The sequence below is a fragment of the Peromyscus californicus genome, unplaced genomic scaffold, assembly GCF_007827085.1.
Source record: "Peromyscus californicus insignis strain IS unplaced genomic scaffold, ASM782708v3 Scaffold_7__1_contigs__length_154581171, whole genome shotgun sequence".
In the NCBI taxonomy this organism is placed as follows: Eukaryota; Metazoa; Chordata; class Mammalia; order Rodentia; family Cricetidae; genus Peromyscus; species Peromyscus californicus.
This window is the reverse complement of record NW_026294595.1, coordinates 64,732,181-64,804,269: the sequence shown is the minus strand read 5'-3', so window position 1 is coordinate 64,804,269 and position 72,089 is coordinate 64,732,181. Positions and strand designations below refer to the sequence as shown.

General features: G+C 36.0%; 4 protein-coding genes and 1 pseudogene across 4 annotated transcripts; 3 read left to right on the top strand and 2 right to left on the bottom strand.

Annotated features, from left to right (window-relative positions):
* Window positions 1-14,501: 14,501 nt before the first annotated feature.
* Window positions 14,502-15,434, top strand: LOC128101986 (olfactory receptor 4C16-like). Its single transcript, XM_052725460.1, has one exon. It carries the CDS (start codon window positions 14,502-14,504, stop codon window positions 15,432-15,434), a length of 933 nt encoding a protein of 310 aa, XP_052581420.1.
* Window positions 15,435-26,886: 11,452 nt separating this feature from the next.
* Window positions 26,887-27,813, top strand: LOC128100844 (olfactory receptor 4P4-like). The gene has a single exon (XM_052723546.1). It carries the CDS (start codon window positions 26,887-26,889, stop codon window positions 27,811-27,813), a length of 927 nt encoding a protein of 308 aa, XP_052579506.1.
* Window positions 27,814-42,548: 14,735 nt separating this feature from the next.
* Window positions 42,549-43,472, bottom strand: LOC128102235 (olfactory receptor 4C11). Its single transcript, XM_052725810.1, has one exon. It carries the CDS (start codon window positions 43,470-43,472, stop codon window positions 42,549-42,551), a length of 924 nt encoding a protein of 307 aa, XP_052581770.1.
* A 13,580-nt stretch (window positions 43,473-57,052) lies between these two features.
* On the bottom strand, window positions 57,053-57,982 carry LOC128101545 (olfactory receptor 4C46-like). Its single transcript, XM_052724788.1, has one exon. The coding sequence runs from the start codon at window positions 57,980-57,982 to the stop codon at window positions 57,053-57,055; it is 930 nt and encodes a 309-aa protein (XP_052580748.1).
* Window positions 57,983-69,719: 11,737 nt separating this feature from the next.
* LOC128100438 (olfactory receptor 4P4-like) lies at window positions 69,720-70,666 on the top strand (annotated as a pseudogene).
* Window positions 70,667-72,089: the final 1,423 nt, after the last annotated feature.

Here is a 72,089-nt window from a genome sequence, read left to right as displayed (position 1 = left end):
TTAGCACAGGCATTCTAGAGGACACTCCTGATCTAAACTTTAACATAGTCCAGTATCATAATACTGCCCTTCTCTCATTAGGACATTTTATTAATTAGCTTGTGAAAGGAACATAAAAGAGTATTCATTGCTTTTCAACATGGCATTGTTTTAAAACTGAAGTGAGGGAAGCTTGTGTAATTTTAGTTTGCTGGTGACCCTGTTCATGTTTGACCTTGATATGATTCAATGTAAGGTACAGTTATGTGTGTTTTGATTATGCTTAAATGTTGGAAGACAAGCTGTTTATTATTATTATTACTAGAATATCAATATAGTTAATGTTTGATTTAAAATCACATTGATTACAAGCAGGCTGTTCATAAATATTGGAGAATACATATTTATAGATTGACAACAAATCATATATCTGTGACTAGTGGTAATAGTACCATTGTGAAGCCTGGAAATGATAGTAACATGTACAGTTGTATTGTTGAAGTGTAGAGATGTAAGAAATGACAGTCATGTAAGCATTTCAATTTCAACCTGTCAAATGTTGAAGTCAAGTTTAGTAATTAGCTGAGGCAAATGTTGAAGTTGAGATTAATAATTGGCTGAGGCAAAGCCTCAGGATATCCCTATTTAGAGGCCTGCAATAAGATCTCAAGTTTAAGAAAAAATGTGTACAAATCACAGAATGTTCTTAGGTACCTTGAATATAAATACAAGAACTTCCTAGGAACACCTAGGTTTTGAATGAGTGTGGCCATGCTCTGTATGAAAGGAGCGGGGGAAGTCATCTCCGGAAGCAGATACTGTAAAAACAGAGTTGGCATGGATTCACAAATGGGGAGAAAGGAAAGAAGTAAACTGCATTAATGACAGATCATGATCAGGCAGGGCACTGGAGACTAAAACATCACCCAAGGCTGCCAACATAATGAGCTCAGAGAATCTTTTGCTATGCTTGGGTAATTGGGCCCTGTTTGCAAGAGTTATTTTCAGTAGCCCAACTCTGAAGCTTCTTGCCAAAAATTGTTGACTGCTAGAATCCATCATTGGGGAGTTGATAAACAACAGGCCTGTTAGTGTAGGAATGGTTTTGGCAACAAGCACTGCAAACAATTAAAAGATTGCATCAGCCTTGGAGACCAAGAGACCATGTGGGCAGGAGATACTGACCACAGTGTGCCAGGCATCTCTGGGGATGCTCTGTCCTCTTCCAGCTGCATATGCCTGAAGCAGAAGATGACATTCTAAGGATTCTGTGCAAGAGATTGTTTTGAAAAAAGAATCTTCATGAGCATCATGTGCATATATTTTTCCAGCCAGATTTAATAATAACACTGAGAAGTAACAGGCATGTGCCTATGCATCTCTGATTATCTGCAAAGTAGTTAATTTTTAAATTATGATGTATACTGAAAATAATTCTTTTATTATGGAGGTCATAATTTCATATCCAAAAATTCTCTTATATTTCAAAGACTTTGCATGCAGAATCTGACTATAGAAGGTCTATTAAAGATATGGTTAGGGAGGCCAATCTATTTTATGTTCCCAGGTGACATTCTAGGAAAGAAAGAACTATAACACTTCACACAGTGTTTTAAAGTTTCATTTTTGTACTTCTGGTAGGCTTGGCAACTCATCTTTAATTAAAGTATGTTTTTAGGAATTATCAAATAAATGTTTTTAATTACATATTATAATACTCATATAATCAAATTTAAATTTCTAGATCAGATATGTTAATATTTTATGAATAATACTAAGGCTTTGCATCTCATATAAAGTATTTTTTCAAGAATATTAGTCTATTTTAGTGCTTAAGAAATGTTTCAAATGTGATGACCTGAACCAGTTGACATTTAAAAATAGATCTAAAAATGTAAATTCAAGATTGTTATGGTTTTTAAATTCATCTATTTACCTATTTAGAACGACAAAGACATAATAGAGCATTCATTAAATCACTCATTTCCTTATAGTACACAAATTACTAAGCTGGTTTACAAATAGCTGTTATTCTTTGTGGCCCACAGACTGAATTTCCTTAACTATGTGTAGAGTATATGATATCATCATAGGCAGCTAAGTATTGCCATGTATTGCAGTTTATGAACTGTATTCCAAAGAGATATATTTTAAAATGCATATTATTGCATTGTTCATAGTAGTCAAATGTTTGCTGACAGATTATGAGTGAATTGCTTTGAAAGAATCAAAATGTAATAAGGTAAATAGTGAAAACAGTCCTAAAGTATTTCATTTATTCAAACTGAGATGAAAGTGTTAGGTGTGAACAATTAGGATCCATTGAGACATTTCTATCAAATCATATTATCACCATCCTTAAGCAGTCTGGATATATCTACAAAAATGTTTAAATACTGCGTAGGAAAACAGCAAATGTCATTGAAGATTGAACTAAATAAATTTTCCTTTTGGATACTGCTGTCCACACTATATCATGAAGAAGATTATACTCTGTCATGGGGATATTCCAACATTTACATTACCCAGCATGACTTTTTCATGATTCTTTAACACAAGATTCTTGTGCTCCTTTGAGTATTCCTTTAAAAAAGGAAAGCTTAGAGATCATTGTTGACTCACTCATTCCATAACTGTCTTCTTTCAGAGATGTCACTCAGTTTAATCTAAAATATGGTTTTATTTATTTCTTTTTTCTTTTATAATTTAATTTAATTTTACATATCAGTCACCGATTCCCTTGTTCTCCCCCGTCCTGCCCCCCCCCACCTTCCCCTCAGGCCACCCTCCATTCCAATCTCCTCCAGGGCAAAGACTCCCCTGAGGATTGATTTCAATCTGGTAGATTCAGTCCAGGCAGGTCAGTCCCCTCCTTCCAGGCTGAGCCATGTGTCCCTGTATAAGCTCCACGTTTCAAACAGCCAACTCATGTACTGAGTACAGGACCCGGTCCCACTGCCTGGATGCCTCCTAAACAGATCAAGCTAATCAACTGTCTCACTTATCCAGAGGGTCTGATCCAGTTGGGGGCTCCTCAACTATTGGTTCATAGTTCATGTGTTTCCATTCGTTTGGCTATTTGTCCCTGTGCTTTATCCAACCTTGGTCTCAACAACAGTTGGACTCTTGGAGCTTCACCTGGGGCCTGGCTGTGGATATCTGCATCTGGTTCCCTCAGTCATTGGATGGGGTTTCTAGCATGACAATTAGGGTGTTAGGTCATCCTATCACCAGAAAAAGGTCAGTTTGGGCTGTCTCTCGACCATTGCCAGTAGTTTATTGTGGGGGTATCTTTGTGGATTTCTGTGGGCCTCTCCAGCACTTTGCTTCTTCCTATTCTCATGTGGTCTTCATTTATCATGGTCTCTTATTCCTTGTTCTCCCTCTCTGTTCTTGATCTAGCTGGGATCTCCTGCTTTCCTAAGCTCTCTTTCCCTTGACCCTTGCCCTTCATTACCCCGACTCATGTCCATGTTGTTCATATAGATCTCATCTATTTTTCTGTCATTGGCTGATCCCTGTGTCTTTCTTGGGGTCCTGTTTTCTAGGGAGCCTCCCTGGAGATGTGAGAGGGTCTAGTCATCTTTGTTTTACATCTAGTATCCTCCTATGAGTGAGTACATACCATGTTTGTCTTTCTGAGTCTGGGTTATCTCACTCAGGATGATTTTTTCTAGATCCATCCATTTGCCTGAAAACCTCATGATGTCATTGTTTTTCTCTGCTGAGCAGTATTCCATTGTGTATAAGTACCACATTTTATTTATCCATTCTTCCGTTGAAGGGCATCTATATTGTTTCTAGGTTCTGACTATTACAAACAATGCTGATATGAACATAGCTGAGCAAGTGCCCTTGTGGTATGATTGAGCGTTCTGTGGGTATATGCCTGAGTGGTATAGCTGGATCTTGGGGGAAATTGATTCCCAATATTCGAAGAAAGTGCCATATTTATTTCCAAATTGGTTGTACAAGCTTGCATTCCCATCAGCAGTGGAGGAGTATTCCCCTAGCTCCACATCCTCTCCGGCATAAGGTGTCTTCAATGTTTTTGATCTTAGCCATTCTGACAGGCATAAGGTGGTATTTCAGAGTTGTTTTGATTTGCATTTCCCTGATAATTAAGGATGTTGAGAAATTCCTTAAATATCTTTCAGCCATTTGAGTTTCCTCTGTTGAGAATTCTCTGTTTAGTTTTATAGCCCGTTTCTTAATTGGACTGTTGTGCAATTTGATGTCTTATTTCTTGAGTTATTTATATATTCTGGATATCAGTCCTCTGTCAGATGTGGGGTTGGTGAACACCTTTCACATTCTGTAGGCTGTCACTTTGCCTTGTTGACTGTATCCTTTGCTCTACAAAAGCTTCTCAGTTTCAAGAGGTTCTATTGATTGGTTGTTTCTCTCAGTATCTGTGCTACTGGTGTTATATTTAGGAAGTGATCTCCTATGCCAATACATTCAAGACTACTTCCTACTTTCTCTTCTATCAGGTCCAGAGTAACTGGATTTATGTTGAGGTCTTTGATCCACTTGGACTTAAGTTTTGTACACAGTGACAGATGCGGATCTATTTGCAGCCTTCTACACAGATAGACTATTTAAACAGTCCAACAACCCCTAAGGAAATAGAAACAATAATTAAAAGTCTCCCAACCCAAATAAGCCTAGGGCCGGATGGTTTCAGTGCATAATTCTACCAGAATTTCAAACAAGAGCTAATACCAATATTCTGCACATTGTTCACCACTAGAGAAACAGAAAGAACTTTGCCAAACTCTTTTTATGAGGTCGGAGTCAGGGTGTCTCCGACCTCATAAAAAGAGGATACCAAAACCACACGAAATTGTAAATAAGAAAGAGAATCACAGACCAATCTCCCTCATGAACATTGATGCAAAAATACTCAATAAAATACTGGCAAACCAAATCCAAGAACACATCAAAAAATTATCCACCATGACTAAGTAGGCTTCATCCCTGAGATGCAGGGATGGTTCAAGATAGGAAAATCTGTCAATGTGATGCATCATATGAACAAACTGAAAGAAACAGAGCATGATCATCTCATTAGATGCTGAAAGCCTTTTGACAATATCCAACACCCCTTCATGATAAAGGTCTTGGACAGATCAGGAATACAAGGAACACCTAAATATAATAATGGTAATATACAGCAAACCAATAGCCAACATCAAACTAAATGTAGAGGAACTCAAAAATGATTCCACTAGAATCAGGAACAGGACAAGACTGTCCATTCCCTCCATATCTATTCAGTATAGTAGTCAAAGTTCTAGCAAGAGCAATAAGATAACAAAAGGTGATCAAATGGATACAAATTGGAAAGGAAGAAGTCAAACTTTCACTATTTGCAGATGATATGATAGCATACATAAGTGACCCCAAAAATTCTTCCAAGGAACTCCTGCAGGTGATAAATACCTTCAGTAATGTGGCAGGATACAAGATTAACTAAAAAAATCAGTAGCCTACCTATACATAAATGATAAATATGCCAAGAAAGAAATTAGGGAAGCATCACTCTTTACAATAGCCACAAGTAACATAAAATATCTTGAAGGAACTCTAACCAAACAAGTGGAAGACCTGTATGACAAGGACTTTAAGTCTTTGAAGAAAGAAATTGAAGAAGCTATCAGAAAATGGAATGATCTCCCATGCTCATGGAGAGGTAGAACAAACATAATACCAATGCCAATCTTACCAAAAGCAATCTACAGATTCAATGCAATTTCCATCAACATCCCGACATAATTCTTCACAGGACTTGAAAGAATAATACTTAACTTCATATGGAAAAATCAAAAAACACAGAATAGTCAAAACAATCTTATACAATGAAAGAACTTCTGGAGGCATCACCATCCCTGACTTCAAGCTCTGCTATAGAGATCTAGTAATAAAAACAGCTTGGAATTGGCATAAAAAATGACACATGGATCAATGGAATCAAATGGAAGATTCCAACATTAATCCACACACCTATGAAATCCTGAATTTTGACAAAGAAGCCAAAACTGTACAGTGGAAAAAAGAAAGAATATTCAACATATGGTGCTATTATAACTGGATGTCAACATGTAGAAAAATACAAAAATAATCATATGTATTGCCATGCACAAAACTCAAGTCCAATTGTATCAAAGACCCCAACATAAATCCATTTAGTCTGATCCTGATGGAAGAGAAAGTTGGAAGTAGGCTTGAATGCATTGGCACAGAAGACCATTTACTTAATATAACACCAGTAGCACAGCCACTGAGAACAACAATTAATAAATTCGATCTCCTGAAACTGAGAAGCTTCTGTAAGGCAAAGGAAAAAGAAGACAAAATGGCAGCCTACAGAATGGGAAAAGATCTTCACCAACCCCACATCTGACAGAGGGCTGATCTCTAAAATATATAAAGAATTCAAGAAACTAGACATCAATATATCAAACAATCCATTTTAAAAAAACGGGCTATAGAACTAAACAGAGAATTCTCAACAGAAGTATCTCAAATGGCTGAAAGACATCTAAGGAAATGCTCACCGTCATTAGCCATTAGGGGAATGCAAATCAAAACAACTCTGAGATATCATCTTACACGTGTCAGAATGGCTAAGATCAAAAATACTGATGACAGCTTATGCCAGTGAGGATGTGGAGAAGGGGGAACACTCATCCATTGCTGGTGGGAGTGCAATCTTGTACATCCTCTCTGGAAATCAGTATGTCTCTATCTCAGAAAATTGGGAATCAACCTACCTCAAGACCCAGCAATGCCACTCCTGGTCATATACCCAAAAGATGTTCAACCACACTACAAGAAGACTTACTCAACTATGTTCAAAGCAACATTATTCATAATAGCCAGAACCTGGAAACAACCTAGATGCTCCTCAATGGAAGAATGGATAAAGAAAATGTAGTATATTTATACAATCAGATATTATGCAGTGGTTAAAAAAAAGGAAATCTTGAAATTTGTAGTGAAATGGATAGAACTAGAAAGAGTCATCCTGAGTGAGGTAACCCAGGCCTAGAAGGACAAACACAGTGTGTACTCACTCATAAGTGGATATTAGATGCAAAGCAAAAGATAACCAGGCTACAATTCACAACCTCAGAGAAGCTAGGTAAAGAGGAGGACCCTAAGAGTGACATGCATGGATTGGCCTAGAAAGGAGAAAGGGTTAATTAAGATCTTCTAGGTAAACTGGGAGGGGGAGTTGAGGGGAGGAAATGGGGGTGGGAACATGAGAGATTAAGATGGCCAAGTTTGGGGAGAGATAAAAATCAATGGAAGAAATATGTTGACAGAGTGAGTCAGTATGGGGTTAGGGAGAAACTTGGTCCTAGGGAAATCACCAGGTACCCACAGGATGTCTGCAGCTAAGACTCTTAACTATGGTGGATAGGGTTCTTGAACTAGCCTTCCCTTGTACTCAGATTGGTGAAAACCCTAATTGTCATCATAGAACCTACATCCAGTAGCATATGCAAAGACACACAGCCAAGCACTTGTCTGAGCTCCTGAAGTTCAGTCGAAGAGAGGAAGGAGGGTCTATAAAAGAAAAACAGGTCAAGATCATGATGCAAAAACCACAGAGAGAGCTGACCAGAGCTAGTGGGAGCTCAATGACTTTGGACTAAAAGCTGGGGAGCCTGCATGAGACCAAACTAGGTCCTCTGAATGTGGGTAACAGTTGTGTGGCTTGATCTATTTGTGGGGCCCCTGGCAATGGGACCAGGACCTATCCCAGGTACATGAACTGGCTTTTTAGGTCCCATTCTTTATGGTGGGATGCATTACTCAGCCTTGACGCAGGGGAGAGGGACCTAGTCCTGCCCCAACTTGGTATGCCAAACAGTGTTGACTACTCAAGAAAGGCTTTACTCCATATGAGAAGTGAATGGGGAGTGGGATTGGGAGAGGTAGTGGGAATGTGAGAAGGGGGGGGAAACAGAAAAATAAAATAAAATAATAAAAAAGAAAAAATAATTTTTACTGATATAAATTGTTAAAACAAATGAAATTAAATTGAAAAGGTACAAAATTAGATGTTTCCTTATTGTGCATGTTAGCCTTCAGAAAAATTTGAAGAATAAGTCTTGGAATCCTTGAAAAATAAGTCTGTAAACTAGAAAACATATTACACTATCATTATATCACTTTGTTTTCCATGATTTAAATTTGAAAGCAAGAAATATTGATGCAGTAGTAGCATATATGTTACTAGAGTAACCAACCACTTTTTAAAATAAAAATAATAGATTTAAAGCACAGTCCATGAAATGAAACCCATGTTTGACACTGGTAAAGTGACTAAGAATCTGAGGTTGTATAGGTCATGGACCACGGGTTAAAACTACTGCAGTTATTGTGCTTAATGAACATAGCAATAAAATCACTCTTGATGACCTATATACTATGATACTCAAATAGTGCCTTGCTCAACCCTCATCAGAGAGGCTACATTTTGAAGTGGATGGGTATTAGCACAGAGACCCAAAACTGAAAATAATTCAGAGAGTAAAATTTTTGAGCACTTAGTCATAAATGGAATGCCTTCATCAAACATCAAATATCAAACATCTCTCCTCATAGGTGCCAGAGGTGCCAAGGAATCCAGAGAAGCCGTGTCTTTCTGAAGCCACAGGAGAGATCTTCATATGAACTCACAGAGACTATATGAGAGTACATTGGACCTGTACAGGTTTAAGTCAGATGATGTCTCAGCACTGAGAAGAGAGAATGGATACTTGTTCCCACCTCTAATCAATAAGCTATATGCAACTGATACCACATGACAAATGGATAATCAATTTACACCAATAAATTGTCACTGTATATTTCAATCATATTCCCCATTCCCAGCAATAGTTGGTTTGTGCACACACACACACACACACACACACACACACACACACACACACACACAATCTGCATTTTGAGGGACTTTTTGGCTTTTTTGACAATTTTAATATTACTGGATATTTTGTATAGTTTTATATTGTTTGATTGATTTGGGGTTGTTTTTTTTTTTTATTGTTGAGAGACACAGATGAAACTGGCTAGGTAGGGAGTTGAGGTTCTGGAAGGAGTTTATGGAGGGGAAAACATGGCCAAATGTATATTGTATAAATATTAAAGAAAAAAGAAAATAAAGAAAATGAGAAAACATAACACATTATATTACAGGAGCTCAAAGGCTTATCTACTAACACCCTGAGTTCTAGCTTCAGGCACTGGTGGGAGCAGTAACATTCTTTCACTCTCCATTTCTTCTTTCACTAATAAAATTACTTTTTTCCTATTTTCTGCTATCCTCTTCATTATCCACTTGTATTTCTTGTTTCTTTGGGTTTTGTTGTTGTGTCTGAAGCTTCTAAGCCCACATCTTGGTTTCCATCTGATTTTCAAGTGAGATAGGGGTTACCTTGGTATTCTTGTGGGCTAAATAGAACTCAAAGTTGAACTTACAGTATCATTCAGGTGTCTCATCTGTAAAATAATAGCTTTAGGGACTAATTTATTTTAGAATACTAATATATTATAGCCTTATGTGTTAAAAATTCCCTCTGGGATGCAAAAATAAATTTATTTTGTCCAGTACTCTATGGAAAACCTGTCTTAAAAGGCAATGGACAGACAATGATGTTATCTTCCTGAGCCCTCTAGCTGGTAAGTGACAGATTTTGCTTTCTGAGGTCTGACTGTCATTATCACAGGTTATGTAAGTATATTTTAATATATGTCCAGTCTTAAATTTGCATTTTTCTGATACCCTATGAGCAAGCTATATAAAAAAACCTACACTTTAAAACACTTACTATTATAAAGAAAATAAATCAAGTGAAATACAAATATTTGGATGAAAACATTCTTTGATGTTGACAAAAGTTTTATATAAATACTATGTTTGTGATGAACAATTATAGGGGGAAAACAAAGATGTGTTTCATATGTTAAACTTGACCATAATCTATTGATATGGGAGAGTGCAGAATAATTCCCAAACATTTTACCTTCAAGGTGATGGAATAATACACGATATCACTAAGATGCTATAGGTGCCAAAAATTAGAGGAGATTGTGTGCCTTATCAACAGTAAGAATAAGGTGAACAAAGATTAGTGACATTTCCTAGTTTTCTGGAGGATGTCAGTTTTTTTCACCTCTTACTTACAAATGAGCTATACTATACTTTTCCCATGTTTCTGCAATGATATCATGAGATTGTAATTTGTAATTTATTCACATCTGAGATTTGGAAAGTAAATGACTTTATTTCAGAAACTTTTCAGATCAAATATAAAAAAAGACTCTAAACATAATATATGCAATATGTAATCTATTTAATAATAGGATGAATTAATGACACATAAATATGATCATTTACTAAAGGTGAGAGAGAAATGCTATAAAGTCAGCATGAGAAATCCTGAAAATATTTGGGGATAAAAATATTCTTTTTCCTCTGTTTTTGTCCCTAGTTAACTCTTTTTTTAAAATTAAAAGTACACTATTATGATTTACTATTGCCCAAATATAAGGATCATGTCCTCTGCTTAGTAATATTTGAAAAAATTAATTATTTAAGGAACCTGGTGTGCAATAACTAGGTTGGAGCTTTCAATTATATAATGAGTCCTTAGGCAAGCTACTTTTCATGTATCATTCCACCAGAAGGGAAGATTATCACTCTTTATTTTGGTCTTTAGGAAGGACTAGAACTCCCAGAGAAATAATATGTTTTTCTACGGATAAGAAAAAGCTATATTTCTTTTCACTGAGAATGGTAACCTCCTCATGAATAAAGGGAATGTAGAGATTCTCTACAAGAGAGACAAGCAGTATAGCTGAATTAGCAAGGATAGGAACATGAAGAAGTAGTGATGCTTTTCATGGGGACTACAAAGTACAGCATAGAGCCCTGGGAAGAATCAGTATACATTCTGGTCGACTTCTGTTCTCCACCTTTTCTGGGTTGCTTTTCATTCAGCACTGTCCACCACCTACAACATCAACTCAATGTCTGTTTATTATTGTGATGGTCTCTTCTAGACATCCTGGAGTCTCTCCAGCACTGCTATGCTTTCAGACCAGTGCAATAGAGTTTTCATACCTGATTCCTTTCAGAACCTGCTGAAAAAGGTAACAATTTCGGTTGGAAAATGGACAAAGGATTATATGTACAGACACCCAAGAAGAACAGATTTGTATCAAGAGGATGTGAAAATGTCAAGATTACCCATGTAAAACACCACCAACACATTCCGAAAATTTTCATTTTGTGGGTGTCAGACCCCCAGTAATATTAGCGTGGTTTAAAATACAACATCTTGTTTTACAGATCATGCTGTTATTTCACCAGTTATTTAGATCTTGAGGCTTTTTTAAAAAAAAAATTAGGATAATATTTTCTTGCCTTCCATCCACAGTAGATGGAAACTCTAATAAATTTTGAATATATTTTAAAGTCAGAAAGGCACTAAAGTAATCAGATAAAAACTAAATTTGAAGTGTGGGTGTGCATGTGTGCACATGTGCGTGAGGGTGTGTTTGCCCATGTGTGGAAGCCAGAAGTGGACATCAGGATGTTTTCTTCAGCTGTTTCCAATATTACGAAGTTCAACTGGGCTAGAATTGCAGGGCTGTTCTCACTGTGCTCTTGGGTTATGAGTGCATTCCACCATGCCTTGCATTTTACATGGCAGAGATTTAAATTCATGTCCTCATACTTTGCAACCACTTTGCCCACTGAAACATCTCTCGATCTACAAGAGAAGTATTGCATTTTAAGAAGTAAGAGACAATGCTCAACTTTAACTGTTAGGTATCACTATATACAAGACGTTGAGTTTGTTATAGTGGAGCGAGGTATTTTGGGAGCATAGATTTCCTGCATATTTATTCAAGAAAGGAAACTAAAGAGCCACTCAGATAATTGCAATGAATCAAATACCTACATTAGTACAACAAATCCTATGAGGAAAGGCCTTTCAGAAATCAGGGATTATTTTCCTTATTACAAAACAATCATTAAAAGGTTCTTTGAGTTTTCTTTAAAACTGAGTCTTCAAATATCTAGATGGTCATAATAAGTATAAATTTAATAAGTTCCAGAGAGAATGATGGCCTTTGACTATCGATGAAAATAATGATTAGATGTTTGATCAAGAACTATAAATTTTACCAAGTTTGTTAAATCTAGTACTTTGAATTCTTTATATAAAAAATGTCTATGTTGTTTTTGAGGTTAATGAGCTTGTTCTAGAAATGAAAAAAGCTAATGGAATTCATAGCAAACATTCCAAACACTGTATACTCCAAGAAGTGACTAAATTGATTTGAGGTGAATGCATTTTTTCCATCCCAGTGTCCACTCAGCATATTTTATTTTCATGTACAAACATGCCATTTGAGTGCAAAAATAAGGAATGAATAGGCCTATTTTGATAATTAATAGAGCAACTCAGTTCTCTTACAGCCTAACATCTTTGCCAAAGATCATAGAACTATGGTGAGAAACTTTGATTGACATTTGCCATGAGTATTTTTTTTATTTATAGAAAGCAAAGGCTTCTCAAGTCTATTATAGAGATGAAAATTTGCAAAGAGAGAAAAGTAAATAAATATAATGACAATTTTGTGTAGGTCTTGTCTGTCATATCCCTTGTTTTGACTAACAGCTTTCAACATCATGCAGCAAATAGTTGGTGAGATTGGTAGGAGCACAGTGTAATACATAGGTCTTTCACATGGCTTGTAAATAGATTCCACTTCAATATTAGTATTACCTGACTATCTATCTATCTATATATCTATCTATCTATCTATTTTCTATCGATCTATCTAATCATCCAGAATCATTTTGACAAGTACTGATTAGTAAAAAGGCTCTCTTCTTAAAAGCAAAAACCATTATAATAGAATATTCCATGTTGATTTTTTATTGAAAGAAGTGATATTTAAAAATGTGTAATTGTTGACGTTTGCAGGCAAAACAAAATGAACAAAGAGTCAATTACTGACTATTTACATTCCTTCTCAGCAAAATCACAGCATCCTTTCTCTTCTGTATTACTGCCATGTTCCAAGAACATAGTGTTTATAGACATATTGATATTAAAACTACTAGGGATTGTGTCTGTCTTCTAGTCTTCTGGCAGCTGATTCTAACACATGTGAAATAAAACTGTTATCACAAAAACATTAAAAATTGAAGAAATAGTTCATGTGTTTCCACTAGTTTGGCTATTTGTCCCTGTGCTTTTTCCAAACTTGGTTTCAACAACTCTCGCTCATACAATCCCTCCTCTTTCTTGCTGATTGGATTCCTAGAGCTCCACCTGGGGCCTGGCCGTGGATCTCTACAACCGCTTCCCTCAGTCGTTTGATGAGATTTCTAGCACGACAGTTAGGGTGTTTGACCATCCTATCACCAGAGTAGGTGAGTTCAGATTTTCACTCGAACTATGAATCAATAGCTGAGGAGCCCCCAACTGGATCAGGCCCTCTGGATAAGTGAGACAGTTGAACTGTTTGTGAGGAACCCAGGCAGTGGGAACCGGACCTGTCCTTAGTGCATGAGCTGGCTGTTTGGAAGCTGGGGCCTATGCAGGGACACTTTGCTCAGCCTGGGAGGAGGGCACTGGACCTGCCTGGACTGAATCTACCAGGTTGATTTGAATCCACAGGGGAGTCCTTGCCATCGAGATGGGAATAGGGAGTGGGCTAGGGGGAGTGTGGGGGAACAGGAGGAGGGAGGACAGGGAATCTGTGATGGATATGTAAAATTAAATCAAATTATAAAAAAAAGAAAAAAAATTGAAGAATGATGCCCACCACTTTCATCTTATTCAACTATATCCTTGGGGCTGTGGGTGCTCAAAAGTATGCCTTTAATACAATAAGCAAGAATTAAAAGTTGTAATACTAATGACAGTTCTAGTCACCAAAAACATTTATTCTGATCCATTGATTATGTCAAGTAATAAGTATCACAAGATAATTTAAGATTATTTGGAAGTTATAAATATTTATTGTTCTCATGTTTAGGTTAAAATACCTGAAATAGGTTTTGTAGAGTGCTGAAATATTACATAATCATGTCTGCAAAATATGTATAACAATATTTAAAAAATATGATATTCTTTATTGTGAGGTAATGATAGGCTTCCCACTTCATATGAAAAATAAAGTTAGTGATAAAGTATTACAGATAACATATTCTAAATTTATAATCATTAAGTTGTAAAATTAATTGTAATAACAGGGATTTGTGTTTGCAGAGTGTTATGGGAACATAATAATGCAAATAGATTGCCACAAAATTTTAGGAAGAAGTGTTGAATCATTTATTAAAAAATAACAAAATATCACTAATGATGATTACTTACTTTTGCATAAAGTGCTCCACAGAATCACATACCACTCTCAAAATAAATGTCTTTGTTTTTTTTCAGATAAAGTATTTCATATCTACCACTTCTGATCACTAAACAATGTGGCTGAGTAACAATGTGACTGAGTTCATTTTACTTGGTTTGACACAGGATCCATTTAGAAAGAAAATTCTCTTTGTTGTGTTTTTGCTTTTTTATATGGGAACATTACTGGGTAACTTGCTGATCATTGCTACCATCAAGACAAGCCAGGCACTTGGGAGTCCAATGTACTTCTTCTTGTTCTACTTATCCTTATCTGACACCTGCTTCTCTACAACCATAGCCCCTAGAACAATTGTGGATTCTCTGATGAAGGAGGCCTCTATTTCTTTCAGTGAGTGCATAATACAAGTCTTTACATTCCATTTCTTTGGCTGCCTGGAGATCTTCATCCTCATCCTCATGGCTGTTGACCGCTATGTAGCCATCTGTAAGCCTCTGCACTACATGACCATCATGAGCCACCGGGTTTGTGGGATGCTGGTGGCCATGGCCTGGGTGGGATCCTGTGTGCATTCTTTAGTTCAGATATTTCTTGCTTTGAGTTTACCTTTCTGTGGTCCCAATAAGATCGATCACTATTTCTGTGACTTGCAGCCACTGCTGAAACTTGCCTGTTCAGACACATATATGATCAACCTACTTCTGGTGTCCAACAGTGGGGCCATTTGTACAGTGAGTTTCCTCATGCTGATGGTCTCATATGTCATCATCTTACGTTCCCTAAGAAACCACAGTGCTGAAGGGAGGAGAAAAGCCCTGTCCACCTGCATCTCCCATATCATTGTGGTCATCCTGTTCTTTGGACCTTGTATATTTATATACACACGCCCTGCAACCACATTTCCTATGGACAAGATGATAGCTACATTTTATTCAATTGGGACACCTTTGCTCAACCCTCTGATTTACACATTGAGAAATGCAGAAGTGAAAAATGCCATGAAAAATTTATGGAGGAAGAAACTGATCTCAGATAATAGGAAATAAATGAAGGTCTTCTATCTTTTTCCAAAGCATTAAATTAGAAGTTAATAAATATTATTTTCATTATTAATTTAATATATCAGTTTCTTAGGGCATAAGCTCATATAGTAAAGAGACAATGTGAAACAGTGTTGAATCAATTTACATAGAGGGACAAACTGTGAAACATAAATTAAGTGTGAAGACCTTTTGTGTTTGTTGATGTTTGATCCTCTTTCTCTGCCTTTCCAGCCTTTCTGTCTCAGCAACTTTTGGCTTTATTTGTAACTTTCTGCCCACCTTCCTATAGATTTCTGAAGTTTCCACCTAATATATATCTATCTACATAATCACATTTCCTGTTCAAAGCCTGATAAGATTTACCTTTCCCGATTAGTGATTCCTTATTTTTAGCATTTTATTTTTGAGATTTTAATATAATTACAGTAGTTCTCTCTTTGCTTTCCTCCCTCAAAACTCTCTCATATGTACCCTCCTGCTCTCCTTCAAAATTGTAACCTCTTGGCCCCTGGCAGTGTGTTCAGGATCTATGCCTGGGTCATGAGCCAGCTTTCTGGATCCCATTACCTATGGTTGGACACCTTGCTCAGCCTTGAGGCAGGGGGGAGGGGCTGGATCCTTCCTCAACTGAATGTACCAGGCTTTGCTGTCCCCTGATGGGAAAACTTATCCTTTTGGAGGAGGGGATGAGGGATGGGTCAGAGTGGCGGGGGCAGTAGGCAAGGGTGGGAGAAGCAGGAGGAGGGTTGAGAGAGGGATCTGTGGTTGGTATATAAAACAGATAAAAAATTTTAAAAAAAGGAAAAGAAAACCAGAAAAGAATTGTAACCTCTCCCCCGCCACTTGCTATTGCATGCATGTATGTATATGTATATGTATATGTATATGTATATGTATATGTATATGTATATGCATATATATTCCAATTAGTTATTTTTTTATAAAGACATGTTGGTCTTATCATCAACTTGAGTTATTCTCTGGACTCAGTAAATTGTGCTATGTTCAAATAATTGTAGCAAGTTTGAGTATAGGTGAAAATGCATACACTTGAAGGATCTACTTTGTTTGGAAATTGATTCAAAATTCTTTTTTTGTTTGTTTGTTTGTTTTGTTTCATTTTTTTCTAGACAGGATTTCTCTGTGTAGTTTTGGTGCATGTCCTAGATCTCACTGTGTAGACCAGACTGGCCTCGAACTCACAGAGACCCACCTGGCTCTGCCTCCCAAGTGCTGGGATTAAAGGTGTGCACCAACACCACCCTCCGACTCAAAACTCTTGTCATGTGTTTATTTAGATTGTTCTAGAACACTAATAAGATACACAGAGAAAAATTCACTCTTGAGACTCTGGGATGTTCTGCTGTCAATGTTAGGACTGTAGTCACAATGATTCTTTTGTAAACCTTATTCCCTTTTTCTGACTTGATCTCTTCATCTTTAAATATTAAGACTTCTCTTGGGCATACTAATTATAATATTTCCTTTATAGCAAAGTATTAGATTTAGTGCAGCATATATAAGATAGTTTAAGGTAGAGATTTCTATACAGGTTAGTACCAAAAGAACAATCACTTCAAGATAGCATATTTGGATATATTAACAGATTAAACAGAAAAAGGATGACACAAGGGAATATTTTAGGTTTTGGAACAGAAATTTCATGTTGCAAATACAAATTATTGTAGTGAATTTTGTATCCAATCCAGAAGAAAATAATATTAGCAAAGGAAAAGTCAACATTTAGATGATATTTTTTTTTTTTTTTGGTTTTTCGAGACAGAGTTTCTCTGTGTAGCTTTGCACCTCTCCTGGAACTCACTTGTTAGCCCAGGCTGGCCTCGAACTCACAGAGATCCGCCTGACTCTGCCTCCCGAGTGCTTAGATGATATTTTTACATTAGAGTTAATTTTATCATTATTAATTAATACTCTAGTACTAAAGAATATTAATGCGAATAATATTGCTAATGTTAATATTTTCTTGTGTGGTTTTTAATAGAAAAAATTTAACATGTATTATTTTTTACTTAAGATTTCTATTACTTTTTTAAACCAGTAAATTGTATAGCAAAATTTTATCAATTTTGTTATATTAGAAACCATAAAATTTCCCTTTCTTTCTTTCTTTCTGAGTGCCTGGGATTAAATGTAGGTCCTTGCTCATACAGGTCATGGGTTCTGTGACAGAGAAATAACTCCATCTTATAATTTCTTTAGCTGAAAGTATGATCATATTTTTTGTGTGTTAGTAGAAGACAGTAAAGTCTACAATATACTACACTTGTATATGTAGTGTACACCACTTCCTGTTATATTCTGTGAGTTTCAGTCTCCTGTCAATCCTGAGAATGTTGTCAGTATGTAATACCTATATCTTGACTCTGTTATCACAGGATTTTCAGTTGTAAATTCCAGTTGACAGAATAATATTTGGTACCTTCTGTTTCTGAAGAAAAGGAAAATTGTCTTATTGCTTTAGCTAGAATTTCAAGTACTGTATTGAATAGATATGGAGAGAGTGGACAGTCTTGCCTTGTTCCTGATTTTAGTAGAATTGCTTTGAGTGTCTCTTCATTTAATTTGAAGTTGGGTATTAGCTTGCTGTAAACTGCCTTTACTATGTTTAGGTATATCCCTTATATCCTTGATCTCTCCAAGACTTTTATCATGAAGGGTGTTGGATTTTGTCTAAGGCTTTTTCAGCATCTAATGAGATGATCAGGTGACTTTTTTCTTTCAATTTGTTTACATGGTGGATTGCATTGACAGATTTTCCTGTGCTGAACCTTCCCAGCATCTCTGGAATGAAGTCTACTTAATCATAGTAGATGATCTTTTTGATGTGTCCTTGGATTCTGTTTGCGAGTATTTCATTGAGTATTTTTGTATTAATATTCCTGAAGGAAGCTGGTCTGTACTTCTCTTTCTTTGTTAAGTCTTTGTGTGGTTTGATATCAGGATGATTGTGGTCTCACAAAATAAATCTAGTGATGCTCCATCTGTTCCTATTTTGTGATATAATTTGAGGAGTGTTGGTATTATTTCTTCTTTGAACATGTGATAGAATTCTGTTCTAAAACTGGCCCTGGGATTTGTTTTTGGTTGGGAGACTTTTAATGACTGCTTCTGTTTCCTTAGTGGTTATAGGTCTATTTAAATCATTTATCTTATCTTGATTCAACTTTGGTAAGTGGTATTTCTCAAGAAAACTGTCCATTTCTTTTATATTTTCCAATTTTTTAGAATCTTTAAGGGTGATGCTAGCTAAGTCTCTTAGTATTGGGGGTTATAGAACCTTAACTGGCCATCTTCTATAACCAGGCAAGGTTTCCAGTGGAGAGAGTGTGACACCAACTCAGTCACAAAACCTTCAACCTACAATTTGTTCTAACTGCAAGATGTGCTCTGGAAAAGAAGGCACAGAACTTGTGGGAGTGTCAAACTGGTCCAGACAGAAACCCATGGCATGAGAGGGAACCCATGACTGATTCAGCCTGCATGGCCAGGAACCAGAAGCTGGATAGCCTAGAGGCCTAAGATAGAACCAAACACAACTGGGAAAACAAAGGTCAATGAAATGATTCCTAATGATTACTCTGGTCTACCGGTAGATAGGAGCCTATCTACCATAATCATTATTACAGAGGCTTTATCCAGCAACTGATAGGAGCAGATGCAGAGACACACAGCCAAATATTAGAAGGTGCTGGAGGAATCCTGTGGAAGAGGGTGAGGAAGGATTGTAGAAGCCAGAAGTTCAAGGACACCATAAGAAAAACCACAAAATCAACTAATCTGGTCTCATAAGTCCTGATAGAGACTGAACCGACAATCAGCAAGTCTTCATGGGTCTGACCGAGGTCTTCTGCATATGTTATGGTTTTATAGCTTGGTGTTCCTGTGGGACTCCTAACAGTGGGAACAGGGGCTCTCTCTGACTCTTTTGTCTGCTTTTGAGACCCTTTTCCTTCTAATGGGTTGCCTCTATCCTACCTTGGTATGAGGGGATTTGCATACTTTTATTGTAACTCAATATGCTTTGTTTGGTTGATATCCCTGGGAGGCCTGCACTTTTATGAAGGGAAATGGAGGAAGAGTGGATCTGAGGAAGAGGGAAGGTGAGGGAGGGACTGGAAAGAGAGGAAGGAGGGGCAACTGCAGTTGGGATGCAATATATGAGAGAAGAATAAAAAGACAAGGAAAATAATGCATATTGAATGTAAATGCATCCTTTTCATTTATTTTACTTTATGTATATGAGTGTTTAGGTTTCATGTATATCTGTACAGCATGCATATGCCTGGTGTTCACAGATATCAGAAGAGAAAATTGGATGCCTTGGAGCTGGAGTTGTAAATGGGTTTTGTAACAGGCTTTTTATTTTGGGCCACCACCAAGCTCCCAAACCATGACAGGGAGACTTCATAGTTTTGAATGCTATTGGCTGTTCAGCTTTTCATTAGGCCAATCAGGTGCCTTAGGCTGGTATAGTGAAACCAAGGCAACACATCTTTACATAATTTAATAAATGCAGCATAAACAAAAGTAACACTCCTTTACACAGTTAAAGTAATGTTCTTCAGCATAAACAAATGTAACACATCTTTGACGAGTTAAAACAATATTCCACAACAGGGTGTGAACCTCAGTGCAGGTGCTGACAATTAGACCTGGGTTTTCTTCCAGTAAAACTCTTCAAGAACCAATGGGTCATTTTTCCATCATCAGACCTTCTTCATGGTCTATCTAACATTACTTCTGGACATGCAGTGAACATAGAGCCCCCATGTTTGCTGTCATGCATCTCCTGCAGACTGTGACCCTACCCTAATCCATTTCAAGGATCTGCAATAAAGATGCAGATAAGACTGAATGTGTAACTCCAGTAGGTATTGAGCTTGAAGCAAACACTTTAGTGGAGGAAAAGATGGAAATCTGAGTAGTAAAATAGAAACATCTGTGTGGGGAAATGAGGAATATGACCTGATGAACTATTTTACATCTCTTGGGCTGAGCCAGGTGGCAGTGATGCATGCCTTTATCCCAGCACTTGAGAGGCAGAGCCAGGTGGATCTCTGTGAGTTTGAGGCCAGCCTGATCTACAGAGTAAGTCCAGGACAGGCACAAAAACTAAACAGAGAAACCCTGTCTCTAACCTCCCCCCGCTAAAAAAAAAAAAGACTACATCTCTTGGGCTGTCACTAACAGCTTCCTCTCTTTTGAAAGAGAAAGATATGCTTCACATCTAGACAAGGCTGGTGCCTATGAGAAGAACCTGTTCTTCAGTAGTGTTTGCTTTCTACTCAAGCATCTTCCTATACCACCTTTTGTTTACAAGAGCAACTCAGTGAAACATGTTAGGAAAACCTGGCTAGGAAAGTACATACTTATCTTACATAGATATGAGACATACCAGGAAATATCAGGAGTTAGTGAATAGGTGCAGGAGTAGACCTGATGACAACTTCACTATTAAAGTGAGTTCCAAAGGTTTAATAATGTTTGCCAGAACACAAGTTGAGAGAGTAAGAAACCATTTGACAAGAGACACCCAGTCATGACTTAAGAATGGATATTACTGTGATTTGGTTACTTGCCCCTAAGAAAACAATAGGATGAATCTTGATTCCCTGTACCTTAGACCAACTGTATTTAGAAATAGAGACCTTACAGAGATAATAATGCTAAAACACTCCTTAATGTGAACCCTTATATGAAAGGAAAGTAAGGAACAAAGATAGGCACATGGAAAGGCATGCATTATGCAAATGATGAGTTAAAAAAAATTGATGCCATTGAAATGATGCTTTTACAAACCAAAGAACTTCCACAGGTGCCAATAAACTCCCAAGCTCTAGGAGGTGCATGGCATGGATTCTTCTCTGAGTTCTGTACAGTAACTTATCCCACTACTAGTGTGATCTCAAACTTGAGCCTTCAGATCTATGAGAAAATAAACTTCTATTAGCTAAGCCACTCAATTTATGGTATGTAAGGCTACCCTAGGAAACTCATCAAGGATATTCTTTTGAGATTTTAAGACATGGCACTTACAGTCACTAGGGGAGTATTGATATATAATTTTTCTATTTGACTAAAAGAAAGAAATAGCAATTTGGTAAAGTAAAGCAACATGGATTTTATTATATCTCAGTTTCACATAGTCTTAATGATGAAGTATTTTAATAGAGACCAAGTTCCAGTTTTGTTATTTATCATCTGCCTAGCCTGGTCAAATTCCTTCCTGGTACCTCTGTGGAAACATTAAATACCATGCCATTCAGTAAATCAAAATATATACATTAAGTAAAATTTTCTTTTAAAATCTAACTATAATTTTATGTTGTAATGGGTGTTTCAAATTATAACTTCCACTTTTGCCAACATATAATTTAAATAATTTCCTAAAAAACAAGTTAGAGTAGCCACAATTTTGTCCAGTATGATGTTTGTTAAAATTACAGACAACTAGGGAATGGTGAGAATGTGAGAAAAAGTTTTCTACAAGGAAAAGTGCACCAACTGGCTATCCAATACTAAATGGTCAATCTGAAAACATATTTCAAGCAACCTTATATAGACTGAGCAGGTTATATTTATGTATTTAGGAAAATATATGTATATGTATATGTATATGTATATATATACATATGTGTGTGTGTGTGTGTGTGTGTGTGTGTGTGTAATTTACAACAGTTCTGACAGAGTTGGTATGTCTCTGACTCTTTTGCCTGCTTTTGGGATCCTTTTCCTCTTACTGTGTTGTCTCAATCAGACTTGATGTAAGGGTTTGTGTCAGGTCTTATTATATCTTTTGGTGCCATGTTTGGTTGATATCCCTAGGAGGCCTACCCTTTTCTGATGGAAGATGGGAATGGAGTGGGGGTGGATGGTGGGGGAGTGGAAGTGGGGGAAAGGGAAGCTGGATGGACTGGGAGGAGTGGAGGGAGGGGAAGCTGTATTCAGGATACATTGTATAAGAGAATTAAAAAAAAGAAGAAGAAGAAGCCAGAACTTGAAAGAGAACAAGAATGGGCATATGGGAGGGTTTGGCGAGAGGAAAGGGAAAGGGGAAATGATGCAATTATAATCTCAAATAATAAAAGATAGGACTAAAAATAAAAATTCAAGAAAACAATAGCGTTAAATGAGATAAAATAAAAGATATCACATGGAAAAATGAATCATGTGATCTGAAATAAAATAGATATTGTAAACCTGATGAGATAACTTGAAACATGGAATGATGTTATAAGAGGTGTGTCTTATGAGAAATTTGAAATGAATGCATCTAAGGTTGACCTTAATTCAGTTAGAAAAGGGCAAATTTGCTTATTATTAATAGATTTCAAGCCTTTATAGTTATGAATACAATCAACACACAATGAACGTGTAAAGATTTATTTCCAGTGTAGACAGCAGCAAATTTTTTACGTTTTTTTTTTCCCACTTAACATAAATCATGTGGTATGGTGCATCATATATCTCAACAATCTCAAGTATTTTTAAAAGTCCAGCTGAAAAGCTAAACACAGGTAGTTAAAATCATATGAATTTAGTTTTGACAGATTGCTTCAGGAATGTCCCTGGGGATTGTCTGTGGGGTTGCATCCAAATCCCTCCAGTGCCCTTAAATTCTCCCATACTGAACTGCAGCTTCTCAAAAAGCTTTGAGCCCTGCAGGGCTGGACTTGGAATTTCATCACCACAAAGGAGGAAGACAAGAGCAAAGAGCCCAGATGCATTTCAAATTTTTCAAATGAATCTGATGTCCTCCCATTCTTATTCCTAGTACTCACAGAGAAAGTTTTAGAAACACCATTGATTTTAACTACAATTTGACAGCAGTTCACAAAGTGTGTGAATTATATTACTTCATTTTTACCTCTTGAAATATCTACTTGTTACTGCATGTTAAAATATGTTTTGAAATTATTGTCATGAATTTATGAATTATAGATATTATTTCAAATGCTGACAGGAATTGGCCAACCTCAAAAGTGTAAGCTTTGCTATTTTACTTTCTTATTTCATTCTTTCCTCTTTCCTTTGCTTTTTTAAAAACCCTGAGTCTAAATAAAATCATAGATTAATTTATTTTTATTTACTTGTTTTCCAGGATAATTGTAATTTTCATGAACTATATATTCTGAAAATACAGCTGCTTGGTAACTATTTTGGATAACGTTAAATTCTTTTCATTTGTATCCTAACTTCATATTTTAATAGTTTGCTAGAATATTTTAGAGGATGTATTACAATAGAAAACCAGGCACAGGAATACTTTATTAAGTCTTAATTTTAAATTTGGGACTGTTAAAGGCTGGTGGGATAGGCTGTGAAAGGAAGTGAGAATATGCTTTTAATTACTTGAGATAGAAAAGTAATGATAAACTAAAACATTTAAAAATAGTATAAGTAATGAAATAAAAGAACAATAAACAAATATAAATAAATCCCACAAATCTTTAAATAATCTAATAAAAAACATCTTAATACAGAAAGAAAATTGTTATCTTCTGCAAGTATTGTCTGATTATTCCACTTTATAAAGGGGATTTTTTTTTGCAGGCATTATATTAGGATTTCTTGAGAAAATTTTTTTTAACTGATTTCGATCACTTTATCCATGATGTCAGATCTTGTTATGTTCTCTGTATTCTTATTAATATAAAACTTTCACTAGGGAAGTAGTGGTGAAAAGAGCTTACAGTTTCTATGGAAATTCGTATTTGGGGAAGCATTAAAATCACTGAAGAAAATATAACCTCAGGGCTCTCCTTATCTCACAAATGCCTCAGAAATATTCAGAATTTTTGTCCTTTTAGAAATCATCCAATTAAAGAAGATGCAGTTTCATGAAAAGAAAATAATAACAAAATGGCTAATCTTTAGTTAGTTCTTACAACATATTAGCGATCTATCTCTACACTTAGTTGTTTAATGTGGATATTTTTGTTTTTAACAAGAATCCCCTGTGGTATAAAATATTAGATAATATCATTGTACATGAGAAAAATCAAAGGTCAGAGTTATGTAAGATAGGAAATGATTAAGAGACGACCAAAGACAATTTCATACAAATTAACCAGTATAATACCAGTGATGGACTGCCTTCCTTGTGGACACAACGAAAGATTTCATTTGCATCTTAAGAGATAATTGGCAAAGCCTATTTCAACTTTAGATCTAAGAGTTCATGAATTTTAGTCAAATCCTACTGACTTTAAAGAACAAGGGGATTTAGTTTTCTTCACTCTGAGAGCAAATGTAGAATTAAGGATATATGTGTAAATGCAGGTGCTCACCTAATGTGTTCCTTGTTTTCTTCTGTGGACTATTTCTTTGGCTGTCTGTGTGTGGGATAAGAGTGTATTTACGTATATTTACATCATGTGTGACAATTTATGGATTTGAATGCTTAGGATTCTAATGCTTCTACAACTTCATTACCTTATTAAAGGAGGAAATGAAGTGTTAAATAATAAAGAAAAGGGCCTTCAAGTTTTTGCAGAGTTTTAATGAGAGATTATAATTTCTTCTTTATTGATCTAAATTCCATCTGATATATAATGAATTCTTCCAAACCATATTAAAATAATGGGCATATATTTTTAATTCAAGAAGTAAGGAAAATATCTTTGGTAAGGAAATCAACTTATAGTTTGATTATAATATCTTTTGATCATCGTCTTCTTTATTCCTCGAATGTAATCATGCCATTCTACACCTTTCTTAATTCTTTTATAAGCACTCAGGTACTCATAGAAATTAGTTGGGTGTGACTTCTTACACATGCTCATTACATTTAGGCCAACTTTTTAACTGCTTATGTTTTATGCCTACAGTATGTGGTTCTCCTTACTGTCATACAGATCCAGTTAAGCTACTGAAACTTCTGCTTTGTACTCCACAGTTAAAAAATAAAGTACCAATCTATTTCTGCTTTGTTACTACTATATATTTAAACCTTTTCCAATTTTCAAATTTTCACTAGGTTGCAATGACTATTCTTTGGAATCCTTAGTGGGGTTCTTTTAGCAGGGTAAATACTTATTCCCTAATCCATCATTAAATGTTGTCTTAAAAATATTTTAAGTTTTATGCTCAGAATGCTGACAAATCAGAGTAATATTATATTGCTGCTTAATTTACATTTCCCTGATTTAGATTTGTAAATGGACCTTTTTTTCATGTGATACTTTCAGAGTTTGGGGGGATAATTATACAAGAATGTGTTAACTTGAGATCAATGGGTGGAATTTGAGTCAATCTATAAAATCCTTTTGTAATCTCTTTTTTGTATAAAATGTACTTTTCCTGAAGCTTTACCTCAGGAGTCAATCAGTGCAAAGGTCATTGATTTCTTGCTGTTCTAATTCTTTGCAGTATAGTGACATTTTCATTCTTGTATAAGGCTGATTGATTTACTTTTATAAAATTGTATTGAATTGAGCATCTATGTAACATATTTTAGGTCAGGTTACTATAGGCATAGAAAATAAAAAGAAAATGAGGAAAATATTTTATAGTTTCTCTTTTTTCACTGATATATGTTAAGGTTTGTCATTATGCACATGCAGAGTGTCTGGTAAAGTGAAAACATGTGGTTTCATTTAGAAACTCAAGTTGTTGAAATATGTGATGTGAGGATATTCCTAAAGATACACTTTGTGTCCCTGCAGGTGCTAACATCCAAGGTGATCCTAGATAACAACAACAAGAACCTCCAGAACAGACCTGAAAATGAGCTTGAAAATTAGGTGAAATCTAGGACATCATAGTCATTCTGGAACCTGGGCAGAAATCTACCTTCTTCTCTAAAATTTTGCTTGTGTTCTTTATTGCCTTTATTACTTATTTTATGATGTTTCAATGGCACTCCTGAGATTGCTGTGAAGAGGTTCAATAATGTGACATAGTGAGTCCTCTGAAGTAGAGTGCTAGCACATACTTTTGGAAATCAGTAGTTTTAGTCATTATGAAGGGCTGAAAATAACGATAACCTACTCACTATTGAATAAAATTGGATAATTCCATGGCTGTTAACATATACACCTATAATATAAAAATGTATTCTTTAACTACTATAGTGAACTTGCATCTTGATTTTGAACTTCAAGTATGTATTTAATTTTTAAAACATCTACCTTGTTCTTCCTACTAAATGTATGTAAAGTTTTGGACTATCTCCAACAACTACCATTAATTTATTATTTACAGTATCACTGTGTGCATTTGTTCTCATGAACTATAATATACTTTCAAGCCTTCTATGTATCTTAATTATTGTTCTATCCATAGGAACAGATTTACAATTGAATTATCCTAAACACTCAATGCATATACTTACTGATTAAAAAATGACTTTGAAAATGAAACAAAGGCCTTGAAATACCAGTGATTCAGGCACAGAATTCTTTCCCTCTAAATAATCGAGCTCATAGAAGCAATGGAGTATGGAAACATCACAGAGTTTATCTTACTGGGACTTTTCCATAAGGAGGAGGTCAAGACAATGTGTTCTGTTCTGTTCTCACTTTGTTATCTTGCAATTCTCTTCGGAAACCTGGTGGTTCTTCTCACCATCAGGGGCAGCAACCTTCGTGAGTATCCAATGTATTTTTTTCTCAGCTACCTGTCCTTCATGGATGTATGTTTCACTTCCACAGTGGCCCCTAAATTGATTATAGACTTATTGGTACAGTGTAACACTATATCCTACAATGGCTGCATAGCCCAGATGTTTTATGCCCACTTCTTTGGTGCCACAGAGATATTTATCTTGGTGGTTATGGCCTATGATCGTTATGTAGCCATTTGCAGACCCCTTTACTACATGATCACCATGAACAGACCAGTGTGTTATATTCTTGTGATAGTCTCAGTTATTAGTGCTTTTATACACTCACTTGTGCATGTACTGATTGTTATCAGACTTCCCTTCTGTGGTGCCAATGAGATAGACCACTACTTTTGTGACATATTCCCCCTGCTGAAACTGGCCTGCACTGACACAAGACTCCTCATTATCATAATCATTACCACCACAGGGGTGCTGTCCATTTTGACCTTTGTTGCCTTGGTCATTTCTTACATCATCATTTTGTCCACATTGAGGGCCCACTCATCCAAGGGCCGCCACAAAGCCCTTTCTACTTGTGGCTCACATATCACAGTTGTGTTCATGTTCTTCCTGCCACTCATCTTTACCTATGTCCCAATGGGTGATACTGTTGGGAATGACAAGGTATTTGCTCTATTTTACACCATGATTGCCCCTTTGTTCAACCCTCTCATCTACACACTGAGGAACACAGACATGAAGAATGCCATGAAGAAAGTATGGATCCAAGAAAAATTGTTTGAAGGAAAGTGAAGTCTCTTCTGGTGGAGTCCTTTTTCTCAATCTTGTTCTTTCTACAGAATAAATGTGAGCAACACAGCAAGATAGCAAGATGGGGAGTGGCCATCAAAAATTGCAAGCCACAAAGAGATAAGACACTTAGTCATGGGGACTGTGTATATGGATGAATCAATTACAAGTCTTTTCCATTTTAGGTAAATGGAACTTATTTTGTCCTTCATGCTCCTAGGCATAATGGCTACTATTGATAATGTTGTTGGGGCAAATTAGAAAACTATATAATTTGGCAATTTTTGCTCTACTTTGGGATACTGATATCTTGTCTGAGATACGTGTCACAGAGATCCTTTCTGGTGCTCTCACCACTGTATTTGGCCTGTCCATTGGTTTATACTCATTTACCTCATAATTCACAATCATCTTGATGAAACTTTATGCATGTAGTTTATGATGTTATTAGGAGACACAACCTTACAGAAAATTCCTTGATACTCTCTCGCTCTCACAATCTTCCCTGCTCCCTCTCTTTTGCAATGCTGCCTGAGACTTAATTGTGGGAGTATTTTGTAGATATATCCATTGAGACTGGCCTCCACACCTCTCCATTTTGATTGGTCAATGTTTTCTATAGTGGTCTCTACCTGTTTCAAAGAAAAGCTTCTTTGATGAGGGGTGAGGACAGCACTTACCTCTGGTCATAAGGACAAATGATTATTTTGTTTTGAAGGATTGTGCTGGTTTAGTCAATCAGTCGTTACATATTCTTCTCCAATAACAATGACTTCACTAGCATTCAGTGGCTATCTGGGTGTCCAGTACTAGGCATGCTTTTCCTCTTGTTGTGTGATTTTAAAGTTCCACTAGAGGGCTGTTAGTGATTGCTAATGTATATGTGCCACTACTGCAGCCTTAGGTCTACCACACCATGCTGGTTGTCAGTGTGGTTTATATGTATCATAGCTGAATAAAACTTCATTGCCCTCTCCTTTGGGAGTGGGATAGGTGATATTCCTCACCATAGAGCATGACAATGGTTTATCCAGAGACAAATGGTCAACTCTGAAAACATACATAAGAGTAATATTGTGTGAACTGAACAGGTTATATTTAGTAATACATATATTTGTGTGTGAATGTATAGTACTATATATGTATATACACATAAATATAATATATGCATATTACTATATATATATGTATACACATATATATTTTTGTGTACAGTAACAATTAGTGGCAAAGAGGTAATGAATTTAAAGGATACCAGGAAGGGGATATGCTAGCTTTGGAGGAAGAAAGTGAAAGGAGAAATGTATTTGTACATTTTAACTCTTTCAACAATTTTGCTTCAAGAATCATTCAATGTAGTATAAGTATGCTTTTATTGTAATGATTATATTCATTATTTATTTAATACTAAGAATCCTGATGGTGGTGTATTATTGCAAGTAGGACTTTTCTACTAGGAATGATGACACCAATTTATTTATTGCTCATCGGCAAATTGATGAAATAGGAATTTCTAACATTCATCTCCCTGTAATGAAACCTGATTTGAATAATGATCTATGTATGTACCAATCTGCCTTTACAAGAACTAGGGAAATAGACAAGATAACAGCCTATGAGTTTATCACAGGCATATAAAAATAAGTATTGCTAAAGCTAAGACTAATCCCATATTGTCTGTATCACATGGTTTTTCTAACCCTGGCATGGACAGAGTTACCTACAAGTGTTGGAAGGCGAGAGAAGAAAGCACAATATTTTACCATGGAACAGTAAAGAGGAACTGGACAGTAATATTTAGTAATATGAAAATCATGATGGGTGGCTTGACTCTGGGCATTAAGTGCCCTGGGTCCCAGAGCCCTAGTCTTAAACCTAGAACCACAAATTCAGCTCTCTTGTATCTTGGATCCATAATGTTCCTCAAAGGTTCCTAGGTTACAGATTGGTCTTCAGCCATTGATATTACTGGGAGGTCCAAAATGCAAGAAATAGATCATTCAAGTACATTTGTAAAAAAATATGCTGAGATGTACAAGTCCCTTTCTCTCATTTTTCCTTGAATATCATGAAGTGAGCGTCTTTGCTCTACTATGCATCTTATACCTGACTATTCTGCCTCACCATAGCCTTAAATGCTATGAACCAAATGACCATGGACTAAAGCTTCTGAAATAACTGTATTATATAATATATAATATATCATATTATTATTTCATGTAATATATTATATATTACATATATAAATATGTTTATATATTATGTAATACATTATATTTTATTCCCTTTAATATATTAAATATATTATTTTTAAGTTGCTCTATGAAGTAATGAAAGGTTTACTAACTCAGCTTATAGAGTAAAGCAATAACAAGTGTCAGGTTACAGACTTGTGCTCATAGAATGTACCTCTAAGATTTCTCTGGTACCAAAAATAATTCCACTATCTTTGATCTAATCTTGCCTTACCATACTAGTCTTTAGTCTCATTCCATCACCAGGGTGAACCAGGAGTCCTAGTCACCAACCCATAGTCATTGACCTAGCCCAAACTCTACAGCTACATATTTTAGGATACAATACAAAGACTGAGCTTCTCAGCCCTCTGTAGTGCTAGGCAGGATGTCAGAAATGGATGGCTGGCGTTCCCTTTTGTTCTCTAGTTAGAAAAAGTCACAAATTAGTCAAGATATAAATTTTCCTTAGTGTTGGCATTGTGACCCATGGTGTTAGTGGATTTCTACCTGGGTTAACAGTCATGGCTCATTTTAAATTAATTGTTGATATTTATTCTTACATACATTAAATATAACCTTCTCAATCTGTATAATGTTTCTTGTATGTATGTTTTTAGGGCTGACCATTAGGTATTGGGTAACCAATTTAAGTGATCTTCCATGGGGAAGACTATTTCTTCCATTCTTAGCATTCCTTAGTTTCCTGTAGCTCTTTCTGTAGAATTGAGGCCTCCTGGACTTTCCCTATCATTGTTAGCATGTGTATAATGTCTCTTGCTGTTGTTCATATTCAGCTCACATTTAGTCGGCCATGTTGCTAAAACTTCATGGTATAGCTTCCGACATAACTAGGAGACACAATTCTACAGCAAACTCCATGGTCTTATTGCTCTTACAATCTTCCTGCCCAGGTTTGCAACCTGATCACTGATCTCTGAGTCTTGTTTCAGGAGTTTTATTATGTAAAACTAATAATAGGCTATAAAAAGCCTTTCAGAAGCCTTTATTAAGACCTCATGAAAACTAGTCTCCTAGTTTTCCTATATAAGTATATAGTCTCCTTATATACTTCAGAAGAGAGAATAATATGTTTTAGCTCAGTTTCTAGTTCCACCAAGCAGTTTTTTCTCATTCCCTCCCCTGTTTGTCTCTGTCTCTGTGTGTGTGTGTGGGGGGGGGGGTGTCATGATTTCCAAATGCACCAGTCAGAAGCCTCAAGTGTGTATTGCTGTCTTCTATCAATAACCAGTTTCATGCTGAGACACAGGGGAAGGTGTCTACCATCCCAGTCCTCCAAGCTGACCTCAGTGAGTACAGATACAAATTGGTTGGTGCCTTCCTGAGTGAAGGTGCTCAAGGCTGCTGAGAGCAGGGCTTCTTGTAATGTTACCTTGATGTATAAAATGAATATTAAAATTAAACATATTCTTATTATAAAGCATAAAGTAATTCATTTTAAAATAATACTTTTACATGCATATAACTCTGCCATACTAAGATATAAAAGCACAAGATATAATTACCACAGTATATTATTAGTTTATCAGTGATATACAAGACACTGTGTATAAACTATCAGAAGTTCAAGATCAATACATGACTCAACCAAAGATACATTTATAGCAGGAATTTATAAAATCTTACAAAAAATATAACAAAAATAGAGAGAGTCTTTTAATAACTATTTACTGTATGATGGCTTCCCATTTGTTTCCTACAGGGTTATGACTTTTGATGGATCAGTTATATCATGAATTGAGAGAAATTTTTCTCTCAAATTTCAGGGTTCTGAAAGTACCTTATGATTCATCATTTCACACTTTAAAAAAAATCATCTTGAACTTGTGTCAACCCAGTTTTCTTTTCCAATGCCTTAAGTTTTGTTCTTTTCATTTTTAATGATATGTTTTTATTAATATTTAAACTATGTATATATGTGTGGGTCTGTATATATAGATATGTGTACATTAGTGCAAATCCCCATAGAGTTCACAAGAGGATGTCAAGTCCTCTGGAGAATGAGTAGAACAAGAAGAGCCACCTGTTGTGAATGTTGGAGCTGAGCTCAGATTTTCTGCAATAGCAGTATGCATTTTATTTACTGAGCCACCTCTCCAGAACTCCAGTTATCCCATTTTCAAAAGATAATTCATATTTAAGCCTCAAATTGCCTCTCTGGGTTAATCTATCAAAATTTTAAAGTTCACTCGCACTAATTGGTAATAGATTTCATATTTAGTCTATGTAATCCATGCAAACATTCCCCTTTATAATAAAGTCATCTGAGATATGGTCATGGCTACATATTATATGTGATTTACTATAACTGGTATAATTCAAGACAAATGTTGAAGTTATCCTATCAAATGAGAAAGAAACAAATTAGGGCCATGAACTATATTTTTAATGAAATTATACAACTATTATTTGCAAAAACAAAAAATTCTCACAGGTCTTCCCAAGTCAAAAGGCCTTTTTCAGAGGGGAGAATTTTCTGGTCTCTTGTTATTCTAGAAGTATGTTTGTGAACATTTGGACAGAATGTAATGTCAATCTCACAGCACAAAGTGAAATATTATGTAGAAACCAGGGAAGACAGTTTATGTTCTCAAATAAGAATTTCTGTCTAGAGTATAGATTACAGACCAAAAACTTACAGCAAGTATTGTGAACATTACTAAATACCCTCAGCCATTACAAGGCAAGTAATTCGTTTCTTTGATTTTTTTAAATAAATTTTTATTTGCTTTGATAACTCAGGTTATTTGATAATTTGCTGTGGTGTGAGTATAAAATGTCTCATGTAGCTAGAGTTTTCCTGCCTGGCCCACAGTCAGGACAAATCTCTGTCACCCGCCAGTCCCACAGCTGCTCAGACCCGAACAAGTAAACACAGAGACTTATATTGCTTACAAACTGTATGGCCGTGGCAGGCTTCTTGCTAATTGTTCTTATATCTTAAATTAATCCATTTCTATAAATCTATATCTTTCCACATGGCTCATGGCTTACCGGCATCTTCACATGTTGCTTGTCATGGTGGCAGCTGGCAGTGCCCCCGCACCTTCCTGTTCTCTCAATTCTCCTCTCTGTTAGTCACGCCTATACTTCCTGCCTGGCTACTGGCCAATCAGTGTTTTATTTATTGACCAGTCAGAGCAACACAACTGACATACAGACCATCCCACAGTAGTCTCACGCAGGCTTTTGTTTTTTGAAAGAAGATCACCACCTAGGGGTGCTCTTCTGTAATGTTGTGGAAAATTCTCTACACTGGCTTATCTGGCCTCCTTATGGCCATAGGGCAGGGATTATTGATTGTAGTCTGGCCCATATTCATACCCAAATTCTCTCTCTCTGCCACATGATCAATTAAGATGTGACAAAGCAGCCATATTCTACATGCTCAGTTACTTTTGCCAAGATACCTTTCCTACCAGACTGGATGGCAGCTGTAGTGTACCAATTGTGTGAATTCAAACATTCCTTCCAGGAGAGAGAAGGAAGAATTATGAGATTCAGGAAATGAACAGCTCACAGGTCTCTGGAACTCCTTTAAACTAACAAGATTCATAAACTGTTCTCTAAAAGATCCTGGGAACAGTAAATGATCACTGGAGGTAGAGATACTTTGACCAGCCAAGCAGCCTTTAAGAGACTGCCCAATCTGTGGACTGCATGGTCTTGAGAGAGGTCTAGATTTGTAGCTTTTCTAGATCAACCCCTCCAATGGGTGTGCTCTCTAGTGACATACATACCCTGGAGTAGGCCTGTAAATAACTCCTTACCCATACTCTTGTAAGTTATCTCAGTATATCCAGAATGGCTTTACAGGACTAATTACTTTGTTCTGTTGCTGCTTAATCCCTGTTTGGGATGAATAGATAGATATTTGATCATATCTCTCCCAGAAAAGTCTCACAGTCTCCCATAGTTCCGACAGTACCAGGGATCCTCTCATCTCCACTTCTGCAGTTCTTGGATTAAAGATACTGTGCCTACCTTTTTAAAAATATTATTTTGAGGGCTTGAATGCAGGTCTTCATACTCATGTGACTACCTCTTTACTGAATCTTCTTCACAGTCTGAAGAAATAATTTTAATAAAATAATTTTATTTCATTAAATATGTATATTTATACTATATACTAGCATGTCAAATGCACAACATATAATATATGCACACACGTGTTATATCATATATATGTATATATACACATATAAGCATATGTATGTATATGCGTTTGTGTGTGTGCATGTGTTTTCGCACATATGAACTCACAGAGACTGTAGAAGCAGGCACAATGCCTGCAACAGGTTCAAGCCAGGTGGGGTTCAGTGCTTAGACAGGAAAATAGACACAGGCTCTCACACCAACCAGAAAGTTATTTACAATTATATCTGCTTACAAAAGAAATTTTAGTTTCTTCCAATGGGGTGTCATCATGTATATAAGTCACCCTTCAGGGTAGGCCCCATGCCAAGAAGTTGTTAACCAACAATAAACTCAACAGTATTTTTGTAGATTTTTGTGGTCTCATATTGTTTTGTTTTGGGATTTTGTTTGTTTTAATATCCTTTTGCTTATATAATTTGTTTTAGATTTTGGATTCATTTTGTGGATTGCATTGTGTATTTCTTTTTTTTCCCTTTTGTTGTTTGCTTTTCAAAGAGAAAGGGGAAGAAAGAGTGGAGTTGTTGGATGGGGCAGTCACGAGGGTTTGGGAGTAGTTGGAGGAGAAAGTGTGATAGGAATATATTGTATGAATTTTTTTCAGTAAAACATACTAGTCTCTGTTTCTGACACTTTACATAAGTTTTATCTATAATTTGTTTAATTATTCTGTAAATACTGCACTAATAATACTATTTCACATTAGAGAAAACTGACTCACACAAGTTTATTGAGGGATATTTGATCACAATGTGAAACTCTGAGACTATGTAATAAAATTAACCTTGGTGGAGCCTACGACTTGTTGACAGAAATTAGTGTTAAAGAGGAGGGTGGAGCCAGGAAAACATACAGAGAGATGCACAGGAAGAAGGAGGAAGGGACTTAGAGATTCCTTGTCTTTTTGGTTTGGGACAAGTGGAGAGACACTTCTCTTGTTGGGTCTCCTGCCATAAAGGAAGGTCAGCTGGCTGCTTCTCAGCCTCTCTGATCTAGCAGGTTTTCACCCTAACACCTGACTTCCTTGTCTTTGTTGGTAAACAGAAGTATAAAGACTTAGTTGAAACCTACATTTGGTGGCCTGGCTGAGTCCAGCAGGACCAGAAAACCTGCCATGCCACTGTCTAAGTGGCAGAGTGCTGACTGTGAGGCCAAAGGGCATAGAAAGTAGTTAAAATATCAGTAGATTCAGGTTCAGCCACTAAGCCAACAAAAAACAAAATTTGGCATTCCAGCATGGGACATGACCACATAAACAGAGAAGCCACACCAACAGAGACTGCCACAGTTGGCTGCTGCTCTCACAAGGATCTGCTCCAACCACAGCCACCACTTGCAGGGGACTTCTCACAAGGACTCTGGAGGGCACACTCATGCTCAGGAATTTTGGAAGGGACCCTGATCTTGTAGCTGATGTCACTGCTGTGAACAAATTGAGAAGTCAATGATTTTATGAGACACCTGGGAAATTCTTAAAGAGAGAGTTAAGAACATTAAAAAAGAAACGAAAAAAATCTTTCCCATGTTAAGAATGAGAAATATCACAATGCAGGAGTTAGGATTCTGTTTAGTGCTACAATGGATGGATGGAAAAAAAAAACGAAGGGATAACCAATTTAGCTTGGATTGGCATCATCTTGATTATAATTACTATCAGTTTGGTAATTCATATTTTATCCTTTTAAAAGTGACTTGATAACTGTGCCAAATATGAAAATTCAATTGATAAGATACAATTTAGAAAGATTTACTATTGATAAGATACAAGCCTTATGAAGACCTACTAATGAAAATAACTCAGACACAGACAGAAGAATTTAGACAAGAACCTACCACACCACTCTATAATAATGCTGAAGAAGGGCGGTCCATGGTTATTAGAAAATCAAACTTAGTTTATCCAGTTACTATATAAGAACAACCAGCAGATGATAGGCACCCAAGAGGTTATACAGAAGTTAAAGGTACCTATAGAAATATTCAATTTGAAGAGAATTAAGGAAGTGGTCATTTCATATGGTATCCATTCAACCTATGTGAAGCACATGTTAAATTCATGGGCAATTCAGAATAGAATTATCCCCCAAGACTGGAAAGATTTAGCTACAGCAAAATCATTGGCTTTAGAAAATGCTAATTCAGAACACAAAAATGTGATTAGGCCATTAAAGGCCAGTTCAACACCAATAGATGATTGGATTAGAAATACAGATGATATTGAATCTCACACTTATGACTGCTTTGATAGGAGAAGATGGCCAATATGGGGATAACCTTACAAATTAAGACTGTTGATGCTTCAGCATATGTCTCTAGTAAAATGAAAGTCTTTGCATATTTTAACATACAACATATTATAGGTATACCACACAATCTTACAGGTCAAGTAGTTATAGAAAGATCTAATCACAGTTTGAGAGATATGCTTAATAAATATAAAGGGTTAATAAAGACCCTCAGAGATAGATTGCACAGTCCTTTATTAGCTTTGAATTTTTAGATGCTAATGAAAAAGGAATGACGGATGCAGACAGACATTGGATATTAGCAAAACGTGTTGAATTAAATCATCCTGTATATTTTAATGTTGTGTTGACCTCAGAATGAAAACCAGGATATGTGTTACATTGGGGAATAAGTTTTGCTTTTATTTCCACAGGAGAAGAAAAGCTAAGGATACCATCAAGATTGATAAAGATTAGATTCAAACAGGAGAGACCTCTTGATTAGGAAAGGCAATAGTTCATCCAACAGCTTGGTCATTCAGTCCAAGCTAACTTATAAGACTACCAAATGCCTTTCATTTGATCACAATGAAAAAAATAATATTAAAAGATAATACTTTTTTCTGTTGCCTAAAAACATTTTGCCTGAACAAAGATACAATCTGCCAAAAAAGGAACTTCCTAAAGTTAGAGCTAAGCAGGGTTTTGTTTTTGTCTTTCCAGGAGAACAAAAGTGATCCTCTCTCCTCTAAACCCAAGCATACTTGTTAAAGGAAAATCCATAATCTCCATGTTATGTCAGAAAAGCCACCTGGTATGAGACAGAAGGAAAGCAAACTTAAGGGACTATTCTATTGCCATTAGTTTCATTATCTCATTATTGTTCACTCTTTCAAAGTTTTCTTAATGTATAAATATTATCTAAAAACCTATAAGAATATATACACACACCTATGTATATATACATAGATATATGTTCTGTCATGATATTAGTGGTCATATAGGGTATTAACTAATTCTAAAAATAAGCTGTACATGTTTCATTTTTCTACCACTATGAAAGCTAACCAGAATTATTCTTCTGTGTAGGTACCAGCTTGATATCTCCAGTATGTGATGTCTTCAGCAATAGGGTTTTTACTGTCAAGTTCTGAAAGGTAACCAAGATTAATGGCAATAGCCTGTAATATTTTGAGGTCTCTGGTACCCCTACCGGCCAACAATTCTGAAGAGGTATCTCATTTCCAGTACTAGGATTTTATTTACTAGCTTTCCATGTTTAACAGAGTCATTGTCTTTAACTGTAGGAGAACTCTATTTAAACTCTTTTTATATATGCATACAATTTAGGAAGCTTCTATAACTGTAGGCTTCCATATAGCTTTTTCAAAGGGCCTTTACTATTAGCTTTCCCATCTATGACCTTTTTCAAATTCCTTATATAAAAACACCAAGAACCTCTGAAAAGAAACTCTGTATCCAACATTGATACACATGCCCCATTTTATGACTGTCAATTCACATGTTCCTATCAGGTAGATTTTTTTTCTCTGTTCTCTTTATATTATGCTGTTTATACTAAGTGATAAAAGGTGTATACAGCCTGGGACATGTTTCTTTAAGATTCCATTCCATTTATTTATTTATTTGTTGAAAACAGGGTTTCTCTGTGTAGTGTAGAAAATGTAGATGAACAATCTTATTAAATAAGAAACAAAGAGCCAATTGCAGAATTAAAAGCCCAAGAGGTCAGAGCACTAGCTGAGAGCTGAGCTTACCCTTCACTGCCGCTGCTGTCCTTTCCCTCAGCAAGTAGGCTACTTCCTGTGTATCTGTCTTTTTATAGACTTTCTGTTCTGCCTTCTCATTGGTTGTAAACCCAACCACATGACCTCCTCGTCACTTCCCACCTATACAGACCTCCAGGTCTTCTATGGTTGGTATTGAGATTAAAGGCGTGTGTCTCCATGCTGGTGGTATCTTTGAACACACAGAGATCTGCCTGTCATGTGATCAGAATTAAGGGTGTGTATTACCACTGCCAGACTTCAGCTATGGCTTGCTATTAGCTTTGACACCCCAGGCAACTTTATTTATTAACATATGAATAAAATCACATTTCAGTACAAATAAAATATCACCATAGTGTAGCTTTGTGCCTTTTCTGGAACTCACTCTGGAGCTCAGGCTGGCCTCGAACTCATGGAGATCCTTCTGGCTCTGCCTCCTGAGTGCTGGGATTAAAGGAGTGTGCCACCACTGCCTGGCACATTCCATTCATTTTTAAGTAGTCCAGTGTACTTAACCTATTTTAGGTTTCATATTTAAGAAGGATAGTAGGTTTAAGTGATTAAAGCAAGGTTAGGTAATAGTGCAGTGACCATTCTTTTTTTTGTTTGTTTGTTTTTTTGTTTTTTCAAGACAGGGTTTCTCTGTGTATCTTTGCATCTTTCCTGGAACTCGCTTTGGAGACCAGGCTGGCCTCGAACTCACAGAGATCCACCTGCCTCTGCTTCCCAAGTGCTGGGATTAAAAGCGTGCACCACCACCGCCTGGTCAGCAGTGACCATTCTTAAGTTCTTGTATTCCATAGACAATTGAAATGACAATCACTCATAATATCAATTATATATTTCATAAAGATTTGTAATTAAGGGGCCATAAAGACTCTGAAAATAAAGATAAGGAAATAAAATGCTAATTATCATGACTCCACCCATTGATTCTTTATGCATTTATTAAAATATAAAACTGAACTCTGTTACTATACCCAATATATATCAAGTAAGAAAAAAATTGGAAGAAAAAATTTATTCTCATTATTTATTTAGGTATTTAACTTCAATTGTAACTCATTAAACTGTTATAAGAATGTATTGAAGTTAGAAGTTAAATTGAGAGCTCCTCCAAGAAGGTTGCATGTGCCTAAATTCTAGCAATTCTTTGTACTTGTATCTCATCAGCATTGACTGTGTAAAAGCTATATGAATCAGGCTTCTTTTGCATTAATAGTAAATTGATGTGATGATAAAAAGTATCCGAAAACAAAGAGAATATTTTTATAGGGAGAAACAGGGAAGAGTAATATTTTCAGTTTAACATCTTTCATTCTAAGTATAAATAAGATCCTTTGATTTTTAAAATTATTTTCCTATTAATATATACTGACAGGAATTATTAATGATTCTATTTTGAAAATCCTACTTTATGATGAAAATGTCAAATATTATTTCCAATTGAAAATTATTCATTGTATTTTATTTAATCCTCATGAAAAAAAAACAACAAAACAGGAAGTATTTTCACTTTTGATTTACTTGTAAGAGTGAGAAATTAGGCTTAATTTTTCTTTTTCCCCCCATTTTTTGTGGCTTTCTTTTCTTTTACTTTACTTCTTTTCTTTTATTATGTTTTTAATTCATTTTAAATACCAACCCCAGATCCCCCTCTCATCCCAGCTCCCGCTCCCCCCATCTTTCTCTCCTCCACCCCTTAACTTCTCCTCCAACAGAGTATGTTCTTCCATAGGCGAACAGCTAAGCCTAGTACATTCAGTTGAGGCAGGACCAAGCCCCTCCCCACTTTATCAAGGGTGAGCAAGGTGTCAGACCATAGGTAATGGAATCCAGAAAGCAGGCTAATAATTTTTCATATAATTTTATAAAAATAAGTATTTAGAGTGGTTAAATCAATATTAAGATTACTATTGACTCTTAGAAAGCTAAGGAGATAATGTTGTGTGCAGATATGAGGACTAAAGCCCAGCACCTCATTCATCACAGAAAAGTGTTTTAACACTGAGCTACAATCTCATCCCTAGAATACAGACTCTAAATATGTTACACACCCACCTGATGGTTAAAGTATGTGTAATTCACAATCATTACATCACCTTTCAGATTACCTGTGTTTTTAGAATCTTTGAAAATATTTCAAAAGAAATAGCTTATGGTTGAAAAGTATAAATTACTTCAGAATCTGATTCTGGGGCTGCTCTGAGGGTGGAGTCCTTGAATGGCATATATGGGGTCCTGGGTTCAGTCCCAGACAACAAAAACAGTCAAATGAAAATCATCTTAAATTCTGGAACTTTATAACAAAACAACCTCAAGTAAACAATCTATTTCTAGATTTTTCATCTGAAAAAAAATTAATTTAGCTAACTTACTAACTTCGAGTGAGTCACAGGTGTGATTTTTAAATATTATTGGGCACAATAGACTACAATTACCTGAGATACAAAGATAATTAGAATTCATGAAGCCTTCTCTTAATCATTTATGAAGCCCACAATCTCTCCAAAATTACCATTCAGGTGGATATATTGCCAAAGAATTTTAAACATAACAGTTTACTGTATATTTCCAGTTTAAGTTAACTACTAATAATTTGGAAATTCAGAAGACCTTCTATAATTTTTTTCTGTCTACTCAGCTTCTTATTCAAATACTGATTTCTTTACTGGCCTTCTGTGTACTCTCTTTCATTCTACAGATCCCAACTTCTATTATCATTCCTAGGACTTGGGTTATGTGTATGTCTGGGTGTGTGTACATGTTTTGTAACAAATTAAACAAAGATGGACTTATATTTCCACTGTTTATTATTTATTTGCCTCTCCCCACTTTTGACAGACATATCAAATTTTGGAAACCAGTGCAAACACTGAACTCTATATATGTCTCAGGAACTAAAAAAAAATGTAAGAATATCTTATGCTGCTTTACATAATTTGCTAAAAAATATCATTTTTTATGGGAGACATGGTTGAAATTAGTAACACTTTTTATTGGTTAATGAGGATCAAGTTTCATTAATGAACTCTGGTACTAGTCAAGTTGGTATGCAATTTAATACAACAAAATAAACATAATAAAAGATCACATTATAACTTAATGCTAACACAACTGCTGTGCAAGAACTTATTTTTCTTCAAGCTTTGGATGTGGAGATTTTTATTAGCAATTCTAACCAGTAAATCTACCCATATTCTTTATTGAAAGAAAGGGAACGTGGCTCACTGCAGAAGTAGTGGGTTCTCTTCAACTTGCTATTGAGAAAAGAATGGTATTATATGAGAGCCTGTAGTAATTTCACTTATTTTTCATCGAGTTTAGAATATAATTTTAAAAAAAAGAAAAGAACACCATGTTATTTGAAGGACCTCTTTAAAAGCAATCTAGAGAAAGAAGGCCACCTTGATACACTGATTCAGCTACTATGCCTGATAAGTGATGAGGAGAAAGCTGAATGCTTCACTGGAAATGACCAGTTTTAACAGCTGTGGTAAATATCTTTCTTCCTATCAAATGCGTGTGTTTGTAGATGACTGTGGTATATTTTATAGGAAACCTTGCCAAAATTAAACTTTCAGGGGAAAAAAAGACCCAGACATAAGATTTGAGAGAAGCTATCAGGATATTACCAGAAAACAAACAAACAAATAGAAACAGTGGAAACCTACTACACTAGATCTTTGTGCAAAGGTATGGCCACTTTTAAAAATTGAGGACTGTCTGCTCAGAAGGAAGAATTCAGTAGAAAGACTAGTGATGCACAAGTTTTAGGAATTAATCTACACTATGTCTAGTAATGGCACAAAATATCTTAGGAATTTATTGTAGCCATTGATTAGGAGTATTTTTATTAAGATATGTAATTTTTACATATATATTGTTATTGGATACCTAATTAGTCATATTCTATAGAATATATACTTTTCCTGTGTAGCTACATAAAACATGGATGGAAATAACAATTTGATTTTGAATACTTTTTTCATTTTCCTGGTAACTGATAATTAATGCCTGCATCTATCTTTTGTATTGCATTTTCCAGATATCATAAACTTCAAATTGTCCCTTTCCTGTCTAATGATGGTAGTGGAGTTTATGTCTGGTTATATTTAGTTAACTTACAACTCTTTGTCCATTTTCTATCTAATTATTTCCTTCAACATTTATGAATTGATATTCATAACATGGGAGAGGAATATAATTTTTTCTCTCAGTTTTTCTTTTTCTTTATTTAGCCAGGAGTATTAAGAATTCAGAAAGCTATATGTTATAACATACTCAGAAATGATAATATTTGATATCCTGACTCATTCAGTCATAATTTTAACATGCCATAACTTTTTCATAGCATTTTTTACTTCTGCATTTCTTAGTGTATAGATGAGTGGGTTGAGAAATGGTGTTCCAATGGTATAAAATACTGCTACCATCTTGTCCATAGAAAAAGTAGTTGGTGGCCGTGCATATATGAATATACAGGGACCAAAGAATAAGATAACTACTATTATATGAGAAGTGCATGTGGAAAGTGCCTTTTTCCTTCCTTCTGCACTATGGTTTCGCAGAGAGTGTAAGATGACAAAATATGAGATCATCAGAATGACAAAACTGCTTGAGCAAATTGCACCACTGTTAGACACCAATAGCAGGTTTATCATATATGTGTCCATGCAGGCAAGTTTCAACAATGGCTGCAAGTCACAGCAGTAATGGTCAATCAGATTGGGCCCACAGAAGGGCAATCTCAATGCCAAAACAATTTGAGCAGTGGAATGTATAAAAGACCCTATCCAGGCAAGAACAATCAAAATGACACAGACCTGATGGCTCATGATGACTGGGTAACGCAAGGGTTTGCAGATGGCCACGTAGCGGTCAACAGCCATGAGAATAAGGACAAAGATCTCCATACAGCCAAATAGATGGAGAGCAAAGACTTGTGTGATGCATTCATTATAGGAAATGATGCTCTTTTTAGAGATGGAATCCACAATGAGTCTTGGGGCTGTGGATGTTGAAAAGCAGGAATCAGCAAAGGACAAATAAAACAGGAAGAAGTACATGGGACTCCCAAGAGTCCGGCTGAACTTGATTGTCACAATAATGAGTGCATTCCCCACCACAGTCCCCATATAGAAAATTAAGAAGATTATGAACACCATTTTCTGCTTCAGAGGATCCTGTGTCAAGCCTAACAGTATAAACTCAGTTACACTGCTGTTCTGCTGCATTGTGTCAGTCCATAAGAGGAAATCACAGGTCAGAAATAATCTGAAAAAGAGAAATGAAAAGTATAAAATGATGACTTATCAATTCCCATTCTCTTTTTTTTATTTTGAAAATATCAGTTAAATCCTTACTAAATAGGCTGCATATCCAATAATGAAAAGCCATAGATTTTTGGAAGTAAACATTAATTTTGGAAATGTAATTTGAGTTGTTTACTTTCTGAATTAAATGTCCCCTGTTCGTTTTAGGCAAGATCTGTTTGTATTTAGTATGTTGAAAACATTCAAAATATTTTTGCATGTTTAACTCAATATGCTTTCATTTATTTGAACCCTGTAATTCAATAAAAAGACACTTATATGCTACATATTTTGAACCTTCATGTAATGATCATTTAAATACATAAGACTGACAAAGGAGAAATAATGAACATAAAATTTTTTCTTTGAAGAACAAACCTGTCTGCCTAGCCCATAGTAAGAATGACTTAATTACCGTCCCCAATTCAATCTATTCTGTTTAAATAGGTCTCATGATTTTAAAGCTGTTAGCATTTCAAGGAATTTACATAATTTCAGGAAAGAAGAAACAATATCTGAAATAAATCAGAACTTTCCTTAATTTTCAAGTTTAAAGAGACATTAGTATTTCAGTTCGATATTGAAATTTTGATGGAGTTCATACTATATTATGGAGTATTTCATACACCGAAACACACACATATACATGTGTATGTATATATGTATACTTATATATACATATATATGTTTATTTGGATATCATATAATTGTTTTAATTAACTTATGACATATATATTCCAATGATAGCAGAGTCAAAACCAAAATTTTACCAAAGTAGTAAATATATTTATTAGATATACACACATACACTGATTTTAAAACAGATATTTTTCTTGTTGAAAATAAATATATGAAATGCACAGTTCCATTTATTCAGTTATATGTTCAGATTACAGCTGGGGGCTTCATAGAACAATGCTTTTAATAACTGTCTTCTAAACAATGGTGGTTACAAATATGTGAGAAAGTCAAAGTCACATTTGTTAGTGATGTGAGGTCAAATGTCATATCTGGGAAGTGTAAAGGAGGCTACAACCTCTGCACAGTGACACAGTGAAGGTATTTACCCTAGGCATAGCCACTCACAGGAACGGAAAATCTGTGCAGCCCCTTTAATGTCAACATGGGTCAGAAAGAACTTGAAAGTCATGAAAGTAGAATTAAAATAAACCTAAGAAGACTTACCCTAGGAGATTGTTGGTCACATCGGCATGTCACTGAGCCATCACAAATCTTCAGTTGTAAATATGAAGCATTGTGCCATGTTTAAGATGAAATGAATCTCTGGAAATATCATTACATGAGTCAGCTGTAAAGATAGTTCTTAAACTGGGTATCCTTTAAATACTTCATACACAATTACCACGTGGACATTAACTGAAGGCTTACTTACCTTGTTGGATGTATTCCAACAGCACTTTTTGTGAAGTGTCTTAGCAAAAAAACAAACAAACAAACAAACAAAAAAAAGAAAGACATTTTGGGATCGAATTAAGTAAAGTAAATATTACCTATATATGTATCTATTTCTATCATTGTGGGTAGGGCTAGATGGGTAGACATATCTGTACATTTGCACAATATACATAATTATTAAAATATTCATATGAATTATAGGCATATAGAGACTCTATAAGCTAGATTAAGTGGTACTTACTTGTGATTCTAGCACTTGTAGTGTCATGGTAAATTTATGCAAGTTTGAGGCCAATCTTGGCTGAATATGAGACTTTTGAAAAAAATAGCTTATGTAAAAGATAGTATATATACATGCTGATATGAAAAGACTTCATAGAATTGACCAATGCCTTATAAACACAAATTAATCATGTTCTATGGTATTTTATACTTAGCTGCCATTGAGAAAATATATATCTCTATCATACTATATTCATGGCAAAATCATCACCTTTCATAAAGGATTTTCAGTAAGATCTAAAATGGATATAATTTTTAACGTATTTATTATTCTAATATCATCAGCCTAAACTTACTTTATAGTGCTCATTTCCAATGGTTGATATCATATATGTGTTTGATTTTTACTTTATTACTTTAGATTGCAAAGCACTCCTACAATAAAGTTCCTAAATAGCTTATATTTCAAAAGTTTCTGGTATATGTTAGACACTAGCTATGAAATTGATATGACTAATATGCTGCAGGTATGAAACTTGATTAATTTAACACAAATCTTATCAGTTTGGTAAGAGGTTATGTAAGATTAAAGATTGTGAAGAACAAAATACTGAAACATTGAAACTTATCTAATTGTATATTATACATGTCAGGTTCCTCATAGTCACAGATAATTGAATAAATTACTGAATAAAATGGGGATAATAGAGAAAGCTGCAGTGGACATGATTTTTGAATAATTTATGCATGTGTACTCTCCAAGAATCAGAGCATAATTATCTACCTTAGTCATATGAGCTGATCAAGGAGACTTCCCCCTAGATGTTCAGAGTCCTTACAGAGGATAAATAGGGTAAATACTTATGTTCTCAAGTGATAAACATTAACAAGAGCCATATTAATGCATATTGTAACATGCACCCATTTATAAGACATAATGAAAATGGCACTCTGATTGTTTGGTATTTCATTTCAAACCTATCAATAATTCGAAAGATAATCAACTCTGGTAAGAATATGAAGACATGTCAATCCTTGTAACATATTTTCATAATGCAAATTAATTTAGCCATTATGGAGAAAAGTTTGGAGTTTCCTAAAAAATAAAACACAGACATGCTCGTGATCTAGCAATTATCGCGCTGTGACATATACATTGAAAAACAAATTAGTATGCCCTATTACATAGCAATATTACTATGACAATTGTATCATTGTATTATTATTAACAATCCCAAGATATAGAATCAACCATAAGTTCCATCAAAATGTTCTAATTTGTTTGCCACGGCTGTCAAAAACAGGATGACTAGCCGGGCGGTGGTGGCGCATGCCTTTAAATCCAGCACTCAGGAGGCAGAGCCAGGCGGATCTCTGTGAGTTTGAGGCCAGCCTGGGCTACAGAGTGAGTTCCAGGAAAGGCACAAAGCTACACAGAGAAACCCTGTCTCAAAAAAACCAAGAAAAAAAAAAACAGGATGACTAAAGGAAACCTGGGAATAAAGGGTTTATTTGACTTATACATCATAGTCCATCATTGAGAGAAGCCAAGATAAGAACTGAGAAAAAAAATGGGGAGGAATGCAGCTTCCTGGCTTGGACTTAATTGGTTCTGGATCCAATAAAGTTGACATGCAAGATTTGCATCACTGACAGATGATGGTATAAACAAAGTTTGGCATAAATAGACAATTAAATTATATTGAGCCATAAAATAGAAGGAATTTCTGGCATTTGAAGCAGCATGGACAAAGCTGGGGGATATTATGCTAAGTGAAATGAGCTGGACAGAGACATAGAAAGCACACAATCTCAGTTAACTAAAAATCTAAGATGATTCACAGCAGAGTGGTGGTTTCTAGAACAGTGGGATGGAAAGGCAGGTATCGGTCAGAGGACAAAGGTAGATGAATAACTTGAGATTTATTATACAAATGTTACTGATAGATAATAATAGTAACACATAGCATTTCAAATTTTTCAGAGCACATTTTAAACATAATTACCACAAAATATGTGAGGTGATGAATCAGTTAGCCATTTTAATTTAATCATACCTATCTTGCTTTCTACATATCTATTATCTGTCTTCTATATATCTAAACATTTATCATTTGTCTTTCTTGCCTCTATCATAGCATCATCTAACTCAAAACTATATATAATTTTAATTAATTATAAATGAAAGACCTTTATTAGAATAAAGTGCTGTGGGATGGTCTGTATGTCAAGTGTGTTGCTGATTGGTCAATAAATAAATCACTGATTGGCCAGTGGCCAGGCAGGAAGTTTAGGCAGGACAAGGAGGAGAATACAGCTAGGAAGTGGAAGGCTGAGTCAGAGAGACACTGCTAGCCGCCAGGATGACAAACAGCATGTGAAGATGCCGGTAAGCCACGAGCCATGTGACAAGGTATAGATTAACGGAAATGGATTAATTTAAGCTGTAAGAACAGTTTTCAAGAAACCTGCCACGGCCATACAGTTTGTAACCAATATAGCTGCAATCATAGCATCATCTAACTCAAAACTATATATAATTTTAATTAATTATAAATGAAAGACCTTTATTAGAATAAAGCAAAATGAGATGGAAACTTTCACATGCAGTCTACTCTATTTCATGTGCTAATAAAGGTAGGAGCTTAACTAGCTGTAAAATGCATTAAGAATTTAGCTGGGCAGTGGTGGCACATGCCTTTAATCCCAGCACTTGGGAGGCAGAGCCAGGATCTGTGAGTTCAAGGCCAGCCTGAGCTGCCAAGTGAGTTCCAGGAAAAGGTTCAAAGCTACACAGAGAAACCCTGTCTCGAAAAACAAAAAACAAAAAACAAACAAAAGAAATTCAGAGAATTTACAGTAGATCGGCATTTCAATGCCGTCCATTAGATTGTCTCTGGAATATTAGAAAGTCACCTATCTTGGTCCAGATTCATCATGTGTGCCACAAAATCCATTTTTACAGATGATTTTGATAAAGTGACGCTTGCCTTTGAATTCCCAGAAGGAGTATTTAACACTAATGACGAAATATTCAGGAGTCTGGGGAAAGTCGTTTTGTAATGTGTCCCCTTCCTCTCAATTAAGAAATATAAGACAGATACATTGAATTTTTTTTCTTTAGTTTATCTTATTATATTATGGGAATGCTGAAGATATCTACTTATAATTAAAGGTATAAAGGTATAAACTGGGGAAACACAGTAAAAATAAAACTTGAAAGTCATCTAGTTTCCATATTTGTTTTGTTGCCACTAACAAGAATAGCCCCACAACAATTAAGAAAGTGTCCAAATCTCTTCAAAATACTGATTTTAGTCCCCATGTATATACCAATGATTTCAATACTCATGAGTGTGTTTGCTACATGAGATGGAATTTCTGGATTTTTTTGTGTTTTGTTTGTTTGTTTTGGCAATTCTGTTTCTAAGTTTTAGAAGAAGGTCTGTAGTGTTTTCCATAAAGACTGTACTGGCTACATGGTTTCAACAGTTGCAGTCATGGCATTTGCTCAAAATCTTCACCATCACATGCTATCTTTAGTCTTTTCAATGTTAGTTACCTTTTTAATTTAATTTAATTTTTTTAGAATTATATCCATGAATATTGGAATTACACAATTTCTGGCCCTTCTTCGCATATGGACAAAAATAAAATGATAAATCAAAGAAGAAGTCTCAATAAATATGAATCAAAATTAGTAATTTTGACAAATATACTAAATATGAGATAATAATTTGGGAAACTGCATGTGAATACATAGAAACAGGTGGTGACATTTTCATAAAGTGCTTTAAACACAAATCTATTTAAAATTTAAACTACTTAAAATGAAAATTCTTTAAAAATTATTATATATGCACTATTCCCTTGATAATTAAACTAAATTCATCAAGGATTCAAGATTTTATTTGCCTTTTGGTCTAAATTTTGAAAGCTATTAGTTGAAGAACCCAGGCTCTTGCCAAGAACCCTGCTTGGCCATTCTGTAGACATGACAGCATGTGGAAAAGATCCAACAGGATGTAGGCCCCTGGCTCAGCACCCCCGATCTTGTGCCTAGCTTTAGAAAAACCCCACCAGATGTCCCCAAGAAGTCAAGGTAAAATTTACAAATAACAGGTTCATGATAAAGAAAAAATGTAGTAACCACAGCAACCACTGAAAGAGATAATAATTTTAATGCAGCTGCAAGCTAACCGAGGTACACTAATCCTGAGTCTGTTCCTATGTAGTCTGTAGACCCCAAAATTCCCCCTTGCTTTACCCCTATAAAAATCCTGCCCCATTGCTACTTGGGGTCTCTCCTGTTCTGCTGCTTTGGTGCATCTAATTAACGTGCCCAATCAAAGTACCACCACACCCTAGCCCATTCTAACACAGAATTCCCTTTTTTCTCTTCTTAAAAATTACACCTACTAGGTCATTTGCTGCCATTTTTCTCCTTGAGTCAGAAGGCAGCTACTTTAATTTTTCTTCCTTGCTTAATAAGTGATCTCTCTGTGAAAACAGATGTTTGACTGTGGTTCATGTCAAATCAAGGATCTGGGAGGGACCCCAGTTGTGTGTGTGTGGGGGGGTCTGCTTCACCTACAACAGCTGAAAACCTGGAGTATATTGCACCTGCAGGCAGATCAACAGGTTGAAGGGTCTGCTTTTCAGGTTTCTCAATGTTCTAAACCTCTTCTTGGCAGTTGGGGTGGCTTCTGTTTCTTCCAGGCAGCAGGACTTGTCTCAGTATTTACAGCCTGCCTTATCTACCAGTAATTCTTAGCAGTTTCTATTGTTTACTCTTGAGAAAGAGGGTCTAGAAAATTTGGTCAGTTTCAGGAACTTCCTGAAGCTATTTTGTATTGTTTACTTTCTGTTTTAAGTTACTTCTGTGCAGGATGGACCATCTCTGAAGAAACTGTTATGTAACTGGAGTTTTCCTGCCTGGCCCACAGTCAGGACAAACTCTCTCACCTGCCAGTCCCACAGCCACTCAGTCCCGACCAAGTAAACACAGAGACTTATATTGGTTACAAACTGTATGGCCGTGGCAGGTTTCTTGAAAACTGTTCTTACAGCTTAAATTAATCCATTTCCATTAATCTATACCTTAACACATGGCTCGTGGCTTACCGGCATCTTCACATGCTGTTTCTCATCATGGCGGCTGGCAGTGTCTCTCTGACTCAGCCTTCCACTTCCCAGCTCTATTCTCCTCCTTGTCCCGCCTACACTTCCTGCCTAGCCAATGGCCAATCAGTGTTTTATTTATTGACTAATTAGCAACACATTTGCCATACAGAACATCCCACAGCACTGTTATACAACATAAACATCACCACTTACTGGAGAACGCAAATGAAAATGACAAGGAGACACTATTTCAACCCAATTACAAATACTTCTATCAACGCTAAAGTTTACACATACAATATTAAAGATTATAAAGGCTGGTGAGGATATAGAAAGAGTTCAACCATTGTAACATATTAAAGGAATGGATTTTAATATTGCCATTACAAAGAACTATTTGAAGATTAAGAAAAAAAAAGTTGCAGAAAATCTCTTGACCCAGCAATTACACCACTGAGTACACATACACATGAAAGGACATCACTATATCTAAGGAGATATAAACATGCCTATGGTTATTGTATCTTTATTAACAACAAGCAAGGTATGTAACCAACTGAAGTTGCCATCAAAAGCTAATTTTACAAGAAAATTGTAGACAATGAAGTGCTATATATCCATAAAATAGAAGGAAATTCTGTCATTTGCAGTGGGGACAAAGACAGAGGGGGAATTATGTTGAATGAAATAAACTTGATATAAGACAGATACCGTGTGGTCTCAGGTATACTTGAACTGTAAAACTGGAAATCAGAGAAATAGTAGATTCATAGTTTCTAATGGTCAGGGAGTAGTGAGTAGACATGGGTAAAAGCACAAAGTTAGACACACAGAGTGACTTCAGATCTATTGCACAGAGCTGTGATGCTAGATCACACAGTAATATATCATATATTTAAAAATTGTTAGAATACATTTTTCATCTATCATCTTTCATTGTCTATTTGCCAATGCATATACCTAATTATCATCTTTCTTATCTCTATCATAATTTTACATTTTACCTCATAACCATGTATAATTTTAATTACTCATAAAAACCATGTATTTGAATAAAGCAAGGTGTTAATGGAAAATTCATGTAAACTTTATTTCACATATTGATAAAAGTAGATGATTAAAAATTAATTTTGAAGTGAAATGAGAGTTCAGACAATTTCCAGTAGATATGCATTAGAATGAACATTACAAATTAAGTAAACTTTTCTGAAATTCATCACAGATATTCTGATATCTACCTTCACATAGGAACTTGACAAATGATTATTTCCTTTTGCCTTCCCAGGAGGAGTATTTAGCATTAATCATGTAAAACATAGGTGTCTGGGGAAAGTCATTTTCTAATGTGTCCCCTTACTTTCAATTAAGAAATATGAGCCAGATATTCTGAAGAAGTTCTTCTTTGATTTGTCTCCTTAGATTTCGGGAAAAAATGATAGTGAAAGGATCGGTATCAGCTCAGGACCACCAAGATCGAGTTCTCAGCACATAGGAGATTTATTTGCCCCAGAGGGACAGATGGCAGAGAATATGAGACAAAGACAGGATAGAGAAGCCTAGAGAGAAGGGGAAGGGAACACAGAAAAGGGGGCAGGAATGTTTGTCACAGAGTGAGGGACAAAGGACTGACTCTTGATCAAGAGGAGACAGGGCGTGGCCCATAGGAAAATGGCAGTTTATGAAGTTAAAAGGGGAAACCCTGTGTTAGGATGAGGTGTTTAATTTTAATTGAGCATGCTAATTATGTGAGCTAAAAGCAGCTTTTGATTGCTGGACTTCAATACTTCAATAGCTGAACTTTGGCAGTCAACTTCAGGAGGAAATGGCAAAGTATGGAAGTAGACCTTGGAGGCTAGACTTAGGAATATAATCTAATGGTGTTTTTTTTTCTTTTATAATTTAATTTAATTTTACATATCAACCACGGATTCCCCTGTCCTCCCTCATCCGACCCCCCTTCCCCCCCCCCCGCCCTCCCCTAAACCTACCCCCCATTCCCATCTTCTCCAGGGAAAGGACTCCCCTGGGGATTCAGCTCAGCCTGTTAGATTCAGTGGAGGCAGGTCCAGTCCCCTCCTCCCTTCACCTAGGCTGAGCAAAGTGTCCCTTCATTGGCCCCAGGCTCCAAACAACCAGCTCATGCACTAAGGACAGGTCCTCGTCCCACTGCCTGGGGGCCTCCCAAACAGTTCAAGCTAATCAGCTGTCTCACTTATGCAGAGGGCCTGATCCAGTTGGGGGCTCCTCAGCTATTGGTTCATAGTTGATATGTTTTTCCACTAGTTTGGCTATTTGTCCCTATGCTTATTCCAGTCTTGGTCTCAACAACACTCGCTCATACAATCCTTCCTCTTTCTCGCCAACTGGACTCCCTGAGCTCCACCTGGGGCCTGGCCATGGATCTCTGCATCTGCTTTCATCAGTAATTGGATGAGAGTTCTACCAGGACAGTTAGGGTGTATGGCCATCTGATCACCAGAGTAGGTCAGTTCGGGCTTTCTCTTGACCATTGCCAGTAGTCTATTATGGAGTTATCTTTGTGGATTTCTGGGGACCTCTCTAGTACTTTGCTTCTTCCTATTCCCATGGGGTCTTCATAATGATGTTTTAGCAAGGCAGAGGAAATAGAGGAGAAGGGCAAGACCTGCCAGAGGCTGTAGTTCTCATGACTGTGATTGCCACTGAACACATTTTCATTCATTTTTTACACAGTGGTATGTCTTCTTTGGAACAACATGCATTTAATTTGTTAGTATATTTAATTTTTATTTTTGCAAATTGATATCTAAGTAAGAAATTTGAATATATTTATCATATACCTTTTTTATTTTTTACATATATACTTTGCAAAATGTCTAATTCAGGATTAAAATGTTCATCTTCTTGAACATTTATCTTCCTTTAGGCTAGTGATATTTCAAATCTTTTCTTCTAACATTTTAAAATGTGTAGTACATATAGTATAGAGACAGAATAGTACAGGTCTCTGTGAATTTGGTATTTTATCAAATCAAGACTTGGTCTCACCAGCCCCACCCATGTCTATGTACTCAGAGCCTTTTCTTCTAAAAGAAACAAACAAACAAACAGCAAAACACTAAAAAGGTTGGTATTGAACAGTAGTCATTTCTATAAAACTCAAAATACCTGAATGCTCAAAATGCTCTTATTTGATCGCCAAAAATACTGTCTGGAGGAAGAGGTAATCAAATAGATTTAACAATAACTAATTTGATACAAGGTGCAAAAACATATGAAGTAGGATTTCAGCTGATTATGACAAAGCTAATACCTGGAAGAATCCAAGGGTCTTCCAGAGGTCAAGCTGAGGCTCAAGGAGTCTTGGTGATATTGGCTTTTGATTATTAAATGTTTCCTGCTATGAATTTCTTATGTGCTATTGTAGCTTTCCCATCATTTATTGGGTACCATGTCCTCTCTACTAAAGGAATATTTAGATAAACTTCTGTGCAGTAACGCAGCCAAAATCCCTAATTTAAGCCTTTCTGTAATTATTGTCATTAGCAGAGACCACCCAGGACCAGCCCTGAATGGACAAACTTATCTTATTAGAGATATCTTTGTACTTACTCTGTAAGAACAGACTGAAGCATCCAGATTATCTGTTTGAGAAGGCCTGGTGGGTGTGCAATTAAGCTTAACTTTCTCCTTTCCAAAGTCTTATCTCTAGTTTTAGATCTACCCTTAACAATGAACTCAGAACTAAAGGGTTCCTACTTACAGGTACATCTAGCTGTGCGGGAGTTGCTTAGCCAAGTTGCCTAGGAACTGAGCACAGCACACTTCCCCCTGCCCTGCCAGAAACTGTGGGAGCAGAGATAGCTTGGAGAGATAAGAGCCAAAGGGATAAAAGGCAGTTTTATTTTCAGAGCAAGGGCTAGATGGAGAAAGGAGAATGGAAGAACTAGATGGGGAAGAACATTGAAGGGCTAGAAGAGCGTACTAGAGGAATGAGATGGAAAATGAGGAAGAGCCAGATGGGGAAGAACAAGATAAGAAAGAAGGAGATGGGAGAGGCGCTAAGATGGGAAGAACTAGATGGATGAGAACCTAGATGGGGCAGAACTAAGATGGAGGAATTAAGATAGCACATAGAGGGGTCAGCAGATGAATGCTGAGAGAAACTGGGCAAGAAAGGAGCTAGGCATGAGAGCAGAATAGAAGCTGTGTAGAGAGAGAAATGACTCAGAAGAATAAAATCAATGAACTAAAGAGTTCTGTGTCCTTAGATTCTTTTCCTGAAAATAATTCGCACTATTCATAGCTTCTGTTCTGGGCCCCTGGGAGGAAGATTATTAAGGCTGGACCATAATATTTTCCAAAACTAATCCATAGAATTTGTCTATTTTTCTATATTATAATTTTAAATTTGGCATCCTCTTCTGGTTTTCAGCTACTGGTGAGAGAACCAGCACTCACATGAATATACATACATGAATACATACAAGCACACTCTAAAATTATTTTAAAAAGAAAGATAACTAATGACATTGGGATATGTGACATACAGAGGACAACATTGAAGGATGGGTAGTGGGTTATCATGATTTGAGTGTGCAAGACTGGAACTGGGAATCTGATCTTAAAGATGAAGATGGAGAGAAAAAAATGATATTTCTAAATCCTACTCATATCCTCCCTAACAGGCATATGCCCAAATCCCCCAACTGCCATGATTTGGAAACTAACAGTTAACATTCTTCTCCTTCTCTAGGCAATTGTAAGTTATGGTTACTATCTTAAGACCTCTTAGTGGACAATAAATCATTGCCATGGGCATGCAAAATGAAGTCACTCTTCCTTAAACCCTGTGGCCATCAATTGTGTGGTAGAATATATTTTATACCTCTCCCAAGGCTCTAGGCTGAGGGCAGTCATCAGGTAAGACCACATCTTTCTCCCCCACATAACAGTTGGCTTTCTTCAATCCAGTCTTTCTCTTTTTACTTTCTTAAAATTCCCAGTTTAGGTTTAAAGAAGTCTCAAATAGAGACAAGGAACTTGTTATACAGAGAGGATTAGAAAGAGTTAAAACCCAAGTTTTGTCTTATGTTCCTTAATGAATTTAAAATAACACAATAGAAGAGATGAGCATTTGTAATGGTTAATAAACATGTCTCCATATGCAGCAGAACTTATCTTTCATTGCAATTGGTAGTTTCAGGTCAGAAGGATTTACCCTACATTATCTGAGGAAACTATCATGGCCTTCTCTGAGAGCATGCTACTACATTCCAATGCTAATTCTCCATAGGGTTCACTTCTACCACCTTGATTAGCTTCTATACCTATGTCTAGATTTCTCTGCTTCAAAATGTGACCTGTGAGCTGGTATACTACATTCCAAAGGCCTATATGATTATTCTAATTTATACAGAAATGTGTGTATTGATGAAGACACAATGACAAGTTGTAGCAGATTAGCTTTATTGATGCACACACAATAGTTTAATATCCATCATTAAATGTTGCAGCTCAGGCATTGACAGATGGCTTTATCAAAGTGTGTGTCAGCAACATGACCAAAAGTGTGTCCACAGTGAGTAAAAATATATAAACAACTTACACACATGAATATAAAAACCACTTAAAGAAATAGCAAATGAGAGAGGTGGGTGGGAGAATTTTGAGAATCAAGAAGAAGTAAGGGGGAAATGAGGTAACAATATTTTGCTTTCTTAAAAATGAAAAATGAATCTATGTGTGGGTAAGATGGCTCAGTATGTAAAGGTGCTTGCTTGGCAAGCCTGGTAATTGATGTCTGATCTTCGGAACTGACACAAAGGTGGAAGGAGAGAAACAGCTCAGAAGCCAGAGGACTTCCACAAAAGGGACAGTGAATGTGTGTCCACCAATGTGTTTATATTCACAGACACACACACACACACACACACACACACACACACACACACAAACAAACAACAAATACAACTGAAAGAGCAGAAAAATTCAAAACATAAGAAAGGAAGGATTCACACTCAGGGAGATTAGAATATTGGGTTGATTTATTTTTTAAGTCCTACACTTAACCATGGGAGAGACTAGGACATAATTTTGATAAAACCAGTGAAAAAATTGTGAATGAGAAGAGAGATGCCCCAAATTATTTTCTAATCATTGTCCTCTTCAGGCAGACCCTATGGTGGGAAAAAGAGAGTCTCTGAATGGGAAAATATCTATGCTAAGTTACTAATAAAATTATGAGATGGCAAAGGCTCACTAGTCAGGACTTAGCTTCCCAAGGCATTATTTGTGTAGTTACATAATGAACAACATTGAAAGGAGAAGCCAGATTTTTCTGACCTAAAAAACTTTATAAACATAGCTCATTGGAACAAGTTTTTCTGGAAGAAAGCAAATACAGACAATTGGTACTTGGTATAAGTTAGAGGCAAGGTGTGTGTGTGTGTGTGTGTGTGTGTGTGTGTGTGTGTGTGTCTGTGTGTGTGTGTGTGTGTCTGTGTGTGTGTGTGTGTGTGTGTGTCTGTGTGTGTGTGCGCGTATTTGTATGTTGTTTGAGTCATGTGTCTGTTGTGACAATTAAGCATCCTGAGTTAGGTGTTTCCCTTTTGTGGCACTCCTTGCTGCTTCCCTCAGTTCAACACACATTTAGCAGTGACTTGTTTCTTTATTGTTTAAGTAAGTCTTCCATATTGAGGTCACCCAAACTGCCCATTCCTTTCTTTCTCCACTCCATCTGAAGCTGCATGATTGTTGGTTTATTTGTCGTCTGATTGAATTTTTCTACTAAGCAATCTCTTAATGGCATTTTTCATCTGACTATTTCTTAAGGTGTAGATTAATGGGTTTAGCATGGGAGTTATCACAGTATAAAAAAGAGCAACTGCTTTATCAATGGGTAATGTAGCTGCAGGTCTCATGTACACAAATATGCATGGTACAAAAAATAAAACCACCACTGTAATATGAGAAATACAGGTAGAGAGGGCTTTGTGCCTCCCTTCTGCACTGTTGGTCCTTAGGGAGCACAGGATGACCATGTAGGAGATAAGCAGAAGGAGGAAGTTTAACAGACAGATGAAGCCACTGTTGGCAGCAACAAAGAGCCCTAGAGTGTGAGTATCAACACAGGCTAGATCAAGTAAAGGGTTCAGATCACACATAAAGTGATCTATGACATTAGGGCCACAGAAGGGTAGTCCAATAATGAAAAGAATTTGTATACCTCCATGAAGAAAGCCTCCAACCCATGACACTCCCACAAGTAAATTACAGAGTCGTCGGTTCATGATGGTTGCATAGTGCAGGGGTTTACAGATGGCTACATAGCGGTCATAGGCCATGACAGTAAGCAAAATGACCTCAACACCTCCAAAGAAATGTTCCCCAAAAACTTGGATCATGCATCCATTGAATTGGATGGACTTCCTTTCATGGAGTAAATCAACCAGCAGCTTAGGAGTATTGACAGAGGAGTAGCAGGCATCGATGAAGGAGAGGTAGGCCAGAAAATAGTACATAGGGGAACCCAACAGTTGGCTGTTTGTAATGGTGATCAGAATGAGCAAATTTCCTACCACAGAGAAGGTATAGATGACCAAAAACACAGCAAATATGATTTTCTGCATGTGTGGGTTCTGTGTGAGTCCCAGAAGAACAAATTCAGTCACGTTGTTCCTGTATTCCATCTAGTTCATGAGACAGTTAATCATATTTCCTGGGGGAATTGACACATCCTCATATTTATTTAATTTCTATATTCTGATAATTGATGTCTACAGTCTGTTAATTAATGAAATATAACCAGATTTTCTTTCAATATTGCAGAAAGATTTCTAAGTACCTGTGACTACTTAAGACTATAGAGTTGCCCCCTCAGTGAAGATAGCTGGAAAGTTTATGAATATGAGCACCGTTTATAAATACACTTAGCACCCTTAAGTGTGCTGAATGTTTGGGATTACTTATAGTCTAAAAGGAGTTCAGATTATACTCCTAGAGGCAGTTAACCTCACAAAGGATAGTGGGGTGTATAGTAGTTGAGTATAGTAGCCATTAAGTAAAGGTAAATTTTCTGCACTTTATTCATAGGAAATGGACAGCCAGAAAAGTTAAATCATGATTGGTGTGAGAAGGTATTAGTGAATTTGAGTAAGAAAGAACCTTGGGCACTAACATCATAAACTGAGTCTTGGCCTTGGCTTAAACACACTGGCATTCACTAGTTAGTAATAGCTAGAAAAGCTAATAGCAGTAGAAGCTGGAGAAGGATTCCTAGTAATAGAATAGTAATAGTAGCATTTTAAAAACTGTAAATATATATGTTTTCAACTAAGTCCAAATTCCATTTGTTATATGTAATTATATAGACAATAAAAATCAACAAAATAGAATGGAAATTGATGTAAAAAGTTCATGGGAGATGGTGCTGAGGGTACAGTGAGAGAACACATGAGTTACTATAAAAGAATCCGTAAAATTTAAGTCCGTGAGATGATTCTGAAACAGTTCAGCAAGACTGTGTTGCTGCACTGACTTACTTACAGGACTGCTTTTAGAACTTGAAATAGCCTGTGTTGTGATTATTCTTTTATCAATTTAGAGAAAAGTACTACTATCCAGGTATAAGAACAAAAACATGAAATGAGATCACTAAACATTGGCTGTCAGCTAAGGGTTCTTTTAAACACTTGCTGGTTCAGTTCTTTATATACACCAAAAAGACATCATCACTTTTCTAAAAATTTTCATAATTCCTTCTATGAAATATGATAACAGAGAAATTATGTTTCCTGCCTCAGATAGGCATAAAAATTGGCAATATTAATTACAGTACTTTGCTTCTTTTAGTTATTTTTCCCAAATTTTCTCCCAAATTTTAAAGTATTATACACTTCAAATAATTGAACTAGATAACCCATATTATAATGTTAAATATATATTGGTCTACAAACTACCTTTAATATGACTTTATGATTTACTTACTTGTATACCATTTCAAAATAATTTCATTTGATGCAGTTTTATAGACAGGCCAGATCATAGGCTGATACATAATGATGTATTTGATGTTTCACTAAATAAGCCAGTGAGTGTTGCTATATTCTTGGAAGGACTCCTTTTTCTTAGCCCATCTTTATATCACCCTTCCCATATATCAATATATAGTAGAGGTTGCAAAACTCTTTGGAGCACAGTGGAAATTTGTTACAGCAGTGACCAAGCACATCAATTCAAAAATAGTAGGAACCAAATGAGTTCTGGTTCTTCTTGTCACTCACCTTGGGTTCATTTCCTGTTACTTCAAATACCTGCTTCATCATCTGTCTATAAAATGAAAATAAGAATGGTATTGCCTAATTTACTATGAGAATTGGCTAAAACGAGGAAGCATGCATCATGCATTTAGGAACAAATATAAGACTACAATTTTTTTAAAGCATGAATACAGTTACCAGATAATTCTAATTGATAACTTGGGCAGCAATATGGAGACGCATTTAACCTTCTAATTGCTTAGGAGGAATACTTTTCAATACTTTCAAAGAAGCTACAGAGACTTGTAACATCCATAACACACAACCCCAAAATTTATTATTTGTGTTTGGATTTGGAATCATGAGATTATATTTACTCACTTAATATTCATATTTAGGACTTCCAATGTGTGGTCAAGCTAAACTGTGCTCAATTTCATGATTATCCTTAATTGCTGAAAGAGGTATTGAAGGGTAAAACAGTGATAGGTGGATCTAATCTGCCTATTGGACTTTCTGTTTCACATCATCTGACATTAAGTAAATGCAGAATACTTACCAAAGATAGGATGAGGAATAAATACTCTGTGTCTTTATTCGAAAAATCTTGAAAAAAACAAACTCCTGTGTACAAAAAGTCACATTATCAACTAATCGTCAGCAGTGTTGAAGTATATACCTCAGCAGATCTAGCTCTCAGTGTGGGCTCTGAGTCTTCAGAAGAGACCTAGGAGGGAGGACTTTCAATATGAAATCTTGATATCTAAACAACATGTGTTAAATAGTGTCTCAATAGAAAAACCCTTCCCTCTTTCCTAAAATGTAAAGATGTTTCACTGACAAATGGGGTTTTGATCTAGAATGGTTTCTTTCAATACACTATGTAGAGATGATCTTTGATTTCTGATTCTGGTCATTCATTCTGAAAGGCATGGGCTGATAAGGTTGCAGAAAAGTCTCCATAGGATCCACTCTACTAGTGGTGACTTTTGCTATGGATATGTGATGTGCAATGAGACAACATTTCTATCCTGCATTACAAGGGTATTTAAAGAAGTTTCCATGATTTCAGCGATCTTGTTATTGTGATTTTTCTCCCAGGAATTAATTATCTTCTTTGATGGAAAGGCTCTGTCTTAGAATCCAGTGTACTGGAAAACGTGTGACTCATTTACTCTTCAACAGAGAATAGAATTCCCCAAACATGGAAAGACAGCATGTAGTAGATTCCTTTCTCTAACAATGGTTAAGAATACTGAATACCATGTAAGAAACAGTGTCTTCATTCTAACATGAACAATAGGAATGCAGCTTCTCTTATGATATCGGACATAGAGAATATTTGTATTCTTATCAATGTGACACTATTTCAAAAAACTTACTGAATTCCTAAACCAATGAAGGCAAAAAATTAACAGCTATTTTAAAGTAATAACTTCAAAAACTTTTCCTCCCACATTTCTGAGTGCTTTTGGTATTTGCAGAATCTCTACAATTCTCTGTGTTAAACTCAGCTCCATGTTATACTTATAAATGGGGCTAGTTTGCAGAGTCCCATCCCAAACAAAACAAAACAACCACAAAGAATGGATTTTAAACTTATTACTTTGTATTATTAGTTATTCAACATTTAATCATCCATTAAGCTGATTAATATTAAATTACTATAATCATTAATTTTTAATACATGGCCTCATGTAACTTAGGCTGGTCTTGTACTCCCTATGAAGCAGAGCATTAGCTGAACTCCTGATCTGCCTACTCCTACTTCCCAAGTGCAGGATCTTTTCCTGCTTCTTTTCATTAATCCAATTAGGTCTTTGACAACTTAGTACATCTATATAAAACATGGTGGTTACTCTGATGTCTTTGTTATGAACCTAGCTGTTAATTACTGAGCCATCTCTCCAGCTCCATTATGACCACTCTTACCAATACTCTCTTGTATCTGTTTCCTAACCCATGTTAAACCCAACTTTCCTAGTAATCTCTTTTCCTCCTCTTCTTCCTCCTCCTCCTCCCCCCTTCCTCCTCCTCTTTCTCCTCTTCTTCTTCTTGTGACCCATTGAGTTTAACCAGGGCCATCTGAGTGGCCAAGGGAACAGAAATATCCATTAAGATCTGATAGTGTCTCTTGTGGGTACACAACTGAAAGCAATAAGTTTTCCACCCTCGGCACTCATCAATAGTTTACACATCCCCAGGTAGGTTGGGGATACATGAGCCTCTTATCACACTGTGACTTACTTGACATGGCCTGTCTTGTTCAGATCTGGTGCAGATAACCACAGATATTCTGAATTTATGATTGTTATGGGTATGCCAACACCCCAAATAACACTTCACAGTCGTTCTCCCTATCTTATGGCTCTGACACTCTTTAGGCTAAGGAGTTGTATGAATGTACTGTTTAGGGCTGAGCAATCGACCGTCACTGATTTCTAGTACCTTCAGTAGCCATAAGACTCTAAATTCACTACTATTCAATGAAAAGAAAACCTTGTCTTATTTTGGCTGAGAAAAACATTTGTTTATGCCTATAAACATAGAGATTTAGAATCACTTTGATTCTCCTTGAGTTTAGCGACAATGCTAAGCTTTTTCCCTATAGCTTATGATCCCATTGGCCATGTTTTTTGGGATTTTTGTTTTGTTTTGTTTTTCCAATAGGATTTACAGTACCAGACATGAATTATTTCTTTTGAGTAGGTTTCAAATCTAACCAGAATTCAGTTGGTTGTCCCCACAGTAGTCATGCCACGATTGTAGAAGCAGGCATACCATACAAGGTACACAGCTGTATGAAAGCATAAATTTCTCTGCCCCACTAGCTTGAATAACACCAGTCAGGAAGGAGGGAGCTTTCAGTTCAGTCCAAGCTTGATTTCGCTATGTCCTACAACCAAGGTGTTTGGTATCTTCAGCAGTTAGGTCTTATCAGCTGGTTCTGCTGTACCTCCAAGAACAATAGAAATAGCCTATGTTGTTTTGGGGGCTTCTCGGGACTTCCTGGTCAACAATTTACAGGGAATTGTCATTTGATGACTTAGGATTTCTCTAATTGGCATCAGCCACCTATGCATTCCGCTTCCATTCAAACTTATTTTTAAAAAATATTTTAATTAATTTCTAGAGTAATATGTTTCCATATGTCTTCTTCTTACATCTCAGTTTAAGTTAACACTTCACCTCTACCTATCACCTGTTTCTTCTACATATTCCCTGTTCAAATCTCATCACAGCCGAATTTCTCTAACAGCACTCTCATTCTGAATCATTTCTACTATCTTTCCTTGTTCAGGACTCTTCCCGCACTCTGTGGCTCTTTTTTATTTTTTTTAAAGATCCTTGGTTGTCTCTACAGACACTCCATATTAAACACAAAATTAATTCACAGCTGTAATCTTTGTGTGAGAGAAAATATTTGCCTTTTTTCAGGCCATGGATTACTTTTGTTCATATAGTTTCCAATTCCAGACTTTTTACTGCAAATTTCATAGCTTCATTTTTCTTTAGTAATGGATAAAATTCCCTTGTGCCCATCTACCTCATTTACCTATTCATTAGCTACTCATTAGCTGATGGGCATCTATTCTAATTCTAATTTCTAACTTTTTTGAAGAGAGCATCAATGAACATAAATGTGTATGTATCTCTACCATAGAATACAAAATCCTTTGAGTATATGCCCAGGAGTGGTGTATCTTGTACATACAGAACAACTACTTATAGCTTTCTAGGCAGCTAATTTCAATAGTGGCTGCATAAGTTTACATCTCCTCTAGGGGAAAAAAAAGTGCATAAAGGCTTCCCCATTCCACACCAGCATTTGTTGTCATTTATATTCTTGACATAAAGGCCATTCTTACTAGAGTGAGATGAAATCTCAAAATAGAATTTATTTGGCATTTCTCTGATGCCTATGGATTTTGCAAATTTCTAAAAGAAAGTATTGATTATTCTTTTGTGAACATTCTGTTAATTTCATAGATTATTTTTGAAACATTTTTAAGATTTGAGTTTATAATTTAATTATAAATATTACTGTCTTTCTTTTCTTTCTTACTTCAAGGCCTCTCATATAATCATCCCCCATTTTTCTACAAAAATGTGGCCTCTTATATCACTTATTGTTATTTCATGCATGTATGCATATATATATTTCTAAATATAGTATGGTCAACCCATATAATGTTAGTTTACATGTATGTTCTCAAAACTCACCATTTGTTTATATATGTAACATTTGGTATATATAAGTGAATGTATGGATGTATGGTATATATATTTATTTTCTTATTCAATGGGTTATCTCTTATTATTTTTTAGTATGTTTTGGTGCCCAATTGTTTTTAAGTCAACTTCTTATTAATATACTCTTGAACTCCAGACTTAAAAGTATTCCATCCAAATGCACTGAGACTAGACATCTTCAGTAGAAGACTTAGTCTTTTCTATATTTTATAAGGTATTTGTGTTGGCTTATGTTTTCTATTCTTTTTCCCTAGTTAGTTATTGTTTGATTATCTCTGGATGTTGGTGTTTCTTACTGGAACACAGACAATTCACATCTAGTCTCAGATAATAATCAGGACTTCATTTTTCACTTTTATTGCACCTTTGCATTCTCCCATGATTGCTTAGTTTTAGTTATAAATCAAAGTTGCAGATCCAGGTACTTTGATCATGTCCTAAGAAATTTAAGGATTTTCTTATTTCCATGGTTCTTGAGGATAAAATGAGCTGTTAATAACATCTCATCAAGCTCTTTGCTGGGAATATTCATGACCAAGTAGGCTGAGTGGGTACACCTACCTAAATGAGGCTGTTGTCATTATAATATGTGTTTAGCTTTACCTTTCTCCTACTAGGACTGACTTTCTCAGTCTCTTGGTGTATTACAATGGGTTTATTAGAATGGCTTACAGGCTGTGGTCCAGATAGCCCAAAATTGGCTGTTTACCAATGGAAGGCCCAAGAATCCAGTATTTTCTCAGTCCACAAGTTGGGATTTCTCAGGTGGTCTCAGTATATACTAGACTCCCAAAGAAATAGGTGTTAATGCCAGTAAAAGAATGGGCTTGCTAGTAAAAGTGAGAGCAAGCAGGCAGAGAGATAGCAAGATTCCTTCCTCTCTGCCCCTTATATAGGCTGCCACATAAGGTGTAGCCCAGATTAAAGGTAGATTTTTCCCACTTCAAAGATCTGAATTAGATGTGGGTCTCTCACTTCAAATAATTTAACTAAGAAAACAGTACCTCACAGGTGTGCATTTTATTTAATTCTAGATGTGGTCAGTTGACAACCAAAAATAGCCATCATACTTTGATTTTTCAGTTATGAGCTAAATTTAGCCATCTCCGTAAGGGGCACTCTGTTTTCTTTTCTTTTCTTTTTTTCTCCTGTAGATGCTCATATTTCTCACATAGGTTTTCTTTTCTGGTTTGAAGTATGCAATATAAAAAATTGTTTAACTCTTTTAATTATAATAAGAATGAAAAACACCAAAAAAAAAAAAAACCCTTATAAGCACAGTAAAGTACCATATGCTTAAATAATGTTAGGAAGTTTAGTAGTTTTTACTAAGTGATATAATACTTTCCAGAATCAGGCAGGAAATGTGGCTATATAGGTATTTAGTAATCTAATTACATGAGGATATGCTTATCAAGTCTTATTAGTGCCAGGTTCTTATTTAGGGAATAGAATGTTTTCACTGTCTTGCAAGTGGAAATTAATGAAAGAATACTTTTAAGATGCAAAAACTGAAGATGTGAGGGATAATATCTACATATTGATATCTCAGACAAAAGAAGGTGTATTGAACTAAAAAAAGCAAGTAAAAAGAAGGAAAATAGAAGTAAATTAATTTTAAAACCAGCAAGAGGAAGCATCCATGAATGTGTGGGTAATGAGCTGTGTGTAAATATGTGAGAATGGCATATGAGTGCAAAAATAGCATCATGTGTACTACTGTAATTTTATTTACTACTCTGTGTGTGTGTGTATGTGTGTGTGTGTGTGTGTGTGTGTGTGTGTGTGTGTGTGTGTGTGTGTGTGTGTGTGTGTATTCTGCATTTTGAGACAGAGCTTTACTATGTGTCCTGGCTGGAGTAGAACTAAGGTGGTTGACAAAGTGGGCTTAAAATTCACAATAATTTCCTTGTCTCAGCCTCCTGAGTAATGGATGGTTGCAGACATGTGTCACTATGACAGACTTCAGTTTCTAGTTTTATATCCAGGCTTTAGCATAAGTAGAAAAACATTTATTAAAGCAACTGAATCATAGGAAATAATTATTCATAAAAACGTGCAGATTCAGTTGCACATATCATGCAAGCTGCTTCTGATAGGGGAAAAAGTAATCCCACATGTTAAAGACGACAAGGACAATAGTTTAGATGCTGTGGAATTTTCCACTTTAAGCATTAGACTAATGCTAGTGAGTACGTATTAACGCCAAGTACTATGCATGTCTTCTGAATTTCCACTGGGTATAATTAAACATTGAGGAAGAATTTTCAAACATTTATAATAATACCAATATTTAGGGTAATACTGATAAGGATAATATTAATATTGTAAAGTCATTCCCAGCACAGTGATGCAGTGAGATGAAAAGTAATCCAGCATTTATTAAATATGTCATATACACATCACATATCAGCAGCTTCTGTCTGGAAAGAAAATTTCTGGGGAATAAAGAAAAATTCACAGGACTTTATCAACATCAACAAAAACAATGGAGCATTTATGTCATAGATCTAACTGGATAAGAGAAATCTTTAATATGTAACCACTTGGTAGTGTTGGCTTTACCTCGACAGCTGTAACTACAGCCCAGGCCTGTTGGGAAAAGTGCCCTGAGACTGTTTCCCCTTGGGTTTCCCCATCTCTCAGCTTCAAGTGTTTCAGGCAATGAATAAAAGCTACATTGGATTAAAGATTCATGGGAGAGAGAGGTGCTTCCCACATCTATTTTGCTGCTGTTGTTGTTGTTTCATTTAAAGGTCACAGAAAAAAAAAAAAAAGGAACCACTTTAAAAGACAGATAGTATCCCAGAAAAATTTGGACCCTGTCAGAAGAAGTAAGTACTGTGTGTGTGTGTGTGTGTGTGTGTGTGTGTGTGTGTGTGTGTGTGTGTGTGTGTATAGCTATGATTATAATAAATAATTTTATACATATGGCTTATATGCATAAAATTTGGTATTAATAAATTCCACCAATAAATTCAATTCCTGATGGATTTTTGCTCATAGTTATTTTTAAAAATAAGACATTTTAAAAGTTATATGGCAGTTGTAGAGAAAATTAGCTTGACAGCCAAGGTTTTAAGTCGTTTTCTGTATGTATGATCTTCAGAAATATGTAAGTAATGTTGAGAAACCAATCCCGTTTGCCCACGTGCAGCTCGTCTTGGTCTTTGTCTGTTTAGGAAAGAGGTAGAAATACAATGTGCAGGGCTCACCAGGTATGATGAAGACAAAATAAGTGATGAAAGCTAATAATACACTGTTCAAAGCATAATTAATGCTAAATAGCAAACATGTAAACCCTTCTTTTTCTCTAATTGCGCATGTCCTTGAGATTATCTATTGTTACTTTACAGTTTTTCCTAATAAGGTCAGCTTATTAAATGCAGCAGAAAAACAATAGAACATTCTACCTGACAGTTAACACTAGTGACATATTCTCACGTTCTTAGCACTTTATTTAAATCTCACAAGTTACACTTCAATGCTGTCCCTCCATTCTATTTTTTTTCCAGTCAAGATGCAGTGGACAGAGGTTTGTAAGCAATATGTATCAGAGGACTTTGCATTTTAAAAAATTAAATTGTAGACTTTTAGGAAATATGGTTTAAATAAAAGTTATGTTACTTAATATGGTAAAATTATTATAAATCTGATTATAAAAGTTTCTCTGTATGTGAGAAAGATAGAGAAAGAAAAGGGGAGAGTGGGGGGAGACAGAAAGAGGAGAAGCAGAGAAGGGGGGAGGTGTAGAGCAAGAGAGAAAGACAGAAGGGCAGAGGAGCAGAGGAGAAAAGGGGGAGAGGGAAAGTGGGGGAAGAGAGGAGAACAGGGGAGAGAGATAGAAAAAAGAGAGGGGGAGAGATTAATCTCATATAATAGGAATAGATAGATAAAAGAGAGAGCAGCGTGCATGTGACATGACAGTCATCAAGGGACTGTTCTAGGTAGAGGAAAGAGACCAGCTAGATGGGGTGAGATGGTAGCAGGATGGAGGAAGGAGAAGAAGAGGAGGATGGGAAAAGCCTACATATCAAAAGGCTGTTAATGGAACACCAGCATTTTTTTCCGTTTCCTGAAGTTGGATGCAACGGGCTATCCACGTCATGCTTCTGACTCCATAGTTAGAGTCAATCTTACTGCTATAACTTCTCTGCCTTGATAAAGTGTATCCTCGAAGCTGGACCCCAAATAAGCATACCCCTCTCTCCCTCCTGAAGGCCTTCCCTCCCATCCTTCCTTCCTTCCTTTGGTTCATTCTTCTCTTCTTCCCTCCATTATTCCTTCCCTCCCTCATTCTCTTTCTTCCTTCTTTGTTTCCTTAAAAATCAAATTAAAGAGAGAACAAAAGGGGCTTTGGGATAGAGTAGAACCTTGGGATGGGTCGGGATAATGGTGCATCTTGACAGGACATCTAGACACTCTTATTTGGAGCATGTCTGTCCATACAGATCTGCATTTGATTGGACAATGTGATCATCACAAGCTCTGAATCTTCATGTTAAAGGAGTTTTATAATCACTTCAGTGTCTAGGAAACATTTTGAACTATTAAGATTTGTGCTTTCTACCTCTTTCATTATCTAGTTTATTCACATTTCTTTGGCTCTTCAATCCACAGACTTCTCCATATATTATGAACCTGGAACCAATTTACACAAAGTCATTATTTTCTTTTGTATACTTGATAGTTGTTTAATGTGAAGTCAATCAATCTCATTGTGGAAAAACACAAAATCCAGAGCATTACATCTTATAAACAATTGAAGCAGCAGGCATGGAGTAATAGATTTGCTCAGTTGTAGAAAAATAAATTCACTGCATCTCAGCTTTACACCCTTGTGGCAAGCTTCTGCCCTTACTGCTCCTACTGATAACTCAGATTCTTTTAAATCTGTAGTCTACAAGAAATAAAGTATTTTGTTGCTGAGGACATTTAAAAACATTGAAATGCTTTTAAAACATGAGATAATCAACTTATTCCCTCTGTGTTCCAAGATGTCAACATCACCATGGCTATAACATTCTCAGTATGTAATTAAAAAAGAAGGACATGTCACATGGAAATGAACATGTCTCTGGAGTGACTATAACATGTTAGCTCTAAAATGTACCTTAAGATTTTTAGATAAATATAAAAATTGATCTTTCAATTTAAATGCCAGACATATAGTTACCTCAAATTCTTTATTCCTAGACTCTCTGTGTCTTGACCTTTGTTGAAATTATCACAGGAGAAGCATTGAAATTCTTGTCAACTAATTCAGGCTGTTTCACTGGTGTGATTAAGAACATGAACCTTTCAGAAAATGATTTTCAATTCTATGTGATGTATGAAATGCTAACTGTGATTTGGGTATAGTATAGATAAATCATATGTGACATACAGAAAAAAGAATTCCCAAATATTTTATATTTACTAAATGCCAGACAAAATATAAATCTTTTTTATTCACAAGGAAGGAAAATGAGTGGAATTCTCCTTGTTATTGGACAATACTACAGTGGCATTAACAGAATGAAATCTGGAAAAATATACAGAATTTAGACCTGCTTCATATTTAAGGATTTTTACAACTTACTTCCACCTGCCATTTCTATATTTCTTCACATGTAAAATGTTTATTAGAACAGAACCAAACTGGTTATATATGAGTTAAATATGTATAAGATATGTAAAAAATTTCTAGGCTTAGAATAATTAGTAATAATATTTAGTTAATCATTGGGAGTATTATTATACATTTTTACCTTAAGGGATTAAACAATGGTTATAAAAAATCTAATATGATGGTTGCTATTCAATGTATAAATCTCTATAAAACTGAAAAATCTATCAAAGTTGTATCATTCATTTTGTTTACATTCAGAGGAACTAAGTTTTAGCTGTGTGTTGTTCACTCCCCTTAGACTACATGGAGAATCATAAAAATGTCACAGAGTTTGTCTTTATGGGCCTTTGGGAAAATAGACAAATAGAGCTGCTGTTCTTTCTCTTGTTCCTGCTTTGTTACCTGGCTGTCTTAATGGGGAACTCTGTCATCCTACTCACCATCACTTACAGCAGCTTAATGGAGCAACCAATGTACTATTTTCTTTGTCACCTTTCTCTCATGGACCTCTGCTACACCTCCACCGTGGTGCCCAGGCTCATCAGGGACTTCGCTGCAGCAAGATAAAACATTTCCTATAATGAATGCATGACCCAACTCTTCACTGCCCACTTGCTGGCAGGTGTAGAAATCTTCATCCTGGTGTCCATGGCCTTGGATCGTTATGTTGCCATTGTCAAACCCCTGCACTATATGACAATCATGAACAGGAAGAGATGTGATATGTTGATTGTCATGGCCTGGGCAGTGGGATTCTGGCACTCTATTGCTTTACTTCTCATGGTGCTCAGTCTGCCTTTCTGTGGTCCCAATCACATTAATCACTACCTGTGTGATGTCAAGCCTCTTTTGAAGCTTGTGTGTAAAGATATTCATGTTGTTAGTATTTTAGTAATTGCCAACTCTGGGATGGTGGTGGTTGCCATTTTCCTTGTACTGCTTGCTTCTTACATACTCATCCTGTATAATCTGAAAAGGAGATCATCTGCAGCGAGACGTAAGGCTCTCTCAACCTGTAGTTCTCATGTAATGGTGGTAGTTTTATTTTTTGTGCCCTGTATTTATACCTATGTTCTCCCTGCAGGAAGTGAGAATAAGGATAAGGAAATTTCTGTGTTTTACACTGTGATTGCCCCCATGCTAAATCCCCTCATCTACACTCTGAGAAACACTGAGATGAAAAGCGCCATGCACAAGGTTTGGTCTCGAATGTCACATTCAGAGTTGAAATAAATGAAGCATTCTTGTGATTCTGGTCCTGTGTTCCCAGGTCAGCTACCATTTGGAAGATCACAGAAAGCACAAGTTATATATATGTTTTGGGGGATGGGGTTATGAGTCAAAGCAGCAACTTATGGCTATGCACACTCTACATAGCACAAATTAGTCCAGAAGTGGTCAGGTGGATGTGAAGACTGCAAGAACAGCCTTGGTTTGGTAGAGTATATGTTTAGGATGGGAAAGCCCTAGGTTCCATTCTCTGCCACACCTCCCCACCCCCCAACACACTAAAAATGAAGCACCCCTTTAGCCACTTCTATTCTCTGTCTCAAATATTACATAAAACCCTGTTTTTGATATTAATTTAATCCAACCTTCTCACTTACTTGATTTTATTCTTATTATATTTAATTTTTTTCTATTGCCATGTACTTATTATACATTATACTGGACTGCTTAAAGGCACTTTCATATATGTATATAATATATATATATATATATATATATATATATATATATATATATATATACGTTGACCACATTAAGCTTCCATAATTCCATCTTTTTCATTGATTACCCTTCTAAAGTCTATTTGACTCTAAAGCTCTAACCTCATACCTCACTATGCTGGCATAATAATGGTGTTATGAAACCTGCTTTGGGATTTGGGGAGGTCAGGGCGCATACTGCCTTTGTAACTCTTCCTGTCTATGCCTTACTAGTTTGCAATAGTCATGAGAGTGTATTCCTACCATGCATGTGTAATGATATAATATTTCAGCTGGAAGATCTCAGTTAATGAATTAAAGTCATAAGAGGGCAAGGTTTAGGAGACACTTTCATGATGTGTGCTTTTATTTTCACATTCGCTTCTTTCTTCCTGTGATGTCCTGTGTATGAATGCACACCAATATTTCTCCCAGATCCAGTGCATTTTTCCTTCATCCCCTCAGCCTAGCTTGCTCTGATTACTGTGGTTTAGAGTCCATGCCATATATATATAATCACACACATGCTCTTACCTTTTCAGGAAGATTCTGGATACCAGTTAACAAGCCAAAAACCCTCCAATTCCTCTACATTTTTCCAAATAATCCAGTATTTGAGAGCATTGCTTCTTAAAAACTAGATCTTCACAATTTAATTCACCCAGGCTATGAATATAATACATATGGTGGTATTTTATTTGTACTGAAATGTGATTTTAATTGTATGTTAATAAATAAAGTTGCCCGGGGGTCAGAGCTATTAGAGCCATAGCAAGAGCGTGGTGGTGGTGGTGCATGCCTTTAATCCCAGCTCTTGGTAGACAGAACTAGGTAGATCTCTGTGTGTTCAAGGATACAGCCAGCATTGGAGACACACGCCTTTAATCTCAATCCCAACCATAGAAGACCTGGAAGTTTTTACAGACAGGCAGTGACAAGGCATGGGTTTAGAACCAATGAGAAG

What these genes read in the sequence shown, in the direction of transcription:
- LOC128101986 (XM_052725460.1), top strand. Translation starts at nt 14,502, where the DNA reads ATGTGGCTGAGTAACAATGTGACTGAGTTCATTTTACTTGGTTTGACA.
- LOC128100844 (XM_052723546.1), top strand. Translation starts at nt 26,887, where the DNA reads ATGGAGTATGGAAACATCACAGAGTTTATCTTACTGGGACTTTTCCAT.
- LOC128102235 (XM_052725810.1), bottom strand. Translation starts at nt 43,472, where the DNA reads ATGCAGCAGAACAGCAGTGTAACTGAGTTTATACTGTTAGGCTTGACA.
- LOC128101545 (XM_052724788.1), bottom strand. Translation starts at nt 57,982, where the DNA reads ATGGAATACAGGAACAACGTGACTGAATTTGTTCTTCTGGGACTCACA.